The sequence below is a fragment of the Camelus dromedarius genome, chromosome 15 (assembly GCF_036321535.1).
Source record: "Camelus dromedarius isolate mCamDro1 chromosome 15, mCamDro1.pat, whole genome shotgun sequence".
In the NCBI taxonomy this organism is placed as follows: Eukaryota; Metazoa; Chordata; class Mammalia; order Artiodactyla; family Camelidae; genus Camelus; species Camelus dromedarius.
Genome location: NC_087450.1, coordinates 37,634,176 through 37,706,264, shown reverse-complemented (window position 1 = coordinate 37,706,264; position 72,089 = coordinate 37,634,176).

Sequence of the window (72,089 nt, the reverse complement as noted above, 5' to 3'; positions counted from 1 at the left end):
ATTTTATATGTAGTAGTTTGTACTTGTGAATCCCAAACTCCTAATTTATCCATTTATACCATCCCCCGCCTTCTCCCTTTGGTAATCATAAGTTAATCTTCTATGTCTGTGAATCTTAAACATTTTAGTGTTGTCAAAGATTAATGAATCATTTTTTTCCTCTTGTGGCTCGGGCTTTTTGTGTGCTAGCTGAGAAATGTTTGCCTACTCCAAGATCATAATTCTCCTAAGTTTCTTGCAGAAAATTTTAGAGTTTTATGTAACAAATTTAGGTCTGTGATCCATTTTAATTTTTATGTATGGTGTGAGGAATGAGTCAATGTTAATTTTTTTCTTTTTCTGTATAGTGTATACGCATCATTTGTTAAAAAGATTTTTCTATCTCCAAAGAATTGCCTTGATATTTCTGTAAAAAAAAAATCAGTTGACCATATGTGTATGGGTTTATTTTTGGATTCTCTATTCTCTTTCCTAGATGAGTGTGTCTATCTTTTCACCAGTACATTACTTTGATTACTATAGCTTTATAGAGATTTTTGAAATCAGGTAGGGAAAGTCTTCCAACCTTGTTTTTCTTTTTAAAAAGTTCTTTGGCTTTGGTTAGTCTATATCCTTTGATATTTCCATACACATTTTAAAATCAGTTTGTCAATTTCTACAACAGTCTGCTGGAATTTTGGTTGGTACTGAACTGAAACTACTATAGATCAATTGGGGAAAATCAAATGATACAGAGTCTTTCAATCTATGAATATGATATGTCTTCCCATTTATTTAGCTTTTCTTTACTTTCTCTCAGCAATGTGTTATACTGTTCAGTTTAGACATTTTGACTATCTTTTTCTTTTTGGTACTACTGTAAATGGAATTTTTAAAAATTTCACTTCTGAATTATTTGCTGCTCACATATGAGAATATAATGGTTTTAAAAATTAGTCATGTTTTCTTGCTAAATTTATTCATTAGTTCTAATACTTATTGTGTAGATTCTCTGAGATTTTTTTACATAAACAATTCTTTCAGCTGCAATATAGTTTTACTTCTTCCTTACTTTATTCCTTTTCTTTCTTTTTTCTTTTACTTTCTCCACCCTTTCTTTTTAAAAATTACTGCAGTGGCTTAAATCTCCAGTATAATCTTGAATAGAAGCAGTGAAAGTGGGCACTCTTGCTTTGTTTCCAATCTCAGATGATAATTCAGGCTTTCCCCATTAAGTGTGATGTTAGCTGTAGATTTTGTATAGATGCCCATTATCAGTTTGAGAAAGTTCTCTGTTATTCCTAGTTTGCTGGGAGGTTTTTTTTTTTTTAAATCATGAATGAGTGTTGAATTTTGTCAAATGCCTTTTCTCCATATAGATCATATAGATTTTCTCCTTTATTCTATTAAAATGATGAAGTTGTTTGATTGGTTTTCAAATGTTAAACCAACATCACTTTCCTGGGATATAGACCATACATGGTCATGATGTATTTTGACATTTGTTTATGTATTTCTGGACTTAATGTGCCAATATTTTGTTAAGAATTTTAAAATCTATATTCTATATTTTCAGAATCTTCTGGTAGTTATTTAAAATTTTCAAGAGTTTTTAGTTTACTCAGGGCAAGGGTGGGGATGCTCTCAAGTTGGCTTATGATGGATGCTATATAGAACATGTGGAAACAAATCAAATTCATATGACTCTGTAGGTGAATATGGGATGCCAAAATTTCCAGATAATCTCAAATACTGGTAAGGAGTAAACCCTCCTCTTTTGCTGTATTTATCTAGCAAGATGCAAGCAGGACCATCCTTATGCAATCAGACTGTAATATGCTTAGGAAGCTAGATTTTTTTTGTTAGTTCATTGTTTATGAATAATGAATGTTGAGAAACATAAACTATTCAACTTCTCAACTAACTCCGGGCTTTATTCTTATAAGATCTCCATCCCAGATTACCACAGGAACTTGATCTGGCAATGAGAACATGCTAAGCAAGTAGAAGCTTATTGAGTATTATTATGCTGGTGGAATTATGAAACACCAGATTATGCTCTCACTGGAGGTGGGAGAGGTTGTCTTCCTTGGAGATTTTACATAAGGTTGAGACTTTTTTTTTTTTTGATTCTTACACAATTATACTTATCAGAGACAAAGACAGCTAGAGAAACGTGTATGCCTACTTCTAACTGATGGAAGAGGATCTGAAGCAATGTGAGCTTTTCCACTAAGATGCCAAAGACTTGGCTGAGGAAGCCAGAAGGTGTGGGAATAAATGCACAGATTTTGAATCAGATGAATTTGGGTCTGATTATTGACTGTATAGCGTATAGGCCATCTTTTGTTCTGGACGCTTTCATTTTTTAAGCCTGAGTTTCCTCTGTATCTACTCACAAAGATCTTTGTCAAAATTAAATGGACAATATATGTAAAGTCTTTGACTTAGAGCAGCAATTAAATAAACATTAATTCCTTTATTTTTGTAAGTCAGTATTTGAACATTGAAACAATACATTCACCACTTTTTTGAGAACTATTTAAAAAACGTCCAGACTTCTTAGACAGGCAGTTTTTATTCTATTTGTGTAATCAGTTAAACTGTTTTTGGTCTCTCTCTCTTTCTTTCTCTTGCCTGTAAGCTCCAGGAAGATAGCAAACTTGTCTACCTGGCCCATGGTTGCATTGCCAGATATTAGCATAGAAATTGGTACATAGTAAGCAATAATATTTATTTCTTAAACAAGTGAATAAATACTGCTTGCAAGTTATTCCTATGCAACTGTGGGTCTCTGGAAAGCTTAATTGTTTTTTTTTCCCCAAGAGAAGCCAAGATACCACAATGCATTCCAAACAGCAAAGGCTATGAAAGTGAGAAAACATATACAGATGGCCAGAAGTGGCTCAACACATTCTTCTTCATGCCAGAAAATAACTCCCAAAATAGAATACTTTTTTGGATAGAGATATTTTGTCTTGTGGGTTGACTAACAGTTAATCCAAAAAAGTCTTGGTTGTGAATGTTGTGACTTTAAGTTTTTACAAGTTTATTCTGAATGGGAAGGGCATTCCTCTTTCTGCTGTAAATTTCTTCAAGTTTAGTGTCTGTTTAACTTTGTAAAAGTTCCTGGTGTGTAATATAATGAAAGCTAGAGCCCCACCTGCAAAGTTGAGAGCTACTGAGATTCTGGCTATTTAAAACATTCAAAAGAGGCTTTGAATGACCATAAATCAGATCTCTACAGGAGTGACACAAAATAAAGGACTGCTTACATACAGTGATTGAACCCAGAAGAGTCCTTCTGAGAGACATACAGGCATGATGATGGGAGGTGCATGTAGCTAGCTGGCTTCTTGGTTGGCAGGTTAAGCCAATTAATGACAAGGTATACCTGGCAGCTGAATTTTTTCCATCCCAATCTTTTTTTTCAAGAAAGGTATATTTAAGAAAGAAAGAAAAATGCCCCCCCCCAAAAGGAACAAGAAAGGCAGCCTGCTTTATTTATTTATTTATTTTTAAACATTTGTTCTTAAATTTTTCTTTCAGAAATAAGTGCAAGAATGTGGTTTTTGGAACCATCTGAAAAAAATGTGTGCTTCTATTTCCAATAGGACTTGAGCCAGGTTTGAGATAATATTAAGCTTAATTGACAGCTCTTCGGCAGAAAGCCTGAAAATTCAAATCCTTAGTCCTCTCTACAATGGAGTTTTTCTTTAAGATTATCAAATAAATATGTTTTGGAAAGATGGTAATTAAGTATGAACAGATGGTGATTTTTAACTGAGAAATTAAGTCTTGATATTTAAGAGAATCATTTGCCTTTTGGAGTCAGTGGGTGTGTAGTATATTGGTTGGCAAAACATCAAGTTTGTCAAAGCTAATTGGGAACTTTGATAGAGATTCAAATTCCTTACATGGTTTTTAGGACTGGAGAAGTGTTATGGTTGGGAGGAAGATTACAACACCGTACTATATTATGCCAAAACCTTACACTGGGGATCTGTAGACTCAAGAATGCCAAAACAGAAATATACTATTTCCAACAAACAACTCTGTGGCGGAGAGAAAAGGCACTGGATACTTGGTCTTATTACTACTTTGCCTTTTGCTGACTTTGTGACTTGGGGCAAGTCCTGAATCTTCCTGGACCCCAGAGTCCCCCCAACCTTTTTTTTCAAATGGAGAAGGGTTGGAATTAAAATGAAATTCAGTTATTTTCCAAAAGCATCATCCAGCTGGAAGGTCTTATTAGATCAAAGGACACTCCCATGCCTTTGTGCCTCACCTAGTGTACTGTGGATACTTTTCTATCTTCTTGTTAGTGAGAGCAAAGTGCTACTTGAAGCTTCTAAGCGTGAACACCCTTCTCTTTCATGCACTTTGTATTCAAGGATTTGAAAGTCTAGGGATGTGTAAGCTACAGACTTCAGAAAAATCTAAGCGCTGAGCTCATACCTAAGAATATGTCAGGGAAAGTTAAGCAGCTCTGAGGTTTGTAAGAAAGTCCATTAAGGCAGCAGAACATTCCCCACTCCTCCAGCCCATGTGGGTGAGGTGAAGGACAAATGGAAAATGAAGATCTGGGTAGCACTAGGGATTTTTCAGCTTTCATATGCCATCTACTCATGCTATGTTTATAATATATTTACATAAAAATTTTCTTTGAAAAAGTTGTGGTCAGGTTATAGGCTAAAAGATTTTTGGGATGGGAGATGTTGTGAGGGGAACTTGGAAGAAAAGAATATTTAATGAAATGAATTATCTGGGGAACTTCTAGAAGGAAGAGGATATGATCCAGGTGCAAGACAATAGAAAACTTTACTCTTCAGAAATAATCATTAAATATTCAGAAACAATAATAGATGTAATTTCACTAAAGGAAAAGGAAGGTCATGTCTTCATAAGCCCAGTGTTTTCCAAGGACGTAAGTCACCCAGGAAAAAGGTGTTTATAGTCATAATTATCCCCAATATCTACACTCATTACCCTGAAGTACACATTCCTGCAATCATTGTCAGGAATTAGGTCTGTTTTTTAATGAATGGATGCTAACAGACTTGGAGGCAGTTGACAGCCTCCTGGGAGAGAGCAAGAGTGGGGAGATGACAGCACAATCTGACATACAGCCTCACATTTCAGTGGAGGAAATTCAGGGCTGTTAGGGCAATGTTCCTACCTAGTTGTGGCTGAATCAGGTTGGGCACTGGAACCGCTCACCCAGAATCTTTGGCTGCTTCTGTCTGAGCCTGAACAATTGGCCAGATGGATTATAGGTCTGCCTCAGGTAGTGTTTCTTACAGTTTTAATTAGACCTGAATTTATCAAATGCATGGCAACGGTCCAGAATCAGGCAAGGACAAGATGCCTTTCCAGAAAGCATTTACCTCCCTCTTAATCAATGTCAAAACACATCTTGCTTTGTATTCAATCCATCTGACTAGTGAGTCTAAAACTTAGAAGTTCATCTTAATTTACTTTAGAACAAGATTTCTCCATTCCATAATCTCTTAGCCTCTCCAAGGAGCTGCCCAGTAGCTTAGGTTATGGAAGGGGTGGTAAAAAGTGTGAAGAAGATAGTAACTGCTGTTTGGAAAGTGGAGGTGATTGGATAAACAGATGGAAACATCAGACTTTCAGAATTTGGTTTCTACCAGGCAATCAAATTCTTATATATTCTTATATAAATTCTTCCCTGTGACTATGTGTCAGATGTATTAAAAGCAACCAGGTACGGAATGTAAACAGGATTGAGACTCTCAAAGGGGAGGGAGAAATGTGCTTTATTAGTGACCTGATCTTAAATTATCACATATTATAACAATTTAAAAAACTAAACATGAATTAAAACTTTAGTTTGAAACACGCTTAGGTCCATCATGGTTGCTGGTTTTTAATTCCCTATTTATTATGGGGCTGCCTCCTTGTTGTTGTTAGGGCTTGTGTCTTCCCTGACTACTTCATCTACTACTTTATCTCAGACATTCCCATCTGAAAAAGCCCCCACTTGTCTTGTCTAGTCCATAGTACAAAAGGACAATTATGGCAGAGACCACAACTTACACCTTTTATTCCTTTATTATTAAAATAAGAGAACTCTGCCAGTTTTAGATGGGCACCTGACTGTCCCAAAAGACACTGCATTTCCCAATTGTCCTTGTAATTAGCTGTGGCCATGTGACTAAGTTTGGGTCAATGACTCATTCCACTTGGAGCCATTTAAGAATATATATAGAATAGATAAACAAGATTATACTGTATAGCACAGGGAAATATATACAAGATCTTGTGGTAGCTCATGGTGAAAAAGTATGCAGGAATGAATATATATATGTTCATGTATAACTGAAAAATTGTGCTCTACACTGGAAATTGATACAACATTGTAAACTGACTATAACTCAATAAAATAAAATAAAATAAAATAAAAAGAATATCAAGTAAAAGTTGAGCAGTAGGCCACAATACAAAAAAAGCAATTATTGATTAAAGTTTCAAGATGAGGAAGGGCTTTAGTGCAGCAGAACTGTTGAAAAAGATTTACTTTCAGCCATAATCTAGAGGCAAAAAGAACACATATTTGAGCATCTATAAACTGAGAAGAGCAGCTGCCAGTTCTTGTGAGATAGAAACATTCTGAATGGAGGGTTCTGGAAATGAGCAAAATGTGAACACACAAGAAAGAGATGAATAGAGAGGAAGATAAGGAAATACATTGCAAAAGGAAAGATACATATCTATGAGACATTTATTAAGGCATCAAAATCATAGGGATCTGTTATGGGTTACAATAGAGCTGTGGGGTTTTTTGAGTGGATTCTCAACAGGCTTATGATATATGTGGTGAGATAACAGAGTAGCAGGATTCATTTGGTCATTCATTCCACATGTATTTATTGAGGGCCTACCAGCCAAAGTGATGAATTGGTGGTGTGAAGGGGTTATTCCTTTATCCTAGTGTCAGGATAGACATCAATACATTAAATTTACTCAAAGAGTGGTCACATAATTCCCCCAAAGAAAACATACAGATGGCCAACAGGCCCATGAAAAGATGCCTAACATCACTAATAATTAGAGAAATGCAAATCAAAATTACAATGAGGTATCACCTCCCACTGTTCAGAATGGCCAGCATCAAAAAGCCTACAAATAACAAATGCTGGAGAGGGTGTGAAGAAAAGGGAACCCTCCTACATTGTTGGTGGGAATATAAATTGGTGCAGCCACTATGGAGAACAGTACGGAGATTGCTTAAAAAGTAAAAATAGAGTTACCCTATGATACCCAGCAATCCCACCCGTGGGCATATATTTGGAAAAGACAAAAACTCTAATTCAAAAAGATACATGCACCCCAATGTTCATAGCATAGAAGGATAAATTAGGAGTTTGGGATTAACAGAGAGATACTACTATATATAAAATAAACAGCAAGGACCTACTGTATAGCACAGGGAACTATAGTCAAAATCTTACAATAACCTTTAATAGAAAAGAATCTGGAAAAGTATATGTGTGTGTGTATATATATATTTTATATATATATATTATATATATATATATGACTGAATCACTTTGCTGTACACCTGAAATTAACACAACATTGAACTATACTTCAATTTAAAAAGGGTGGTGGTGGTGACATAGATTCATACTTGGTATATTACAAAGAGTCCTACAAATGGGGAACTTAGCCAAGAATGATGTTTACAACCAAATCTGTAATGAGGGGAAGCCACAGAGGCGCACAGTGCCATGGTAACACTTATTTGCCCATCACACCTGTTCTGGGAGCTTTTTATCTTACAAGAAGAGGTGCATTCTCTCTCACAATGAAGCAGGATGAAGTCTGACTCCCACAGAACCATATTCATAAAGTGGTGAGATATTTTATATCTAGATTTTACTGACTTTGACTAGTGAAAGTAAAATCCTTTCTTTTGCATTTTACTATAATTGGTAGGGAGAACAATAAAGCAGGTGAGAGTAGACTCTACTATGAATAAAGAAGTATCGTTGGGAGAAAACTAGGAAAGGCAGATTGAGGTTTCTGGTTGAGTAAAATCCTGCTTGGTTTCAGGGAAAATGATTGATTTCTAGAGTAGGATCCAGAATACAGTAGTTCTCAAACTTAACCACACATAAGAATATACTTTAAAATGCAGATTTCTGGACCCATTCCCAGAGATTTGGATTCAGTGAGTCCAGGGTGAGATTAGGTAGAGAAAACTGCATTTTCTATAAGCTCCCCAGGTGATTTTTGAGCAAGGTGTACTTGGACCACACTGAGAACCACTGTTCTAGAAAAACACCCAATTACCTGGAAGCTTCTGACGGGATTGCAGAGACCTGAGGCAGGTTTTGGGAAGCAACCTGGCACAGGCTTCCACAGGGCAAGCTGCTGCTTTAGTTTTCCATCCCTAATTAATAGACTCTGGAGCCTACAGTAGCTGGCATGTGATTTAGAGCTATTTTAAACAAGACAAAACAAATGATGTGCAGCTGGAAACTGCTACCTTGAAGTATAAATTCAGCTGTAATTTGCATTCAATTTCTTACAGATGTGGCACCGCAACATGATAGCACATTCTAAAACCCGTAATGCCAGAGTGGTGACTGATGAGAATTTGACAAGGACAACCTGCACTGGAACACATGTGACCATTATTATTTCTTAAAGTTATGGCCATGTAAACATGCAACATGACCAAAGATGAAGTACCTCAGCTGTTTATTTAGTGAAACATGCCAGAGAAGAAATTTGCTGAGAATGACTGTGGCTGATTTGAAATTCTCTTGGGGCTCACTCCTTGTCTTTGCCTCACTTGGCGGAACTGCTGAATGTATCTGTAGGCATGTTTATGGATTTAGGTTAGACCTATTTGGGAGATTTCATGGAAGAAATAAAGCCTAAGTGGTATTTGAAGAAAATGCCATAGAGTCCAGGACAATTTAAGTGTGTGCCATGGGCTCTATCCTCCTTTGAGGAAGCTCTTCCCATGTAGTTTTGTCACCCTTTATGTCACATGATTCCTTAACTCTTGTCACAACTGCCTAGATCAGATTCTGGTGGACAATGCAAAGGCAGTTGTTTAGAAGAAGGTGACAAATAATCCATTTGTTTGGAGAATATGAGTGGAAGATGTGCCTAGGAAGCAATGGACATCTGTGTTTGAGGCGGTGATAAGATGTCAAAGGCACTGCCACTTAAAGGATGATCCATGATTCTGTGTCTGTCCATGAACTGTTACAGGTATATGAAGAGACAAGTACTGACACTGAGAGGAGGTAAAAATTTTCATAGGGATTAAACATTGCCAGAACACCCAACTACATGACTAGCCGTTGTAGTAATAATTTATTAATGCAAAACAAATCATCTCCAAACATAGTGGCTTAAAAAGCAATAAATATGTATCATTTTACACAGTTGCTGTAGTTCAGGAAATCAGGATCTGCTTAGCCGGTTGCTTCCTTAACTTTTTTGCCATTTTTTAAAAAATTGAAGTGCAGTCAATTACAATGTGTCGTTCTCCGGTGCACAGCACAACCATTTTTATTATACTGTGTTTTGGTGTGTGTCTCTCTGGTTTTATCTTATTCCGAACTCCCTAGGCTTCCTGGAACTGAATGCCTATTTCCTTCCCCAGATTAGGGAAGTTTTCAGCCACTACTTTTCAAGTAATTTTGCTGGCCCTTTCTCCCTTTCTTCTTCTGGAACACTTATAATGTGAATGTTATTCTGCTTCATGTTGTCCCAAATGCCCTTTAAATTATCTTCACTTTTTAAAATTCTTTTTTTCATTTTGCTACTCTGTCTGGGTGAGTTCCATTGCTTTCTCTTCCAGCTCATCGATTCACACTTCTACGTCATCCAACCTGCTTTTGAACCCCTCTGTATTTTTCAGTTCATTTATAAGTTCTGTTTGGAATTTTCATATATTTTCTCTTTATTGAAGTTCTCACTATGTTTGTCCACTTTCCTCCCGAGTTAAATGAGCATTTCAGTGACAATTACTTTGAACTCTATCTGGTAGATTGCTTACCACCATTTCATTTAGTTCTTTTTCAGAGGTTTTGTCTTGTTCTTTCAATTGTAACATATTCCTCTATCACCTGATTTTGCTTAATTCTCTGTGTTTGTTTCTATGTATTAGGTAATTTCAATTGGGTTCTTGTGGTCAGTCCTGGTTCTGCATTTTAAGGACAGATATTGAAAGTCAAGACCCCTCCCCACTCCCTATTCCCTTCATATTAGAAAAACAATTTGGGATTGCCAGATAAACTGATGATAAGGAGATTAGAGGCATCTTTATTGATGAGACATTCATGAGAGTACTGAATATGCTTAGCCTGGAGAAGAAAAGATTCAAGGATTGTATGAAAACTATCTTTAAATATATGATGGATTTTGAGGTAGCACAGAGATTAGGCCTTCTGCACCTGGGAAGTTACAGGGAGATTAATGTCATTCTTTGTAAGAACTTCTGAAAATCAGAGATTTCTAAAGTTGAAACTGACTGTCCCAGGAGGTAGTGAGTTCCCTATTATTGAAAATACTTAAGCATAATTTGAATACTACTTGGCAGGGATGTTGTCAGTGGGCTTCAACAACAGTTGTAAATCATGAGTTGACTTTTAATATTCCTCTTCAAACTTTTGGTTCTTTTACTCAAGAGATTGATGCCGTATAGGTAACTACTTTAGTCAGCACTTACGAGGACTCAGAATATTGGTGGGATCAACACTGATCTAGGTTCTGATTCTCACCTTCTCAGTTAAAAACACAATATTTGCAATTCTCCTTTGTTATCTTTTAAAAAGACAATATTTTGATGCTAGAATGTTTATTTATTTTAATAGGCAACGTATGTTTTTAGACGGAACACTTAAGTCTGTTTTTTAGGGCACCATTTAACCAACATCAAGGCATTTACAATACTAATGTGTCAAAAGTTTTAAACCAGCAAAGACTCAAAACCATGGTTATTTGATGGTTTCAGGAAGAGCATTGAGTATTATTGCTCTTCTTCTGAATATTAGTCCTGGAATATTGGTGTTTCAATGATGACTCTAATGAAACGGATTACAAGTAAAATTTCATGGGTATTTTTTTGAATCTGAAGAAGTTATTTCAAGGATAACTAAAAGAACAAATTGGAGGACAGACAAAATTTTTGTAAGTGGAGAGTTTATAGCTGTACTTACATTTTATTAAAATGCTATAATAATTAACACTGTAATACTGATATTAAATAGATAGATTGATCAAAAAGAGTCCTAGCCCCTAAATAGACATTGTTGTATAAAATAAGTTAATATATTTTAAAGGAAGCACCATAAATAAGAAAGGTAGTATTGCCAGAGTTGCTCCAAGTCTTTGTTCAAAAACCTCCAACCTCCACCTTTAGCAAAAGTGTCCTTGCCCAAAACCTGCCAACCCGCACCTTTAGCAGGAGTTAACGTAAATCTTTAAGTTTAAGGGTCCAGAGACAAGAAAGGAAGCTACAAACAAACAAACAAAAACCAGATGGAACCAGCTGGGGCTAAGATGCCAACAAATCTGACCTCCAACAGATCCTGAGTCTCATTATACATTGATTTTACTACAGCATATTAAATGACATCTACTGACAGCCGCCACCAGACACCAAGGAGCAAAAAGGAATAAAAAGATGGTGGTACCCCAATCTCTTGAAAAAGCACTGCCTCCTCCACAGTAGACTAAGGCATAAGCCTCCCCATCATTAGCCTCACTCCTCCTCCCTTTGTTTGTACTTTTAAAAATTAAATCCCTATTGCCATATAGATGAGACGTTGATCTATGAACAAATTCCTGCTTCTCCATTCTTTGGTCACTGAATAAAGCTTGTACCGTATCCATCTCAGCTTCGGTTTCGTTATTTGCTTGCTTAAACCCAAATGGAAAAAGTACCCTCCTTGGCCAAGGCAGAAAGAGCCTCTGCCTAGCAAGGGCCTGAGCAGGGTACATGCGACTTAATTTGGTAACAGTAAGGAAGATTTATTCAGTACATTTTAGTTGCACACACCTAATTAGCAATATAAGAAAGTGGAGCAAGATTTAGATCCCTACTTCTCTCTTTTTTAAAAAGTCTTGAAAACATACCTTCACTCTTTAGAATAAAACTGTCAATGCTACAGAAGAGAGTGAATCTCCATTTTAATTTGACTCAGCCTCAGTCTTCTCATCTGCGAATACAGGTAAGTTTTGAACTTTTTATCAGGTAAATTAAATTGCTATGTTCGTTTCATTAATGTTCCCCCACCCTCACCCCGAGGTTTTATTTTGTTCTTTCATTTGGAGCATACTCCTCTGTTTCTTCATTTTGCTTGACTCTCTGTGTTGGTTTCTATGCATTAGGTGAAACAGCCACTTCCAGTCTTAAAGGAAAAACTCGTGTGGATGAACCTTATTCAACCCTGCCCTAGCTCTTGGTGGTCTCTCAAGCCTCTGTGACTGTCCAGCAGCCTACCTCCTTTTAATGGCTCTGAGGCCTGGAAGGCTGTGGCCAGACCTGTCAGTGTCCCCAAAGGGAGGATCTGAGTCCGCACCCAGATTCGGGCAACAGCTTTTAAAGCACACACATATACACAGGGCTGTGGGACCCGTTGTGGACAAAGAATGCCGCCTGCCACGTCAGCAAACAACGGATGCTGTGGCCACCAAGCCAGCAGCCACTGCAGTCGCCCCCTTGGTGAGTCCTGAGGGGACTCAGGATGGGGAAGAACAGGATCCTGGCCCTAGATAGTTAAGATGCACATCAAAGGAATGATTTCAACGAGCCCAAACTCCTGCATCTTCCCATACAGAGAAAAGCACTAAAATCATTAACTTGAGATGTCTTTTTTTTTTTTTTAAATTAAGAGTATAATCTTTTTATGTTACGACTACTTTTTTGTTGTTGTTGCAAAAGCTCCTATATATCCTGGCTCCCCTCTTACCTCTTCTGCCTCCCGGGCTTCAGTCCTCAGCAAGTCCACAGAATAAAACGTTAATTCTCAACTTTCCGTTGTGCATTTTTTTCAGTCAACAACACGCAAAAGCCACCAGAACCTGGCCATGTGGAGGTGTCCCCTGTGTGGCAGGCTAAAACTCCCGGCTCAGACGCTCGAGTGTGGGAGACAGCAGCGCGCTGTGAGGAGGCGGAGGGGGAGCAAAGATGGCGGCGACCTAGTTCCCCAAGGGCAGGACCGTCTACAGCCTCTGTTGTGGCGCCAGCCCTGAGCCTGCCCCTCAGTGAAGCTCCAGGACAAGCAAATGGGCCTCTTTCTCAGAGAGATGGAGATGTGTTTCCATTGCTGTTCGTGCTGAGCCCTAGAGGAGGTGCGTTGGGAGCGGCGCTGCGGAGAACTGTCTCTCGGGTGGTTCCAGTCCCGTGGGAGCGAGGACTCCACGCCTTCCGGCCACGGGAAGCGGAGTTCAAGGGGCGCCTCCTGGGCGGCGGCCGCGAACACGGCGTTAGGAGGTGTAAAAACCCGGCCAGCAGACTCGTGTAAGGGCTGCGTTCTGGGAGATACCAGCACATTGTGTGCGGTAGAGGGGAGAAAAGCGCACCCTGTGAGAAAGAAAAGAAAACAGAAAAGTAAAAGAAAGAAAAAAAGAAAACAAAAACGGCGCCTGCAGGCTTGAGCACCCCAGCAGGAGAGCAGGAAGATGGCGCCCACCAGCTTCGCCCCCAGAGAGTGTGCCTGCCACTGAGGCCCTTCGCACCATCGCTTTCAAATTAGCAAGTGAGTTTCTTTCACAGAAAGTCCGGCACTTTTCAAAGGTCTGCGCCTGTGGCCATGGAGCGGGTGAGTCTGCAGGCTAGCCCTGTTCAGAGCCCTTTCTCAGTTCCTCTCAGCCTCCTGGGTCTGGGGGGTGTGAGCCCCGCTAGTCTTCAAAGCCAGGCGCTTTGGGGGCCAGTCGCTGAGTTTCAGGTCTTCAGAGTTGGGGTGCCCGGTATTGGGTGTGAACCCTTCAGTCTTCAGCAAGAAACTCCAGGTTTACAGTTCCTCCCTCAATGATCGATCCACATTTCATATCATATTTCAAATTATATCCTATGTTAATTAGTTAAGTGTTATTAATAAAACCATAATGAAACCTGGATTCAAATAGAAGAATATTTAAAATCTAAGTATGAGGAAGGTATTTAAGTTAAAAACGATAGAAGAAATAACAGGGAAAGAAAAATTTTGATTATGTAAACATGTAAAACATTGAGAAATAATGTACAATTGAAAGGAAACTGGTAAAAAATAATTGGCAATATGTATGACAAAGAAATGCTTAATTTCTTAAACAGATCTTGTTCAAATTCATAAGAAAAATTACAAAACTAATGGGACAGAAGGCATGAACACTATTCACGAAAGAGAAAAATTAAGTGGCAAACATATGAAAAAATTTTCAGCTTTATTAAGGAATGTGAATTAAAATGAGGTGTAATTTCACCTTCTAAATTACCAAAGATTTAATTGTTTTGCAGACTAATCATATTGATGAGAGAGCAGAGGAAAGCAATTTAGGAATATGTGTCAAGAGCTTTAAAATGTTAATATTCTTTGGCCCTTTCGTTCTATTTCCAGAATCTATCTTGAGAAAAGAATACAACGCAGAACAAAAATTTTTCATTTTTGCAGAATATTGAAAATCATGAAAGATTTTTTAAGAACAAGAAATAAGGCAATAGTTAATTAAATTATGGCATCTCCATATTAAGAAATACTTTGATGCCATTAAGATTGTATTTATGAGCAGTGCTTAATAATATGGGGAAATGCTTATATTATAATGCTAGGGAAAAAGATAAACGTATGTGATTCCTTACAAATATGCTTTACAAAAAAGACTAGGGGGAGGGTCACCAAAATATTAACAAAAAATGCCATTGATGCCAACTGTAATATTGCTATATTTTGGATGATGTCGGATAAACCCAGCCAAATTCTTGTTCTTTGGCTCTGTTTTCTCTTGATGCCAGGTGGCTTACCACCCTTCTATTAACTCATAATTTCCTCAGTCAGATGTTAATAAATTTAATTTGATTACAGCTTTCTTTCCATTAGTGATATCAGCAGGTAATCTTGATTATGCTTAAGACATTTTGGCCTCTTAATCAGGTTTGGGAATCTTTTTAGATTTTTGAGAAACTCAATGGCAAACAGATTCAGATGAAGCTCTTCTGTAGATGATTGCCATCACTTATTTTTAAGTTGATTCTACTAGCTTTTGTTTTAGAGACTATTACCCTATCCACAAATTCTGGGGCTGTATTTGTTTGGAGCCTATAGCCAGTTACTTGTGCTGACCACACCATCTACTATCTTTTGTCCCCCTACTCACCCACATAATCTCGATTTTTTTTTTCTTTTGTTGGCTACAATGTCACGTTGGGCTACTTGAAGGCCTGCATGTTTGGGAGGAAATTTTCAAGCAGTCTGACCCAATTTAGAAATCTTGGTCTTTTAATCAGGAATGCAGGTGGATAAATCTTGCTGTTCAGTAAGGCATACTGCTGAACTCATCACTTTTCTTTGTTGAGCCAGTCCTGTTTGTCAGAGACATAGACAGCAATCATCGATGCACAAGATTTGCTGCCCCTTTTTCCTGATCCTAACAGGAACGAGGTTAGTTTGCCATGTCTTTCCTCAGTAAACTCATGCTGACTTCTGGCAATCACTGTGTCCTTTCCAAGTGCTTATAAACTTCTGTTTACTAATCACTCCTAACATTTTGCCAGGGATACATGCAGAACTTCTTCCTCATTTTTGAAAATTAGGAAATCTGCTTCTGTCCAGTTTCATTCTTCCTGCCTTGCTTTTCATGATTTCTCAAAGTTTACCACAGTCATACATGCATGCTATTTTAATCTGCTGAAATATAGTTAATTTGGGTTAGAGACCTAAACTCATTTAGCATTAGGTGCTTTCTTTAAAACTTACTTACTTGTATGTCTTTGATTCCCTACTGATGATAGATGTTAGTTCTGTCCTTTTCAGATAGAAAAGATAAAGCCACACTGGAATGAAGTAATTATCTTTTTGTGTAATCTGTAAACCATTTTCTCCAGCAGATTCAAGACCTATTGTGTTCTTACTCCAAACATATTTAGTTGACTTAAACTTTTTTTTTATAAATCTCAGCTACTTAGTGCTTCTTGGGGATTTGTGGCGGCCTTTTACTGTGACGTTAGGCAAATTATTTAACCTTGGTTTCTTCCTTTGTAAAAAGGGAATCATAATATGATTTATATCATTGAGTTATTATGACGATTGAACGAGTATTTGTGAAGGCCCTAAAGAGTTAGCACTACCTACATATTAAATAAATTTTCTTAGAAAAAAAAATCCATGCTCTCTGGAGAACCTCTCCCTCCATTTTTTGTATGCCATCCATTTTGTTCCATCATTGGGATTATTGTAGTTGAATGATCAGAATTTATTTCTTCACCAATGAATGCCATAGAGTAGCCTCATCTGTTTATAAAGCACACAAAATGTACTTGATTATTTGGTGTATTATTCATTAGTAAGCTCCTTGAGTTGCCTAATCAATTTGATTGTAACTTATTAATCTTTTCATAGTATTTATGAATAATAACTTTTGAAAATGCTTTTATGACCTCTGTGTTCTGGGTTTTGACACATTTTCTTTTTCTTTTTTTTAAACAAAGAACTGATACCATCTCTCATTCTTACAGAGAATAGTATTAATTTAGTACAAGGCTTTTTTTTCCCCCACTGATTTATGTTTGCATGATGACAAAATGATTTAAATCTCACATACCAAGTTATTGTATATGATTTATAACCCTTATCTACAAAGTGATTAGCAGATTTATGTGCTAGAAAGTTCTGATAATTTTTATGATTATTTAACATAAATCAATTACTTCAACTTTTATGTGGAGCATATTTCTTTTTCAACTTTGACAACCTTTATATTTGGGTAAATTTCTCCATCCCAAACATCCATGGCTTCTATCTTGATTTTCCCACTCTGATTAAATAACTTATTTAATAATCAATTTTGGTCCCTTTTTTATCAGATTAGGAAAAGAAGCTAAAATGTATTATTTTTAACACATATATCTATGATGCAACCAACACATGTCTAAATGAATAAATATATATCTTGACTCTTTTTCCTTTGGAGGATATGTAAAACTCAAAGTTTGTTGAAGTTTCTAAGGTTTTTTACCCTCCACTTTTGAGCAGTAGTAGAGAAGCTCTTCAGAAATAAGAGAATGTACAGAATTTTTAGTGATTTAGAAAATGTACAGTTCCCTGAAATCTTTTGGGCAGGATTTGTCTAAGTGAAGAGCAGACTACCTCTTACATACTTAGGAAATGAATCACTCAGCTCTGTGAAAGTAGGTATTTCCAGCTCCCAGTCAGGATGACAACGTGGGGCAAAGTGTGCCTATTCTTTGCTGGTATTTCTAATCCACCCAAATGAGCAGCAAAGGGAGAGTTAGCAGCCCTTCATGCTTAATGCTTACTGCGCGCTTATTACGTCTGTGGAGAATTTGTATAAAAGTGACCCAGAGGACATTTAAAGGTCTCTTTTCTTGCTCTAACCTGGTTTGCTGGCCTTACATACTGAGACTTCCCTATAAGGGCCTGACATCCTGCCTAAATTGAAATATTTGCTACTTCCTAAGTCTCTCTCATGCCTTCCGCTATCTATAGCTTAATCATAGCTAATTAGCACACTGGATGTCAAAAAATTTTGTTTTGTTAATTGGTGAAGCTATTTACTTGTTAATTAGCACGATAAATGCTGGAAGAGGGAGCTCGTTTGTGAAATTAAAAGTATTCAATATATGTAGTTTTGCTAAATAAAGACCACCCTTACATGAATAGAGTTTCAGAATCTGGAACAGTTTGTGCCCTGTCCCCTTAGAGATGGTGCCAGAGGCTTCGTCCCTAATTGCTTCTGTGTCCAGCTTAGAACAGGGTTTCTCAGCCTCAGCACTACTGACATTTTGGGCTGGATAATTCCTTATTTCATGGGCTGTCGTGTCCATTGTGGGATATTTAACAACATCCCTGGCCTTTGCATACTAGATATCAGTAGTGCACTCCCCTCCTTGTGACAGGGAAAATTAATGTCCCCTAGGGGGCAAAATCACCCCAGTTGAAAACCACTTGGTTAGGTAGATTTCTGATCTGATGGTATGATTCTTTTTTTTTTTTTTTAATTTAAGGATAGTTGACTTACAATATTTCATTAGTTTCAGGTGTACAACATAGTAATTTGATATTTTTATAGAATACACACTGTACAGGATTATTACCATATCATTGCTGTGATTATTGATGAACTGTGCTGCATCATTCTGATTAGAAGAAATAGACCCTTGCCTAAGGTATGTGCCATGCCTGAGAGAATGTGTCACACGGAGATGGGAACCTAAAGGATGCTGTGACTTCCCTGAGTTACAGAGTAACAATGTAGGAGGGTTCCCTTTTCTCCACACCCTTTCCAGCATTTATCATTTGTGGACTTTTTAATGATGGTCATTCTGACTGGTGTGAGATGATACCTCGTTGTAATTTTGATTTGCATTTCTCTGATAATTAGTGATATTGAACAGTTTTTCATGTGCCTATTGGCCATTTGTACATCTTCATTGGAGAAATGCTTGGTTAGATTTTCTGCCTTTTTTTTTGATTGGGTTGTTTGTTTTTTGTTATTGAGTTATATGAGCTGTTTGTGTCTTCTGAAAGTTAGGCACTTGTCAGTCACATCATTTGCAAGTATATTCTCCCAGTCCATCCACCATTCCCTATTGATGGAAATTTAGGTTATTTGCAATTGTTATTTTCATAAGCAAATGTACAGCGAGCATAGTTATCTCCATCTCCTTGTGAACATGTGCAAAATTTTCTCTGGGGTGTAATAGCTTGAAGTGAAACTTTTGGATCACGTTTTCAAAGTTACTATCTCTGGCCACATTGCTTTCTAAATTTGAGTGTGCAAGTTCATCTTGAATAGGAGTTGTGTGTGTGTGTGTGTATTTCCTGTTTCCCACATCTCACCTTTCCCTGTTGGGTGATGTGATAGCCTCCATGTGACCCACCCGGGTCCGCTGTTGTAAATCAGGTCTCCCATTAGTGATTTGTGATTCTCCTGCAGCTTCTAATTATGAGCCAGTGGGCATCCTAGATCAGTGCACTGTGGTCTGACTGTCCATGCTTCCTCCTGCCACCCAGACATCAGCTGGGGGAGTTCAGAGCAAGAGTTGCAGCTCTATTTTGCTCTCTTTTCACCACCAGGAAGTCCTTCTCACCTCCCATTTCACACGGTGACCCTGGCTCCTTTCCCTTTCCACAGTCCCGTTACCCTGCCTGACTTGAATTCCTGGCAGCCTCTCCAATATCCTGTTGGGAAGCCCAGTAAGTCTGAGTCTTTTCACCTCTGTGTACCTCTGTTCCTTTTCTGGACCACAGGAATGTTTATCCTGTTTTTGAGCACAGCTATGTCTTTTTAGTGCATTAAAAATATTTATTAATACTATATGAGTTTTTTTTTTGTTGGGGAGAGATTTGGTAGCTTACAGAGTTATTTTGGCCAGAAGTTTAACATAAACATTTTTAAGATTTTGGAGTCTGTCTTTCTAGACTTTTATCCATACATTTATGCACACACATGCACATACCACACAGACACGTGAGTGTGTGCATATATATATGTATCCATGTACATATCTGTCTTAAGATAAATGGAATCATGTTATACATATTGTTATACAATTTATTGTAATAATATATCATAAAAATACATTCATTTGACACATCTTCCTTTTTTCCTTCTTTCTTTCATTTCTTACATAGTATTCCTTGATATTCGTGTAATGTAATTTATTTAGTCATTGCTCTATCAGTTGACGTTTAGGCTGTTTCTAATATTTCACAATTAATAACTATGCTATAATGAGCATACATTTTTATAAATTTTTTTCTCTGAACATGTGTAAATATTTTTGCAGTGTAGATTTTCCAAAGTGAAAGTTCTGATACAAAGGCCAGACTCTACTAAACTGTCCTTCAGGAGGGCTGCACCAAGCAGGTCTTGTTTCCCCAAACCCTAGACCAGTCCGATCTGGATTTTATCACAAGGAAACGTTCATATGATGTGATATTTGTACCACGCCCTGGTGTAAAGAGAAGATGCACCTGCATTGAGATGCAATTGGCGGGGGGGCTCTGTGGGTCTCAGGCAACTCCTTGTCACCCTAAGAGCGAAGAGAGAACTATATTAGCACCTTCAACACATTCTAGCCCAACTGTGGGTGAGAAGCTCTGGCCTAGACTACATCATGATATCAACCCTTCAACTTTTGTCCACTTGATAAGTAAAAATGTATCATTATTATTTTAATTTACATTCCCCTTCATTACTGGTGAGATTGAAATTCTTTTCATGTCTTTTCTGGCCATTTGTATTTCTCCCTTCATGAATACCTATTTGTCTATTTCTTCTTCTTACTTACTGATTTGTTAGAACTCTTTTTCATATTATGTATATAATTTTTTTATCTAAGATATAGATACAGGTAGATAGGCTGACGCCTCTTTTTTAACTTGCACATGGTATATTTTGCCATAAAGAAATTTTGAATTTTTGAATCACCAAATATTTCAATCTTTTGTCTTTTGGTTTTGTCTGGGGATTTAGATAATTTTCTTTTATCAGGAAATCACTTAAAATAATTATCATTCTATTAATACTGTAATAGTATTAGAGCTCCATATGAAATTTATTTTTGGGTCCAATTTGACAGAGAAATCTAAGTTAACTTCTTTTGAAATGGCCATCCCAAGGTCATTATCTTCTGATTTGAACTATACCTTTATTATTCTAACTCCTCATAATATAAACATTTGTTTTGGACTCCCTATTCTCTTCCACAACCCACCACCTATTCCCTTAACAAGCCACTAGTTTTATAATATATTTTGACATTTTGTGGACACTAAGGCTTGTTTTTCTTCCCTTAAAATCATACTATAGTTTCTCTTTAACATTATGGTCAAGCTTAGCTGCAGGAAATAAAGGTGGGGCACTTGTCCACTTGTTGGGATGAAATGGACACAAGAGGTTTGGCGCAGTGTGACAAAACTGAGACTGTGATTGGTGAAGACACTAGAGCACTACAATCTGGAATGAGAACTAACAATCAAGGGCCAGGATGTGTAAGCTCTTCCTGGGGTTCTTGTCCTGGAACATGTGCCCACTGATACGGTGGAACTGGGGACAAAATGTTAAAAAAAAAAAAAAAGAATTCTTTCCCAACACCAGCAGCTAGGGGCCCAAGGAGTATTTAGGTTATGATTTAGTTGACTTAGACAGTTTGAGGAAGGAATATGAGTATTGGTTTTGCTTTATAATCTTCTCCTGACACCTGGAAAAGTCAAGAATGCTTCAGCATCAAAGATTGCAGAATGATATAGATAGCAATACTATATTGTATGCTTAAAAATCTTGTAAGAAGGTAGGTCTCATGCTAAGTGTTCTTACCATAATAGCAAAAAAAAAAAAAAAAGGAAAATATCAAAATTGCAGAATGGGTGTCACTTCTTGGAGGAAAATTTCAGGAAAAGGAGTGGAATACTCAAAAGAAATGCTGCACTGCCAATGCTCTTGAAGGCATGAGGAACAAAAATGGGTGGAAAATACAAACTTTGATGACTTGCATTTGAAAAATGAATTATAAGAGTTTGACTTTGAATGTGAATGCATAGGGTTCTCTATTTAAGTATCATATTCCTTTTTATGTATGTATAAAACTGACATATGATAAAACTCTAAGTAAGTCAAGAGGAGCTTTGATATGAAAGTGTTGATACTGTCAAAAATATTATCCAGAACTTGGAAATAGACAAAAGAGATGACTAGATGTTCTTTCAGTACAGTGCTGGGTTTGATTTTCTATTTACTTGGCTATTTTACAACTATGTAGGGGCAGAGGTTAGTTTGTAGATTTGTGTCCAGTAGAAATGCAAATAACTTTTGTCCAGCAGAACAGATAAGCCTAATGATTATGGATATAATCTTGTCTAACATTAACTAGTTGTTGTTTTTTTTTAAAATCTAACCCAGCAACCTATTAAATCACCTCTGTATATCTAGCTTCTCAAATTCTCTTTGGAGTGGTTTTAACATCTTACTGGTTTTCTCAATGATTAATGAGTTAACTAAAAATTTTGACATGCTTTTTAAAAAAATTTGCATGAGAGTATAGTTCTTTAAACTTTTGAAAACTATTCTTTACCAAGTCATAGGTTACTTGGCAGAATTTCTTTAGTGGTATGTAAAATAATGGCATTCATGATTGATGACTCATGACTGATGGCATGTTTGATCTGATGAATTATGGAATTGCTACAGCATCAACTTGTGTCTCATCAGTGAGCCAGTTAAAAGAAATTAGCGAGACAAAATCACAAGTGTTGTGGGAGTGCCCATCTCAAAATATTTTGATGAAATTTTAACCTGGACACACTTTGCAGTGGGCATTTGTCCTTTTTTGCCTGCCCAGCATCTGAAACCTGAGTCCTACGTTTGGGGAATATCCTATCTCTGATATCTTATGGAACATTGAACTGCTTTCCTATTATAGCAGCTAAATATGGCACTTACTCATTCCCTTGTCTCCTTTGAAGCTGGGACTCAGATGTGTGACATACTGCTCTATACTTTAAAATGGAAACTGGTGCCTCAAGGAAGGATCTGCCTGAATCCTTTCTGGTGGTGGCCCTGGCTGTTGTATGGTGAAGTCCTCATAGTGGCCGTGGCTGAGGCAGGAGCACTGATGGGGGTCCCTGGGGCAAGCACCTAAGGTCGGACAGTGGTGGCAGCATCAGTTTTGTGGCCTGATTTGATGGCCTGGGTCCTCTGAGGTTTTGTTGCCCCTGAGTCATCCTCTCTAGCTATCTTGGAAATTCTGTGGCCCATTTAATACCCCTTTAACAACGTCTCAATCTTCTTTAGTCAGTGAGAGTCAGTTTCTGTTGCTTGGAACAGTGAACACTGAGTGGAACAGACATTGGTATAAGAACTGTCTGTAGGCAGCAGTGCTTCTGAGAATAAATTTGGTTTTCTACCTGCCCATGTGTGTTGGATGACCCAAACTAATTGTATTTGAGATGACAGAAAATGTATTACTTAATGTAAATGAAAAGAACCCAAAGACTAAGGAGATTAAAATGTTGCAGAGGATTTATTATGGAAACCTGTGCTGCCACCCCTTGCCAGCTGTGGCCCCTGAGGAAGCCTGCAAGACATCCCCTTTACCAAGATGCTGAGGGCAGTCCCAGCACCTCTAAAAAGAAGGGCCAATGAAAAACCTCTAGAACTCCTCTGTTCAAAAATTGTAAATCAAAGATAGCTGTTGTGGCCTGGCTGGGGCTAAAGGCAGTGAAAAGACACTAATGTCCTAGAATTTTCTCTTGATTTTCTGACTATTCCTTCTTAGTCCTCTTGATGATTGCTCTCTGGAGGCTGGTGATGCAGATGAAGGACTCTGCATTTGAAATGGCTCCTTGGTTTCAGTGGGGATGTCAGGTTCCCCAAGATTCTGGTCCTGAGCCAACTGATGGATCCTGGGGACCTAGAATGCCATTGTAGCCTCCTGGTTAAGGGGTAGAGGTTTATTTGGTCATGTAATAAACAGAACTTTTAGTCAGGCCCACCCCCTAGTAGGCCAGAGAGGAGGGCAGGGCAGGATCCAGTTCTTTAGGGCATAATTGGAACAGATGTAGTTAGCATCTAGCAGAATTCCCCCATCAGCTCCCTGACCTATGGTAAGAGCAGCTATGGTAGGAAGGGCCAGTGAAAAACCTAGAACTCCTCTGTGCAAAAATTGTAAATCAAAAAAGAGGGTTAATGCACCTGTGGGGAAATTCTATAAGTTTACTTGGTTTTTCAGCCTTCCTGCCAATTCTTAAGCTGCTCACTATCCTTAAAAAAATTTTTCTGCTTAAATCAGCCGGAGTGAGTTCCATTTGAAGTGCTCTGATATAACCATGATGATTATCTCCTCCAATAAATTATATAATTAAACCTAAAATAAGAAAAAATAAGCTACAGTCTTGGCAGTTGGTATATGTATCAAAGTAAGTAATTGCATTTTGAGCAGAGAAAAGTAGCTCCTATGATAAGATAGCCCTAAGCTTCTGCAGGCATTTTGCTATTTACCAGCTAGTCGGGAGGCCAGGGTTAGACACTACTAGCATGTTTTACTGATTTAAACAATGTGTGCACACCCATTTATTGGACCACAGGCAAAAGTCCTGAGGTTAGGTCAAAATCAGAACGCTGCATTATTATGGAACAGAGATCTGGAGAAACATAAATAAATTCAGAGTCTCCAGGATCACTCTACTATAAACAAATAATCAAGCTTCCTGCTGCCATTCCTGGAAAAATAATAAGTGGCGTCTAATAGGAAAATAGTTCCAGGAAGAATAAGCATTTAGAAAATACAATTTGCAGACAGAACAACAAGCATACATTTGAGGGACCATAAAACCCTCTGTATAATAAGTGCAGTTTTTAAAAAAGGCAAAATTAAATTATGCTAAAAGAATTAAGATAGTCTCTTGCTGCTGCAATGATAGAAGCCATACTTATGAAGACACTGTTTATCTTTGTATAATATTAATTTATGTATTCCTGGACAAAAGCAAAAAAAAAAAACAAAACAAAAACCTGACAGTTTTTTTTTTAAATCACAGTCACCAACAGCTATAGGTGATTTTTATATTCAAGCGTTTTTTATTCAATGCAATTTTCTCAGAACCTCTCTTTTCCAGGTGCTAGCAAAGGATGGCAAGGACTGGAACATGAAAAAAACATGGTATATATGGGCAATGGAAAGGAGTTTTTGGGTCACAAAAAGCATAAAGGGCTGCAGATAAGCAAGAACCAGATGATATTGTCCTTTTAGATTGCATTAGAGAAATCAGACATTATACAATGCACCCTGAGGAGATATTGACATGCTTTGAATGAGACATGAACACACTCAGATTTGCATTTTAGAAAGAACACAGCTGCCTTGTGGAAATGGATTGGAGGGGCCCAGACCTGGTGTGTCAATATCAAGAAGGATATGGTGCAGGAGCTCATGGGAGGGAATGGAGGCAATAGTTGGAAGGATTCAAGAGAAATTTAGGCAGTGAAATTATCAGGAGCTGATTAGGCAAATGTGTGTAGGAGAAGAAGAGAGGAGCCCAGATTCTAATTTGATCCAAGGTGGCTGGTAATACCAGTACCCATTATAAATTACACAAGAAAAACAAGATTGGGGATGGTGTAAATGATGAGGTCAGTGCTAGGTCTCAGTGATGAGTTCCAAGTGCCTGAGAGACATTCAAGGTGAGATCTCCAAAAGGCTGATGGATACATGAATCACAGAGCAGAGATGCAGGCTGAAGATACGGTTTTTGAAATCATCAACCTGACCCCACAGTGAGGCTGAAGCCAAGAGTTAATGTAGGAGAGAACTTTGAGGAACAAGCTTAAGGCTGTGGACTCCACAAAGAAGACTGATAATCAGGAGACAAGTTGGGACTAGAGATGTCATAGAAGCAGAGGAAAGAGAGATTCAGGAAGCAGGGAATCAGGTAGGCTGTTGACAAAGAAATAGCCAATGAATTGAGTAATCAGGCTCTTTTCTGTGAGCTGTTGCTCGAGAAGAGGGTCATGTTATTTCTCATGACAAGGCAATTCTTCTGCCCCTTTGCCTTTCCTTCCTTCTCTCCCACCTTGTCTTTCAGAAATCCTCCATCTTCTTTTCTTCTTCTGTTTCTCTCCTCTTCCCACCCTTCCTCTCCTCATTCTTCACAGACCTCTCATACTCTGTGACAATTGGGATGTTAAAAAAGTCAGCTATGTTCTTCACAACATATGGTTCTTTGTGTGTGTGTGTGTGTGTGTGTGTGTGTGAAAGTATTTGCTGTAATGTATCCAGGACAGACTTTCCCATCCAAGATGAACTGTCCCTACCTTCTTTAGGTGACTGTTGTCTTAGAATAGGCCTTGAAGGGGCAGAGGGAGCTCTTGAATCACAGAAGAATTGGTAGAGAAGTCGGTTGCAAAGTTCTAAACATCAGGGGTGCTGGTGGTGAGAGAGATTCAAACATCAGCTTTTTAGGGAGAAAAAAATATTTGAGTGTTGATCAGAACGAGAGGGGAAACAGTGCAGATTAAGAGCCAGGCAACTGAATATATGCAAAAGGAAGATAACTGTTTAAGAAGTCTAGATTTTGAGAGCCAGGGATGAAGTTAATTTTTAACATTGCTAAAGTAGACTGGCAGTCATTGTTGGGTAGATATCAAGGACCTATGAATTTTCCATCTCTGAAGTCTCTTCCCTAAAGCTTCCCTCTTCTCTCACCTATTTTCTCATTGATCTTTCCTATTTGGACTATGCTCTACCTCATTTTCTATTTATTTATTCACTCATTTATTCAACAAAAATTTGTTGAACATTTATTATGTATTAAGTAGTAGTTATGTATATGGAAAGATGATGTCCCTGACCTCAAGCTATTTAAAGTAGAGATTGAAAGATTCATAGAGAGGCCTTTCCACTCATTGTGATGAGTGTTGTAGGGTTGTTAGGTATAGTTCTGCTGAGGTCCTGAAGGAGAGAACACCTAAGTCACTAGGGAAGACTTCAGAGAGGAACAAAGTTCTGTGAATCTTTCACAGAAGAGAAGAAGAGATTAAGTACCTCTTATTCTGAGTAGCCTCTGAAGTGTACTTACCCAGAGGAATAATCTTTCCTCACTGCTGCACTCTTACTCTTAAGAGATAAATGTCCTTCATTTCAATGTACCTTCAAGGATAATCTCTCTTGGAATTTTCATGTTAGTTTTCTGACCTCTCATTCAGAACCTCTCAGTTCGATATTTTGTTCCAGGTCTCCATTAGCAGGTTAAGTTCTGAACTAGACACTCTCCTCTCTCTACCTGCTTCTTAGACTATTTCATCCCATGAACTCATCAAGTTACAGTCATAGAGTGAACATTTCATCCATTTTAATCTCTTATTTATAGCAAAAAAGAGAATCCTAATCTCTTTGACCCTGGCCAAACCTCATGACATTGATGATAAAGCACTTGGGAATAATAAAATAGATTGTCACTTTATGAACCAGAGTAACATCCCACTAGGAATGTCTTCCTGCAGTTACAGAAAATGAGAATCTGGCTCTTAAAACTCTAAAAGTAAACATCCAAGTCTGCTAATAATAGAGAATTTAAATTAGTGGAAATAATATTCAGGGAAACAAACAAGGGCAGTTATAAAGCCAACTGGTGTTTTTGAGGGGTGAACTACGGGCATTATTGTAGATGAGCTCAGATGAAACCCCACTGTATGGGGAGTATATGCCACTCCAAGCTATCCTTTTGTTTTTCCATAAGGATATTTTGTTATAAATTCTGTCTAATGAGGAAATCAGAAAAAAAATTAAGTACTCACCTCAGAATAAATTAAGAATTATATAAATGCACTAAACATAAAGGATATATTAGTGCATTTTTAATGGATTATTTGCAGTCAGTTTACAGCTTTGATTATATTGTGAAAACTGATTCATGGTATTAATAAAGAGGGTGCCTATGCTTTTTTTCCCCCACAATAGTAAAAACGAATGATTGTAATAGTAAGTACTATAAAATTACTGTGAGCTTTTTGGATCATCAAAGAGAGACTATAAATATGTAGAGGATGTTACAGTGGGTGTCTTCCTTCCTCAATTTCAACTGAGGCAATAATATGATAGACATTAGACACCAAAAAGACTATGAAAGAGATTGTCATATGCAATCTCTTTACAAAAGCAATGCCCAAGAAGCAGTTCCCCAATTCCTAAAACTCTTGAGCACCCTAATTCACCTTGAGAATACGAAAGGGTAGAAAGAGAGGAGATAGGGTAGGGAAGTTTTTATCAGAAGATTTTCCTGGGAAAGAGTTGTTGCTTTTTGAGAGTTCCCACCTGTCTTCTTCACAGGAAAAGGGGAGGGTGGAGGGGCTATCTTCTAATCCCAGGTCTCAGGAGAGGGGAGTTTCAAAGGATCACTTAGAAAGGTTGCTGGATGTTCCTTGAAGGGAACTGCAGTTGAAGGGGTCATGGACTAATCCCTGGCTCAGACCTAGGAAAGCTAAGGAGACCAGTGGAAGCTGGATAGAGGTGGTCACTCCATGCCAGCATTTGTCAGGGTGAGGGATGCATGAGTGTTTCCATAAGTGGGTCAGGCAGAGAGAGAGGAACTGAAACTGTCTTAGGTCTGCGATAGCTTTTAAAAAACAGCTCCTGGTGATCCCTGCCTTCTGGTATCAATGCTTTCCTGTAATCGCCTCCCTCTAAATGTAGGCTGGACTTGGTGACTTCTTTCTAATAAATAGGTCATGACAGAAGTGATGGGATGTCTCTTCCATGATTGGGTTGCAGAAGACTGTGACTTCTGTTTTGTGGGACTCTCTATTGGCTTCTCAGGCTTCAGGCTTTGATGAAGCAAACTGCCATGTTGGAGAAGCCCATGTGGCAAAGAACTGAGGGCAACCTCCAATCAAAACCAATGGGGAGCCAAGGCCCTTGTCCATCCAATACCTCATGAAGAACTGAGTCTCAGTAACAATTATGGGAAGTGAGTGAGGAAGCAGCTCCTTCCCAGCAGAGCCTTGAGATGACTGAAGCTCGAGCCTTGTGAGGGCCCCTGGGGCAGAGGACTCGGCTAGGCCAGGTCTGGATTCCTGACCTACAGACACAGTGAGATAATAAATGTGTGTTGTTTTAAGCCATTTAGTTTTAGGGTCATTGGTTACACAGCAAGAGATAACGAATACAAATTCCTGCCCAAAAAGATAGGAGGAGGCTCCAACAGCCAGCATCTGTGTAGAGACAAGTAGAAATGGAATGGAGAGCGGCGGCCAGAGGGATAGAAGCATCACTCTTGTCAAGAAAGCCCAGCAGGGGAGCCTCTAATGAGCCCTTAGAAACATCCGTGAGAGAAATGATGGATTGTGACACATTCTGGGCCCAGAGAGAGCAAAGCCATCAGCAAGGAAGGCACGTTCTTTGGACCTCTTTTCCTTCCTCCATCCCTCATACCGGCCCCAGAAGTCTGAGACCCGGTTACCAAGCAAGGAGAAGAAACACAGGAAGTGAGGGAGCGGCAACCACACCCTCAGGCCTCTGCAAGTGGTCTGCTTAAAACAGGTTCCAGATGGGCAAGGGAAGATTTTGCTCTAACTTGAGTTCAGACATTGATTAATATTTTGAGCTGGACAGTTTCAATTTGTGAATTGAGCTCGTGTTTTGTGACTTAATGTGGCCAAAAAAGTCAGGGACCAGGGAAGGTAACCCACACCTAGTACATTTTAAACATAAAGCTGTGTTTTGATACATCACTGTGTTTGTTTGACAGGCTGGTTACAAATATGTTTTAAGTCTTTGAAAATTGATAGATTAGTTATAATGTCTACAGCAATACTCCTATGTTATTTCATTTCCCAATAATTTTAGGTAATAATTTACTGTATTATTATTGTTTGTTTATGAACCGGGAACATATGAGATTTCTTGAAGTTCAGGATATAATCTCTTGATACTTTTGATCATAATGTTTAAAAATTAAAATATGAACGAATAGACAGAGCACAGAGGATTTTTAAGGCAGTGAAAGTACTCAGTATGTTGTAGTAACGATAGATACAAGTCATTATACATTTGCTGAAACCCACAGAATATTCCACACCAAGAGTGAACCCTAAACTATGGACTTTAGGTGCTAATGATATGTCAGTGTAGGTCCATCAATTATAGCAAGTATACCATTTGGGTACAAGGATTTGATGGTTGGGGAGGCTGTGGCTGTGGCTTTGGCTGAGGGCAAAACAGAGGGTATACGGGAAATCTTTGAACCTTCCTCTAAGTTTTGTTGTGAGTATAAAACTACTCTACAAAGTAAAGCCTATTTTAAAAAAGTAAATTAAAATCTCTCCCTGGCTAAATAAGTGATGAGTTACTAAACATGTCATAAACTTGTAATATCCCCAGATAACAGAGAGAAGTACTTTCTTATGTATATTTTAATTTGTAAATTGCCTTTTATTATTGAGCTCTTTGGATTCAACAATGAAAGTAAAAATTGAAGTCTCTTGAGAGAGAGAGTGTGTGCGTGCTCAGGAGAAGGTAAACAGAACATAACTAGTCTGGCCAAAAAGAGAAAAAAAAGAAAACATTTGTACACAGTTACAGACAGTATCTTTTAATTTGTTAAGGTGGTAAGCCAGCCAAATCCATTTTCTCCCTGTCTCTGCTCTATTCTCGATGGACTCTATCACCCAGGATCTCTTGCCCTCTGGTTTGCAGTTGGGTTTGTCCAGTGTGGGGAAGTGTCAGGAGATCGGAGATTGGAGGAAGAGACCAGTCCAGATATTTCTTCTTGCCACCCCCCACTTTGCTTGGCACGATTCTGACAGCGGCCATGTTCTTCCATGTTCACAGCTCCCATTGGGCTTCTTCCTCCTGTGGCTGCAGCTCTCAACAAGCTCTGGCAACGTTAGTTCCTCCCCCTGCCTCTTCCTGCTGCTGTCATCATTGGATTCCCCAACATGCATGGTGGATTCCTTAATCCTGCCTACACCACTGTGAAGAATCCCACCACTAAAAATCTCTTTCAGATTCCCAGTAGAATGTGCTGTTTGTTTCCTGCCAGGATCCTGACTGACACAGGTAGAAACCAATTACATGCCTGAAAGACACAGAAACGCCAATAAAATTGTCTAAACTTCATCTGGTTCATAGGTAGATTTTTTGCTTTTTGCATCTGTCCACATCGTAGAATTATATGACTAGTTCTGCTTAATTAATTCTAATTTAATTTTAATTAAATTTGCTTTTGGGGGAGCTTAATTTTGCTTTTTGTATCATTTAGCAACAAGTGCCTGTTGTGACCTTCTTTCAGCACATTGTAATTAGAGGAGCTTGTTTGCCAGTTTGGTCACTAGAGTGGACTCTGAGCCCTCCTCTTCTTGCTGGCCTCCTGCTGAGCTGACACTTTGCTACACACATTATACCAAGGCCTTGAATCTGGCCTCTGACCTCCCTAGAATCTTTGGCAGTGGCTCCCTTTGTTCCACATATACTGAACCCTGTCATGTCAGGGGAATTTTATGCTTTGAAGTCTGGATTCAGCAACTCTAAACTGGATACAGAAAATTAATAATAAGGAAATAAAGTTAAAACCACAAAATCACCTGTTAACTCAAATTTGCTAAAATGAAATTTCCTCAAAACACTGGTGTTAATTCAGTCCTCACATGAATGGTGGGGTGAGAAATGAATCCTCTGTTGTGGAGGTTGACAGGTTCAGACCTTATGGAAAAAAGAATTATAGCCAATCCCAAAACCTGGGAACTTTCCAAAATGAAAGCTGTGTCTTCTGGCACAAGACCAAATTACCCAACCTGGGTTTTGTGAGCAGGATTTTGTCTTATTCATTTCTATGGAATTTTGCTTAACATGAGGGGCATACAGAAAAATCTGCATTTGGTTAAAGTGTCAGATGAACTAAGGTTTACACCGATGGATCAAAATGTATACTTACTCTAACTTTGTAATGATGTCACTGGTTAATAGCAAAATCAGCATAGCTAAAATAGTAAAACATGTTTGAAAACAGGAGACCTTACTTTCCAAAACAAGCTTTGGTAGTCACTAGGCTTAGTTATCAGCATTCCCTCTTCTTCAGTATTGTGCTTCCTGCCTCCTTGAGATTAGGCCTGGCCACAAGGCCACTTCATTAAGTGAAATGTGAAGGAAAGTGGCATGTGTCACTCCTGGGTAGAAGCTTTATGTATACGTGCCACATTTTCTTTTCTTCTGCTATGGCATCTAGCAAGGTCCCTCACAGTGTCTACTCTATCACCTAAGTGAGGGCCAGAGCCAGCAGAGCCCCCACCAACCCAAGGCAATCATGCAGCATTATAATTGGGGCTGTATTTCTAATCAGGGACTAAGCAGCAAATAAATACTTAATAAAATTTCATTATAACTTAAAACAGCCAAGTCTTATGCAGTGTGCACTGATTCTGTAAGCAACTTCAACATTTCTGTCATTAATTTTACCTATCAGAAATGATTTAATGTCAAGCTTGATTTTGTTGTTGTTTTGCTTGCTTTCTTAAGCTTTGAATCGCTCTGGTGGAGATAGAGGACGGAGGTAGGGGGAAATGGAAATGATTTGGATGCTCCACATCTCTTTAAAAAGTCGATACCCTCTTTATTTAATCATAAATATTCCTGTGGGATTCTAAAGTCATTCAACCTCAGAGCTACACTCAAAATTACACTTGTTTATTAAAAAAAAGTCACAGCATCCAAATAGTTGAAGACCTTTCTAAGCTCTTTGTTTCTTTGGGCTCTAGGGCAGAGATTCTTGACTTGAATTTGTCTGGCCCACTTGCTTACCGGGTTTGCTTTTCTCTTTCTTCCTCCAGTGAAAAAACACTGGGTTATATTTAAGGTGAAGAAAGGTGAACTAAGAATGTCTGGAGGCTATGTGGAAGCAGGGAGACTGGCTGTCATCCCTCTTAGCTTTTAGGATGGTTATGTGTGCTTTTTTATTGATAAACATTTCTGGTTATTTTTTAAGACAATTTTTTTAGAGCAGTTTTAGGTTCACAGCAAAATTGAGAGGAAGAGACAGATTTCCCACATACCCACTGTTTCCCCACATGCACAGCCTCCTCCAGTATCAACACCCACCACCAGAGTGGTATAGATTGTTACAGTTGATGAACCGACATTGACACATCATTATCACCAAAAGTCCATAGTTTACATTAGATTTCACTCTTCATGTTGTACATTCTTTGGGTTTGGACAAATGTATAATGACATGTGTCCATCGTTACAATATCATATAGATAGTTTAACTGCCCTAAATATCCTCTGTGCTCTGCCTATTCATTCCCCTGCCCTTACCCCCTGGCAACCACTGATCTTTGTACTGTCTCTGTAGTTTTGTCTTTTCCTGGTTATTTTTTTAAACACTAGATAATAAAGACTTCGCTCTCATAACCTCCCTGAGTCAGTCCCTAGTTCCAGCATCAGTGACCTATCAGAAAGTGACTAGTAACCTCAGAGTAGCCCAAAGAGAATCCTGAATGTTTTTTAGCTGGATTTAACTTTCAGCTGGTTGCCTATTTAAAAATCTCTGTGAGGTTAAAAGTTAACTGGTGGATCTTTTCCAAAGGAGATCCAAAAACAATTCCTATCTAATGGAAGAGATAGCCCCAAAGTTTTATCATCCGTTAAGACATCAGCCAGTTTTTTATACATGTACCAAGCTTCTCAAATGTTTCTTGGGTCAGTTCTAATGTCTTACTCTTTACCTTATGAATTGAAGAGTTAAACAAAATATTTGGTAAGTGTTGTTTTTCCCTTTTCCTGAGAGTCTTGATTCTACCTTTTTGAAAATTATATTATAACAAGTCCTATTTCTGTTACAAATGTCAGGAAGCAAAGCATTGATGGTGCTCTGTGAACGGAAAGGTAGCATGAGCACACTCAGCTCTTGTATCTTATTCTCATGACACGACCTTGGATTGTTGGGTTATGAAAACAGACATCTCTCTTTAAAGCTGGAAACTTTAATCAAAAAAATAATGGCTTTGGAAAGACACCAACAAATAGGTACTGATTTTATAATCACAACAGCAGTTATTGTCAGCATCCTGCTCAGCCTCAGCTCCTGTGGTCATATTAGGTAATAGTAACTCTGTGAGTGACTGAGCCCAGGGACACATATGCTTGTTATATACGCTGTATATGTTCTGTATATTTATGTCTGCTATATCACCACTAGATCAGATTTCCTTGGTCTGCTCAGTAAGACGAATGACTTTATTGCCCTGAGAAGATAAGTCAAAGGGAAATCAATTTGTGGAGTAGACAGACAGTGGGAGTATCATATAAATAGTAAAGGTAGAACTAAAAGTTCTACAAAACCTGGGGCTGCTAATGACCTGCAGTCTGGAGTCAGAAGTCAGTAGAGGCTGGAAACCATGAGGCTCTGAGCCTCTTTAAGTGTGGGAGACATAAATAAATATTTTTATGTATCTGCCTAGCACAGCTTTTGGTGCTTCATAGAAGCTTAACCAATCTTGTTTAAATGAATGATGGACCAGAGGACTATGTGAAAGAGAAAGCTTGAAATGAAAAATAACAAATTTTAGATGGGAAAATGGTAGAAAAACTGGCTGAGGCAGGCTTCTGGAGGCTGAGCAGAGGAACAGAGAAGTGCTGGAAGGGAAGGCTGCTTGGGAAGACTTGTCTCCTGGCCCAGGGTGAACCCTGTGTCTCACTGTGCTCTGGACACGGGACTGAGCTGAGAATGCAGAGGTCTGTGCTTGCCACTGACAGCCCCAGTTGAGCTGAGTAAGTCTCTGCACTTCTCCCCAGCTGAAAACTAGAAATAACTCTCTGCACTGCCTGCATCACAGGGAAGGTGAGGCTAAAAGGAAATCTGTGTGAAAGGGCTCAGCAGGTTTCACGCACCACTCACATATGAGCAATTATCTGATCTGGTGGTGCAGCAGAGGCAGGGAATCCCTGCGTCACCTGTCTTATTACTGGACCATGACAGAAATTTAAAGCCCAAGTCCTGGGGTGTCTGAGGACTGGAAGCAGTTTTCAAAGGATCAAAAAACATTCTAGTAACAGGAAAACGACGTTCCTTGAGAACAATTTCAGGGTCCCAGGACGGCACCAGCACCCCAAGAAGCCTGATGATTGTTGGATTAAGAAAGGTGTTCATGAAGGAAGTATCGGCTGGACTCTCCCTTCACTTAGCACTGTATCCAACCTTGCGTCTGTTTATTTGGACTGAATTTGCTGATATTCTGTGACAACCAGTTCTGGATGTTTTATAAACAATTAGCTTGACAGTTTGATGGACGAGTGTAACATTTGGGTATCATCTGTATTACAATGAAAGACAGATGATGATTTTTGACAGACACAATCATTGGCAATGAGGAAACAGAGAAGCCAGGGCCCCGAGCCTCATACTATCTTAAGGAGTGGGGTCAGATCAAAACTCATTAGATATGAGGTCCAAAACTTGAGTGACGGTCCTGATCTGGGCTAGACATTGGATGGAGCTTCAGGGCACACAGTATGTTTCAGAAGTGCCTATGTTGGCAGTGACAAATCTCAGCAAAAGAGAAAGAAAAGAAGGCAAGTTTGGTTGTGGTGACTGTAAAATCAGCAGGCCATTCTGGGACCTGGAATTCACTTTGACTTGCACTTTTTCTTTTTTAATTTTTATGTCCTGTTTTGTTTCTTAATCAGTTTTTTATCCTTTTTCAGTTTTATTAGGTAGAATTATTACAGTTTGACTCTACATACACATTATATTGCATGTAGATACATATATACAGTATACTGCACATTTTTTTTAGTTTACGTATGTGTACTAATTATTGTTTCTAAGAACAGATTGGATCCTTAGCTTTTTAAACTTACATAGTTACCAAAGGAATAAAGCCAACTACAAAATAAGAATCAACAGAATGTGGTAATCCAATCATAAAGGACAATCAAATGTGCTTACACATATTCAAGAAATCAAAATAATAATTAGTTCATTTGTATCATTATTATTTTTATTTTTTAATTTTTAAATTGATATGTAATTCACATATCATAAACTTCACCCTTTAAAAATGTACAATTCAGTAATTTTTTAGTATATTCACCAATATCTGCAACTATCACTACTATCTAGTTCCAGAATATTTTCACAACTGAAGATAACAATCACTGCCTATTCCCTTCTCTAGCCCAGCTTCTGGCATCCACTAATCTACTCTTAGATTCTATGGCTTTGCCTATTCTAGACATTTCATATAAATGGAATCATATCATATATGTGGTCTTTTGTGTCCAAATTTCACTTAGTATAATATTTTTAAGGTTCATCCATGTTGTACCATTTATCAGTACTTCATTCTTTTTACAGTCAAATAATATTCTAAATGAATATACCACTCATTCATCAGTTGATGGAAATTTGGGTCATTTCTCCTTTTTGGCTCTTAATGGATAATCCTCTTATGGCTATCCATGTACAAGTTTTTGTGTGGACGTATGTTTTCAACTCTCTTGGGTATATACCTAGGAGAGAAGGTGCTGTGTGTATGGTAACTCTTAAGTGTAACTTTTGGAGAAACCATATCTTAGTCTTCTAAAAGAACAAGGTGAGCATCAGTGCATCTCCTCATCTTTGTAAAACTCCCTGATTTCTTTGGGAAGAGGGCAGTGCTAGTAGAGAAATGTGTGGGCCAGGTGTTTGGAGGAATGATATGAGTGGGAGCTGCCCCTTCAGATGTCCAAGTCTCTGACAGCAGCAGACGTTTTTCTTTAGGAGGGAAACAGAATGCTGTGGCTGAGAACAGGCACTGCTGTTAGCCAGGACTGCCAGTGGGGAGGGAGCTAATGATTTGACAGGTGGAGTGACTGATTTCCTTATTTTGTATCACATCAGGTCATCCAAAGAAATACATTCTTATCCACTGTGTACCCAGCCCACTGTGAGGTGGCTCTGAAGGGCACACATGGCCTTGGCTCTCCATAGGTTAACCCAACGAACAAGGCAAACACATCAAGCAAAAATTTTTGACCAGATATTAAATTTTGTGGTATACATGACAGGCTTTCCAGGAAACAGAGCATTCAGTGCGGGCTGTGAATATATATGGGGGCCTTGCATTCACAGGATCCCCAGGGAGAGTGATGTGAAGCTAAGTTGGCTCTAGTTGTACAAGCATAATTCATTTGGGATGGAAGGTGCATCCACTTTGCCTCTCTTTCCTCCTCCAAGCATTGTATGGCACAAAAGTCAAAGAGTCATGATCCCTTCTGGGGCAGTGATAGGATTTGTTTTGGTCATGTGGAAATCCTGAACAAAAGGTCCAGGAAGACATATGGACCTTGTTCCAATATTCTGTGAAGAGCAGTGAATCACCTGGACAAGTCATCCAGCCTTCTAGATTCTGGCCATAGGAAAACAGTGGGTCTTTCTGGACACCAGATGACTCTGCAATTTGATTTCTTTCTGGTGTATGACTCACATGGAATGATTTTAAAAATTGCTGTGAACTGAACAGCTTTTTCTGCAGCTGAATCTGGGTATGTGGAGATGAAGCTGAATCAGTGTGCTTTCCATACTTAATTCAATTTAGCACAGCAGGATCTAGATGAAACAAGAAATCAGAAAGCAAAGGAACCAGGGTGCAGCGTGCATGTGAGAAAGGAAAGTTCTGGTTCAGCTTAAAGTTAAACTAACGCCAAGGATAGACAAGGTATTATGTTAATCAAATTTTTGTTTCTGAATCAGAAGCATAGACATTTGGGGTAACAGAAATAAGAGGCATCTGAACTGCGTAGGGTTTTTTTTTTCCCTAAGGGTCGTGTTTGAATTTCCTAGAAATCACTGTTCCTATCATTTCCCTAAAGAACATGAGGAGTGAGGGTTTGGTCTTCTAGTCACCACTGATCAATTTAATATTCTGTTAAGAGTGGTACAGCCATTTGGTAAAAAAGGAAAAAAAAAATGAGTTCTTTGGATTTAATAACACATGGTAATCTAGAGCAGATACACTCAATACCAGTGTCAAGGTCGGATACATATGGCATAGAAAATATTTTTTTTAAGTCTGTCAAATCCAACACATTTGAAAATAAGTGAATTTGGCATAAGCCTTTGAGAAGGGCAGAGTCAAAGGGATAGACCCCCAAGCATGTTGAAGATTCCATACAGGGTAGCCACCAAATCACTAGAATATGAAATCCCCATTGAACATCTGGAAAGGTCTTTGGAAACCAAGCATAACAGCTAGTATTTTATGAACTCTTACTATGCATACCAGGCATTATTTTGAGTATTTCACATGTATTAATTCCTTTAATTCTCAGAATAATCCAATGGAAATGATGGCTGCAAGTTATTTTCAAGTACTTTAGAAAGGAAATAATAGGGAAAGAAAAAAAGAATGACAAAGCAAATGAGGAAAATACTACAAAGGGGTAGTAATCTGAATAAAGAGTGGTAGGATTTCTATGTACTATTCTAGCAACTTTTCTGTAGGTTTGAAATTATATCAAAGTAAACATTTACTAAAAACATCCTTAAGAAGAAGACTGTATTAGTCTTCTCATTTTAGAGATGAGAAAAGTGAGGTGCAGTGAGATTAAGTAGCTTGCTTTGGGTCACTTGATACTAAGTGGTGGAGCCAGGATTCCAGATTGTTATTCAGAAAGATTGCTAAGGTGAGGGAGATTTAAAGATAGAACTACTATTAGTTGTTCAATTGGCTCTTTTGGTCTTTGTTGCTTCAGAAGCACAATTTTGATCTTGTCAACAAGCTCAGCTTTTGGGTACTTGGGCAACTTGAGTGGTGGTGCAGGGCAGGAGCTGGGAGGGACCAAAGATATTGCTGAGTGAGGTTGGTGTACTGCTGCTGGTCCATACACTGTTACCCACTGACAGGGAGATAAATATAGCAAGTGAGCATAAGCATTTAGAAACTCTTATAGCAATTTGACATTGCTGTGACCTAAGTTTGTTAAAGGCAAAGTGAGAGCAGTAATTACATAATGTCCCATCTCAAATATGATAGCAACTTCAAATAAATCATATCAAGGTTTTTCTTTAAAAATTTTTCTAATGTGTATTTTTAAAATTGAGATATAATTGATATGTAACATGTTAGTTTCACGTATACAACATAAGATTCAATATATGTATATATTGTGAAATGATCACTACAATAAGTCTAGTTAACATCCATTACCACACATAGTTACAGTTCAAAAAAAGTTTTAATTGAAGTATAGTTGATTTACAATATTATATTAGTTTCAGGTTTACAACATAGTGATTCAGTATTTTTGTTGATTGTAAAATCAATAACTCCATTTAAAATGATTAAAAACACTGACTATAGTTCCCTGTGCTGTACAATATACATTTTTGCTAATTTATTTTATACATAGTAGTTTATATCTCTTAATCCCATGTCTCTTATTTTGCTCTTCCCCCTTCCCTCTTCCTTCTGGTAACCTTTAGTTTGTTCTCACAATTTTTTTGTGTGTGTGATGAAAACTTTTAAGATCTTTTCTCTTAGGAACTTCCAAATGTACAATACAGTATTATTACTCAGTATTCATTTTTGCTGTGTTTTGCAAAGGATCAGTCCCCAACAGATTACAGGACAGGGTAAAGGAAGGAAAAATCTTGCTCCTTCGTCGTAGATAGTTTGTAAAGCACTGGTCTAGCCGTGCTCTCTATCTTGACAGATGAGAAAACTAAGGCTCAGAGCTTTTAAAGTCTCATAAGTAGTCAGTGGGAGTACAGGAACTGGGACTGAGCCTTCTGATTTTAGCCCTGGTGCCTTGCATATCTCCAAGGGATGCTGTTCCCTTTGTGCCTTCACACAATCTAGGCAGCCATAAGGACAGCCCAGGACCCCTCTCTCCTCTGTTTTCAAGTTGTCCCTGGACAGCAGAATAAGAACCAGAATTCAGCTAAAGACTACTCATATCAGTCTTTGTAGAATTCAGGTTTTGGGCTGAGGGGAAGGGAAGACTCCTCTGGAACCACTGCTGCTGCAATCTGATTGTTCCCTGACTCCACTGCTGATTGGCTTGTTACTACTTAGAGAAGATTGATTGCTGGTAAGAATACATAGGAATCTAGGTTATTAGGAATATTTCCCAAGGATATAGCACCTTTTTAATCCCAAAGAAGTTAATATATTATCCAGCCATGCCAGAGGCACATGGTTGCAGTGAGTGGAAGCCAACTGGCATCTTAAGTGGAACAAATGGAAAATTTTGGCTATGGAAACCAAAGGGAATTCTCCACCTTAATTAAGAAAGAAGTCTGCAATATTGAAAGTCTAGGTAGAGGAAGCCAGACCTGGTTCCTGACTTCATTAAAATGAACCCTGCTTAATTAGAAATCAGTTAACACAAATTGGAAAAAAGAAAGGCAAATGCCCATTGAACTCGGTCCAGGTCAGGAATTATAACCCGATAGTTCAACTCCTGCCCTCGAACTGTCTTAGTCTTCCACTGTCTTAGTTTATAGGTAACAAACCTGATCTGCTTCCTAAGTTACCTGCTTCCCTAGGGGAAATGGAGTCTGGTGTTTTTGAAATATTACATTTAAAGGGAAATTTTTATTTACAGTTCTCTAATTCGATAAACAAGGAATTTCACATCAACCAAGAGCTTGTTTAGGATCATTCATGCTGTCTGGCTGCTTGCAAAAGTCAAGTCTGTAAACAATGCAGGACAAAATGTTACTCAGGTTGTTGGATAACTTCATATTAATGAAATATAAATAAAGCAAGGGAAAGGGAAATTTTAGAAATCCAAATAAACACCCTTCATGTGACTTATCTTCTCAGATTCTCTCTTCTCCATGGTCATGTCTTAAGTGCCTTTTAGTGATAACCCTGGATACTCCACATTTCGGCAAGATACAAGTATTTCTCACTTCTATTCTTGTTTATGTTGCTGTTAGAAACATGAAAGCCACATCAGCTAGATGGAGATCCTGGAGGGATTTGGGAAGAAAAGATCAATTGTTTGACAGTAAACATGGCAAATCCTATGTGATTAAATAAATGCTTATAAGTGAAAGCAAGACTATTGTACTTTGAATTATTAATGGTAAAGTTAGGACTGGAAATGTTTGAGCAGGTGACCTGTTGTTGGTGGGGGGAGTTGTATTTCAATCCAAAATCCAAAAAATCTTGGATGACAAAGCAGTGTTCAAGAGATTTGTGAGAGCTGACTTTTTTTGTAACTGAGATTGTTTTGTTCTTGGCTTAAAATAGATCTGGGATAATCTAGTTTTTATGAGCTCCTACAAATGAAGTGGCTTTGGTTATGTTGCCTTTGTTGAAAGGGAATAACCCTTCTCTGTGACCTTGATGTGCAGTGTGAATTCAGGAAATGGAACTTAAGTTTGTCTTTCAGTGCTGACCAGCTAGAGGTACCATTAGTCAGGCCTGTATGTCTGTCAGAAAAATCACTTCTCTCCTGGTAAAGCCTCCTCTGTCTCTGGATCATGTGAGACTCACCACACAATGCTTAGAAAACATGAGATCATCTTTACTTAGTGAGAGACAGAGAGCTGGGACCTGATTTCATATTTTTTCCCACAGATTTTGCTTTTTACTCTTGTCAGTCATATCTGAAAGGCTGACAGTTACCAGGGGATGTGGCTAGGCATGAGGGAGAATGTGTCATTGCTGGCTGTGTTGGCCATAGCAACATGTCTGCCTCAGAACAGATCCAGCATGGATGAACAAACAGAAAAATGTGTCAGAAGGCTTGTAACAGAAAAAGACCAAGAGTGCTGGGGCCGTCCATCAGGAACTTCCAGTGACTAATAACAGGATATTCACATTAGTCATTTTACTTTTCAATTAATTGTCAAACTGGCCAAGAAGATAATAGGTTGGCAACTTCCCCAAAAATCCGTGGTGGAGAAGAACCCTCATTTCTCATAACCGCAGTCATTACTGAATTACAGTATCAATCAACAAATGTACTGGGCACCAAGAGCAACATGTTAGTGGAAGTTGAGGCGTCAAATACAAATAAGACATATTTCTTATTCATAAGAGAAGCTCAGAGTCAGTGGGAGAGAAAGAAAGGTAAAAATGTTTTTCCAGTGCTATAAAATTAGTGCTATAATAATATATGAAGTAGATGCTACAGGAACACAGATAAAGGGTCAATTGATTCTGCTTGGGGAAGGCTGAGAAAGGATCAGAGTGGGAAAGATTTTAGCTTCTTGGAAGGAGTAATAGAATTTACTTTAAAAAATTCTTAGTGAAGAAATACATCAAATGTGAAGGCATTACGTGCTTGGCATTTTCAGTGTATAAGTGTAGGGCAATTTCATTGTCATTATCTCTGTGTGTCCAGAGGTATATTCCCTCAATAAGTCCAATTTCCAAGACTATTGTCTCACTTTGACTTGAAAATCTAATTTGAAATGCAAATCTGAACAATGACCTTTTTGTTCTGATTGTCTTAGTGAATGCACTGGTCCTATAGGAGGAATTATTGCCGGGGAGATGGCCAGCCTCACAGGGAAGCTCCCCAGAGCACTGCATCAGCCTTGAATAGGAGCAGGGAGAAGCAGCTGCTCTGGTGTGGCATCACCTACAGGGAAAGACGGAGAGCAGTGGAGTTCTAGGTCAGCGTGGGGTCGACACAAGGAGGTGGGGACTTGCAGGCTGGAGGCTGAAGCAGGATCCGTGGTCATCAGCTGCTGGGCAGGGGCCAGCACAGAAAACCAGGGCTGCGGGGGTCTGGGGACTTCATTCCAGTTTGTACCAGAAGAAGAGTCCCTTGGTGGGCCTCAGATCTCTTTTTTGTAAAATGAACTAGTTTGACTAAGTCAGTCATTGGCAAACTTTGTTACTTAGAGCCCTAGGGCTCGATAAAGGTGCCTCTGTGGCTGGAGATGAGAAAGAGTAAGGCCAAGTTGGAAAGGCTAAACCTCACTTCAACCAGAGAGTTTTGATTCCATTTGTTTTCGTATTGGCAATCCACATGAGATACAATTTGAAAAGAATATATTTTATTGTTCAAAAAAAATTCAGTATCTTGGACTAGAGAATCGCATTCTGACTCTATGATTCTAAGCCTCCCTTACTTCCTCTGCAATCTCATAATACTTGATTTATGCCTCTATATAACATTTATCCAATTTTACCTTCTATCTTATGTCTCAAAGATGTGAACTTCTTTTTCACTTACGGATTTTTTTTTTTTGCTCCATAAAGGCAAGTTCACGACTGTTAAACGTTCTGTAGTTGTACTGGCCTCATTTCTTTCCTCACGTTCACCAAGCTCATACTGTAGGGCCTTTGTACTTGCGGTTTCCTCTACCTAGAATTGTTTTTCCCAGATCGCCATAAAACTTGCTCCTTCACTGCCTTTAGTTCCCTGCTAAAATGTGACCTTATCTGATAGGCTTTCCTGAGCACTTGATATATAAAACAGAACCACCTTACCCCAACACACACACACACTCCAAAGGCCCTGCCTTCTGTTTTATTTTTCTTCATAACACTTACCATCATGTGCCTATTTTATATTTCATTATTTATTTCAATTCTGTACCATCCCACTAGAATGCAAATTTTAGGGGGCAGGACTTTCCCCATTCTGGTCACTGCTCTCTGGAATAGAGTCTGGCATAAAATAATTATCCACTCCTTGGAGGTAGTTATGATTCAGCTCCTGTCCAGCCAAGACCTCCTGTTATAAAAAGGTAAGAACCTACTTGCAGTGACTTACAGTTTAGTCAGGTTTTCTTTTTGTTTCTAACATCCAAACCAGTGACCCAACAATCTCACGTCCTCTCATTACTAAGAGTAATTGGACAGGCTGGTAAAGAACACAGCAATATCAAGTGTGGTGTGTGAAAAGCGCATTGTTTATCTGTAAAGGACAGTGTTAGATGTGACTTCTGGAGAACGAGGCAATAGAAGACCTGGACTCTAAGTTACCTTTGAGTCAATACTAAATCTGTGACTTCTGGTGCTTATCTAATTTCTCTGGAAATTTCTGTTTGAAGGCAAGAAAGTGAATCAGATTACTTAATTGAAACATCTTTCAACTTTATCATCCATTTTATGATTTTGATGAAATTAATAAAATATTCAGTAAAGAATTTTTATTGACACTACAAGGTTTTCAAATTAATCATCTCTCTAAACAGTCCCTTTCAATCGTATACCATTTGGAAAGACACCTTTATTTTGGGATATATGCTAATTTCTTTTCCCCCACATTTATACCACATGCCTCAGCCCCATAGATTCAGAAAAACAAATCCATGTATCGGAATGCACTTGACATTTAACTTGAATTGCCACTTTCAAGAAACTATTTAATTTTCATTACCATTGATACAAAAGTCTTGAACACTTAGGAGCCAGTGTGTTTGGAGGTACTAAACACTGAAGAGAGAGTTAAGACTGAGTTCTTGTCCTGGTTCTGTCACTGACTAGTTAAATGGCCTTGGGCAAGTTGTCATCTCTCGGGGCCTCAGTTTCTGTGTGTGTGTGTGTGTGTCTGTGTGTAATAGGGAGGGAAAATCACATCAAGTGCTGACTGCAGACTCTCTGGGGGAAGAGCTGCCTCTGCTTAAGAACGCACCTTATATGGGTATGTTTGCTTATGAAAATGAGACCCACTGGGCACAGCTTCACTGGTCTAGGAGTGAAACAAAAAGAATTATGTTTCTCTGCATAATAAAAGAGAACGGTATTAGTTAGGTGACCCAGGGAGAGAGAGATCCTGGAAGAGGGGCTGTGAGCAGGAGGAAGAAGGTGGGGGAAAGAAGGCCCAGCAGAATGGCCAGAGACTGGGACTCAGATGGAGAAATGGCTAAAAAACTGTGAGTGAAGGGAAAGGCCTATCAACTCTTAGAACAGAGACAGCTAATGTCCAGTGAAGAAACATTTTCTGGAAGGTCTGAGGAGCAGATCTACCAAACTTACAGACACATTTGTTCTGGAAGCTTTCCTCTTAACACATATACAGTCTCCCTTTTCTCAGCCCCAGCTCTTTGATCTAGCTCTTCTTTCCTTAGAGTTCCCATGGCTTTGTTTGGACCACCAAGTCCCTGGCACTCCAGTTACAGTTGCCTTTTTAAGAATACCTCCTTTCAAGGGGAACAGTGAACAATATTGGTGCTTCTACCCAGATCTCATAAGATCTCTCTTTTTTTCTTGACCATTTTTATGCACACTCCCTGACTCCTTTCTTGTGCATTGCTTCTAATCGACAGTATTTGAAGTTCTTTGCAAATTTGCTTTTAGTTCTACCACAGCCTATACAGAGAGCCATCAGCCTAAAGTGCCTGGAAATTTATCTGCACAGTCCTGCCCGTGGCCCTTGATTAATGGCCTACAAGTAAGGGGCTATGGAAGCCCAACACTATTGTCTCAGTTGGTGCCACTGGGAAGTGTAACTTACACATCTGAGGTTGATCTGGCTGAAGTCATCCTCTGTGAGGGCTTTGCCTAAAGACTGCAGCCTTGCTTCACTTCCTCCCCTCCCCTCTCTGCCTCCTCCACTCTCTGGCTAGTCTCCTCAAAAAGCACTTTCTTAATAAATCACTTGCTCACAAATCTCAAATCCTCATCTCGAGAAGCCCAACCTAAAAACACCCCCTATCTCCTAATGCTTAGATCCTTTTAAGAATCTGATGAAAGTTCTGGGCACTTTTCCTAAAAGAAAATGTACATATGCATGTAATTGACTTGCCTTTGCTCCATGGTCTTGGAAGTGTAAGAGATGTCTCATCCTTAATTTTCCCAAATCCTATCTGACTCAGCCTTCCGCCCACCAGGTAGTTGAGAAATACAAGTTCAATTACTTGTGGGAGGGCCTTTCTCGTTCTTTCTAGCTATTCACATGAGATTGTACGGGAAACCTGGCCTGGAAATATTGGGGAGAGACTCAGGATTTTACTTCAGTTCTCTCTACTCAGAAGTACACCTGATAACGTGTGCTTCTGCTCAGGGATCTATGCTGAGTTCCCAGACTGCAGCACTATCATTCAGACTCTTTAGGTGTCTCTCCAAGGAAATATACAGCTGGCTATTCTCATGCCTGTCCTTAATACCTCTGGGCTATTCTTTTTGAGTCCTGTTACCAGAAGAATTTGTATGGACAACACCTCTCCCCTCACTCCTTACCCCTGGTTCTAAGGAACCATCACCAACCCATCCCATCCCCACCTATCAGCCATATTCCCCTTGTCTTCCCTTTTCTAGGGCAATTCCCATCTCTGTCCTCTACCTTCAGCAAAGTAGTGGATGGAGATGATCTTCAGGGCAGAACTAGGTCCTAGAAATTTGAAAAAGGAAGCTTGTTTATCTCTCTGGGAGAGAGGAGGGAGAAATTATCCTTATACTCATTCTCTACAGACAGAAACTGATTAAGGCAGACATTAATTACTCAACAAAATATCCCTGCTCACAATATTGTATACAACTTTAGGAAGTTCATAGTTCCCTACCCTAGATCACAGCCATGATCTAGAATCTATATCTTATCCCTGTGGCTTCTTGCTCATCAAATACCAAAGCTTCTTTAGTCGAGAGATTAAAGTGAGGCAAGAATACCAGTAAGTAGAAACTTTGATTCCCCAGCATACCCAAGTTAATAAGCAAGCATAAGGACTTTGAAATCAGGGTGTAGATACTGGGTTGGAGAGGTCTGAGAGACAATGCTCTCCCTAATCCCTGGGCTGAGTGCAAAGAATATGATGTTGGTGTCATTTTTCCTTACCATTGTTGACATCATTGCTGTTATGACAATACTTATTGAATCTATCAAATCCAATGGCATTCAGAATTTTGGCTCATAAGATGATACCAGGCCTTGGGCAGAATATTTTTGCCAGGTGATGCTAATGGTAAACCTTCCCAGTGGTCAGATAGTGGTTCAGAGATCATCAGCTTTTCATGGATAGGGGCCATATGTTATTTATCTTTATATACCTAGCAAATCACATAGTACCTGGCACTTACATTACTAATAAATAAATGTTAAGTTGTTCTGATTCATCTTATGTAAACTCTGCTAGTTTGTTAGCATGAAGAATTGTACTGAAAAACTTTGTAAATATCCCCCTTTGGGTATATTTTCACATTTGCACTTGATGTGAACTTCACCATCTTGAGGGAAATACAGGAAGTCACATCTCCTCCCTATCTCATTTTGCACAAATGTCTTTCAGTACTATAGTCCCTCCTCCTGTATAAGAACTCAAAGAACTTAACCCAATCACAAGGCAGCTGCTCCCACCTTGTTCTGCTATTGGCCAGAAATGAAGCTAGAGGACTCAGTTTGGAGAACCAGATACTCCAGAAAAAGTCATTGTGTGGTTGTTGCTGCTACCAGAGTACAAGGCCCATTATTGCTGCTGAAATGGGCAGTGTGAAGGGATGCCTCTGATCCCATGCTGTAGCAGCACAGGGCTCCCATCCCTTAGGTCCAGTGGGTTACTCTGACTGTTCTTGACTCCTTCCCAGGATAAGAACTCAGATGCACTCCCTTGGGGAGGAGGACATCATAACTACTGCTTGACATTTAAAAATAAATTTCTGCCTTGGCATTAGAGGGAGGAGGAAGGAACATGTAGGTCTATTTGGGAGTATCTATTTATAACTCTTTTCATAATGTGAAATAGTCCTTACCAGGTAGATGAACCATGCTTGTACATGTTCTCTGTTGCCCTTGTTATGTTTGTGAGGCTGAGGTTTTATTGGAAGCCACTCCTCCACAAGTGGAAGCAGAACCTGCTACCAAACACCTATTATTCATTTGATCACCAGAGAAGAGGCATATACTAACATTCCAGTAGAAAGCCTACAAAATAGAAAACGATAGCAGTTATTGCTGCAAAGAGATGTCTTGTTGGTCTTGGCATCAAGTGAACAATTATGGGAGATTCTTTAGGCTTTGATAGAAAAAAAGTTATTTGAACTAAAGTCTGTTTTTTAAATCTAATTCTCATTTTTATAAAATAGAAATTTATTTGCAACTCATGCTCTTCATGCATCTGGACCAATAAGGAAGTGGTTGCAATATGGTCAAGTGGTCTTCCATTGACTGGACCAGGAAGATCTTGCCTGAGTTCCTCCACTACAGAGTAGGCACTCTGTAAACCACCATGTTGTATAAATCTCCATTTAATTGTGATGTGACACCTACTTGAACAGACACAGTGATGGGAAATTTTTAACATCACGTAAGTAAAATATTACTTTTAAAAAAATTCCTGACATTTGTTTTGTTTGGTAGTGTCATTTCTCTTGAAAGATTTACTCATTTATACCAAATCTTTCCAAAATTTATCCAGTGGTTTAAATATTAAAAAACATCAAACTGTTACGAAAAACATTGGAAGTCAAGCCCCTATAGGGGAATCAGCAACAAATACATTAAACAAGAGGGCTAAACCAATCACTGTGATTAAACATTGATTCTGATCCAAGGTTTCTGGTACCAGGGCAAAAGGATGAGTAACATAATTCTTTTTTTTTTAAGTTGAGGTATAGTCAATTTACAATATTATGTTAGTTTCAGATGTACAGCACAGTGATTCAAAATTTTTATGGATTATACTCTATAATTATTATAAAATATTGCCTATATTCCCTGTACTATACAATATAGTAGCTTATTTATCTTATACATGATAGTTTGGCCCTCTTAATCCCTTACCCCTATTGTGTCCTCCCCTCTTCCCTTTCCCCACTGGTAACCACTAGTTTGTCCTCTATACCTGTAAGTTTCTTTATTGTTATATTTATTAGTTTGTTTTATTTTTTAAATTCTACACATAAGTGATAAAATAAAATATTTGTCTCTCTCTGTCTGATGTATTTCACTAAGCATAATACCCTCCAGGCTATCCATGTTGTTGTAAAGGGCAAATTTTTATTCTTTTTTATGGTTGAGTAGTATTCCACTATGTATATATATAAATCAAATTGGTCTTTTTATATTGATTTGCATGAGCTGTTTATATAATTTGGATATTTACTCCTTATCAGTTGTGTCATTTGCAAATATTTTCTCCCATTCAGTAGGTTGTCTTTTCATTTTGTCCATGGTTTCCTTTGCTATGCAAAAGCTTTAAAGTTTAATTAGATAACCTTTGTTTATTTTTGCTTATGTTTCCTTTGCCTTAGGAGCCAGATCAAAAAAAAAATCACTGCAGTTTATGTTAAAAAGTGTTCTGCCTATGTTTTCTTGTAGGAGTTTTATGGTTTCTGGCCTTACATTTGGGTCTTTAATCCATTTTGAGCTTATTTTTGTATATGGTTTGAGAAAATGTCATAATTTCATTCTTCTACATGTAACTTTCCAGTTTCCCCAGCAACACTTATTGAAGAGACTGTCTTTTCTCCATTGTATAAGCTTACTTCTTTTGATGAATAACAATTCTTATCTGCTTGGATAATGCATGCCAATTCTTCATGAAACACCACTTTTCTAGTAATAAGTTTAAAAAGGAATCTGTGGTATTGAGAAGACTCAGGCTGAAATTAGCACTCTAAACAAAATTTTTAAATTTTTAAAAAATGAAATTAAATTTTAGTTCATGTCTTCTGTATCTCACTGTGGTAACAAGCCTTCAAATCCCAGTGGCTTAACAAAATTTTATTTCTTGTTCACATCACAGTGTGATGCTGCCAGTGTAGCTTTCCTAGGTCATTATCATTTAAACAGAAACTCAGGGATCTGGTTTCCTTCTGTCTTGTAACTCTACCAACTAGCAGTGCTTATTTTCCAGTATATAGATAAGAGATACATATCTGTATCTATATCTTTATCAATATCTATATTTATATCTATATCTATATAGAGAGAAAGAGTGCAGGAGAAATTTTAGAGACAAGGCCTGAGAGAGACACATATTTTCATTCATATTCCATTGGCCAAAATATACTCAATCACATTCTCAGAATTTATTTGCAAGGGCAGCTGGAATATGTGGTATTCCTCTGTTCCCTGGAGGAAAAAATGGGACGGGTGACCATCTGGCCAATTTCTGCCAAATCTGGTATTCATCTTAGGGCTTTGCTTCCTCTCATCTCTAAATCTGTTTTGAAACATTTTAGTCTCTGAGGTTCCCAGGGACAAGGAAGTCCACTAGTTATACAAATTTAGAGTAAAATTACTATATTAATATAATTTATAATGGAAAAATACAGTTTTCTGTATCAGTCAACTAAATATTGTGGAATTAACTAAAGAAACCTCAACTAAAATTGGAGTTGGGACAGACCTATAGGAGGAGCTCTCGCTCCCCACCGCAGTTACTTCAAACAGAAAGAGACATAACACCTGCATCTCCTATAGAAAGATGTTGCCTACTTTATTCTCCAGCAGGAAGAAGAAAACTTCTCTCCACCAACAGTCCAGTTAGTCAGAGATTGTAGCAGCCCAACCAATGAGAAGCCTCCAGTTTTTGGATTCATGGCTTCTTCCAGTGGGCACTTTGGTTTTATCGCAGCTACTTCTAACTACCACCTTTGCTCTGTAAAAGCAAATTCTCCTTTCTTGTTCTCCAGATTTGTCTATGGTCTGCCCTAGTTTGAATATCCCGAGCTGCAATTACTCTGGCTGTTCCTGAATAAACTGGTTTTTGCTGGTGAGATAAATGGCTATTATATTTTTGAAGTTGACAATACAAAATGTTGGGACAATTTTTTAACATATTCCGGTAAATGATGAAATTTTTATACACTCAAAATAAATATATCAAGTAATACAGTCACTAAAAGAGGTAGCTCTGTGTCCTCATTCAGAACAGCTCTGATTTTAGTTGATTATATATTAGGGTTTCAAATAAGATTCTTTCATATAAGAATTTACCTTTTAAAAAAAAAGGATTTGAGAAGTGCTGAGTTTGGACAGGCTGCTCCCTTGGCTCAGGCTACTTAAGTAAGAATCAGAACCTTCTTCCTTGTGATACAGGAGCCAGAAAGGATCATGTCACAAATGAAAAGAAGGGTTGACCTATTAGATAAAAGTGAGAGTTTTCATAATATCCATATTATTCTTGCTTTGAGCCCTGCGTCAGCACCAGTTTGAGCTTCAGCTGATCTGAAATACTGGGCATGACGGTGTTTTGGAAAGTTAATCAGCTTCCATTCGTGAACACTTGCATTTTATGAAGTTTCACACTCATGTGTTGGCTTTGAGGTTTGCTTCTTTCAGACCTATATTGGAAAGGCTTGAATTCCTATCACAGCCAGGATTTTCTTCAGCTCCAGAGATATGTTTGGTTTTGTGCCATTTTTTCCTGACTTTTATTTCTTCCATCTGATTCAGATGTTTCCTTACCAACCCACAGTTCTTAACAAGAAGGGGAGAAAAAGAAGAAGCAAAAATGGCACCTCTCTTACACAGGAAAACATTCTGGTTTGAATTCCCTGTCAGATTTTTGGGCAGGTTAGTTGGCAACTGGTGATTTGGACACATTTCAAATTTCAGAGTAAATTTCACAGAGCTTTTATTGCTTCCCTCTGGGCCCCTGTTAGAGAACAATAAGATGCTAGGCTTAGCTTAATAATTACACTTGCCATTAGTCAGCTGCTCTTCCAGTGTACATCGCAGGTGCTTTATCTTCATCATCTTATGGCTTTTTACTCCATCTGCATGATTGGAAGGGACTCTGAATCAGCAGCAGCATTTTACAGTGCGGGGTGTGTCAAGGGTAGGGCTTAGGAAGAAAAAGCCTGATGTCACAGCATTTCCTCCCACACTACATGTCAGCCACTGCCTTTTCTGTTGTTGATGTTTTCTTAATGAGCCTTTTATTTTAGAGTAGTGACAAAGGTAGTGCAGAAAGTGCCTGTATACCGTACACCCATTTCCCCCTATTGTGGCATCTTAGATTACTGTGGTACATTTTTCACTCTGATGAATCAATAGTGATACTCTATTACTGTTAGCTGAATTTCATATTAATGTAAATTTCCTTAGTTGGAACCTAATGTCCTTGTTCTGTTTCAGGATATATCATGATGGATCCCACATGACATTTGATTGTCTTGTCTCTTTAGGTTGCTCTTCCACTGTCATCTTGTGTGTGTGTGTGTGTGTGTGTGTACCAGGTTGTGATATAATATGTAGGTCCCCCAAATTGAAAGCCCCTGGTATAGAGCAAATTATAGTTAGTTGCCCCTTTAAGTGCCTAACAATAATTGGAAGGACAGTGTTACGGAACACATCAACTGTCAGAAGTATTTCTGATGCTAGTTTGTTCCAGTCCAAAAAAAAAAAAAAAGAGATAGTTAAATTTATAGAAACTTGAACAGCCAACAGTCAGCATCCTAGAGTTGGAGAGAATTTAGGCCTAATACTATGCAGGTCTATAGGGACCCATAGAGTTTTCAAAGTAAGCACCAATGTGTTTCCACTAGTGATGTTCATTTCTTTCAGGAATGCTGTTTGTCCTTAGTGACTCATAGCTGCCACTTCTACTGATTTTGTTTGAAGTGTCGGATGTGGTGAGTTGCCTGGGTCTAGAAAGAGTCTGGTACATAGGCTTGGGCTTCACTAGCTGCTTCTCATGGGAAGGTCCGTTGATGAGATCAAAGATGAAAGACTGTCCTGGTCAGCTATTTTAGGCCATACACAGATGGAATGAAGCAGACAAGACAGAGTGTGTGCATTTGTCATAATACTGAGTCCAGATAATTTAACAGTGATTTCTTGCCTTGTTGGTGGAGAGTAGGAAGTGGTAAGGTCTAAGGTGATGAGAAATCCTAAAGTATTTGTTAATGCTGATAGTGTAACCTTTAACCCAACACATACTGCACTTAAGAGTGTCCTATAGGCTTTGGGGAGGTGGCAGAAGAGAGGACAGGAAGAAAGAGAGACAGAGAAAGAAGTGGATTCAGTATTTCTGGCTACCTGAGAATAAAATCTCTATGGGGTAGACAAATAGGATCTGACTGGGGTAACTCATCTTTTATGTTCCAAGCCAGAGTGAACAGAATTCATACACTTAGTGGTTGTAACTAAATAGGATTTGTATGTGTTTCAATTTTTAAAAATTAATTTCCTGAACTTAGACTCCATTGTTGGAAGGAATTTCAGAGACTTTTAATCTTTCTACTTACCTCCAGCACTAGGTAGCTCAGTCACAACCAGCTGTTTACTTTTTTATTAAATAAAAAGTGATTTTTACTTTGATTTCCTAGGTCTTTTTCATTTTAGTAATTAAAGTGATGTTGAATAGATTACTTGGAAAAGTTAAAATAGGATAATGACATTCTAAATTGTAGCAATTTCTTGATTAAACACTGATTAAAGAGTTTATAGTGTATTCACCTCAGTCATATTTTTCCCCCCTGGCTTTTCCCACCTATTTTGGACTGTTTCACTGAGTTATGAAAATAAAGAGGAAAACAGACAAAAAATAGAAGTGAATGCATTCTACATTACCAAATGATCCAGTAGTTTTGAGGGTAAGCAAGGGAGTTGAAAAGGTGAAATAATGCATCTATATTAATTTGTTCTCTCTCTTTAAAACCATGAGAAGAAAGTTCTTTCTAAGTTTTAAATATTTACCACCTCTGTCTCCTCCAAGAGGGAATGAACACACACACATACACACACACTCACCCTTAAGTCTCCAGTTGGGGCAGACTTTACCCTAACATCTCGGCACCTTCTTGGCTTTTCATATTTACTTTTGATTCATTAAAGATACTTTGCTGTTTCTAGTCTGCTAAGGCTTGGTGTTTCCGTTGGGAAAGTAAATGGCAAAAGACCACATGACTGTCGAGGGCAAACACTGCTGAAGGCCACAGCTGCTGCTTAAAGGGGAAAGTGCAGGCTGGTTAGAAAGACAAGGCATTGTGTGAAGGAGCATGGAGTAAGAAGAAAAAAGTTCTGCTCCTTCCCTGTTGCCTATGTTTAGGTCCTCCAGGAAGCAGATACCAGGATGGAAATAGAAATGCAAGACGTTTGGTGGGGATAATACTTAATGAAAGAGAAAGGGAGAGGGAGCAGGAGGCAGTGGGCAGGGCCTCAGATCATGATGCAAGCCTGATGTTCTTGAAGGGAGAGTAGGAAGGAAGAAGAATTGGGTAGGAAGAGCTTCAGACCACAGGACAGCTCTGAGAAAGTCTTAGCTAGGTTGATGAGGAGCCCTAAAGCAACAGTTCTCACTAGAGAAATTCCTCCATTGGGCAGGAATGCCTGGCTTTAGTCTGCTCCCCACCCTGCCCCCATCCCATGTTCCCTAATCATTGGCTAGGAGCTGCTCTGGAAAACCACAGCCTTGGTGTGAATGCTAAAATGGATCCCAAAGCTTTGGAAGCTGCAAACTGACAGATAAATATACTTCTCACTAGAGATTCTCTATTAACGGAAGAGCTGAGCGTCACCTCTCCATGGCTGCCACACCCGTGAATCACATTAGTATCAGAGCTCAAAAAAGGTCAGGACAGGTGAATCCCATCTTGGCTGTCTGATCATTCTGCTATCATCCCACCCCGACCCTCCCAAACACAAAATTGAGTTACAGAGCTAAGAGTTTTCCTTTATTTCCTAAAATCCTAAGACACCTTGCAAAAGTTAGCTTGACCCAGTTCAGTTTCTCCTAGCTACCATTTGTGGTCCAAAACCCATCTCTCACAATCTGCCGCATACTGAGTCAACTGTCAGAGACGGAAGCCTCTTGGCAGAAATGAGAATTATCTCACCTCTCAAATCTGTACGGAAAGGGACATTGATTCACTGATGTTTTCATTCTTTTTTCTTTTTGTCATTCTCCTTCTAAGTTCTGGAAAATGTTGGCTTTTTTTATGACTCAGAAGCATAGATCTTCTTCTAAGGTGAAGGATTAATTTTCAGGATGGAAGAAAGTTAGTCCTTTCTTGTTTTACACTTTAGGTGTGAGAATTGATTACAAAGAAGCAGTTGATCCAAAATATTACAATGGGGGAGGACAAGAGCATAAGTGAACTTTAAGCTGAAAGGTAGTTTCTGAGCACCAGTCTAGGTAATTGCAGCTTTGCAAGGAGCTTTTGAAAATCATTAGGCCACTAAAGTTCAGTTGGGCTATCACACAAATCATCTGCTCTCTTATTTTTACCAACATGTTCACAGTTCCTTCTCATATTCTGTGTCTCTGGGTCTAGATTATCTTCATGTGAGAGAGAAATTGGAGGCTGACAAGTCACAGGCTCAAAGGGACATGAAATTATACCTTCAGATTAACAGTTGTCCTCTCCCAGAGTTTCAACTTTTCCAGATCAAATTCCAGAGATTTTCCACAGTCGACCTTTTTGACTGTAGCACGTGTGGGCATCCAAGGAGTGGATGTGATGCACTTAATGCAAGAAAGATGGCCAAGCTTAAGTTGAGAAGGGATGGTGGAAGTGGGTGTTGGTGAAGATTGGAAACCTTTGTAGTGAATCTATTCTATCCTGCTGCCCCTCTAAACTGAGCTTCCTGGGAAAATCATATCAATAGAAAAGAAAGGAGAGACAGGGTTTGCCTAATTTATTCAAACCCACTACTTGACTTCTCATAAGCTGTTTTCATTTCTTTAAGATCAAGGTATGTAGTCCTATCCTTTGCTTGCTACTGATTTCATTTTTAATGACACCATGGTGGAAATCAATATTCTGCAGTGGTTTTCAAAATCATTTTTAGAGTGGAGCTCTTGCTTTAAAAGAAATACCAAATGAAGTGAGAATAGGAGATCCAGAACTCTGTCCAGCTTCTCCTTTAAAGCACTTCCTCCAATCCCAAGACTCTATGGGACATAGCTTGAAAGTCACTGTAAAGTGGGAGAGGAGTTTAGGTCTGGTTCGACTCCAGTTACTATTTCGTTTTTGTAAACTTGACCAAATAACAATAATAGCATTAATGAGTGCTGTATAAATGTTTGTTATTATAACAGGTATTAATAATTAGAAAGATCATTTGTATGGCACGCTCCATGTGCCAACCACTGAGCTAAATTACTTAACATGCATTATTTCCTTTAAATACAACAAACCTAAGAGATTTAGGTGAGGTAACTAGGATAGAGAAGTTAAGTCATTTGCCCAAAACCTATAGAGCAAGTGATGAGCAGAGAGGGGACACAAATGCAGGAATATCTGCCTCCAGAGCCAGGGCTCCAAGCCCCATGTATGTGCAGCTTTACAGCCTCAGGGTCCTAATCTATAAAATACAGAGATTGGATTAAGTGATCACTAAGTGTTTCCCAAAAAACTTATTTCCATGAGAGTTGTGTGCTGAGCTCTAAAAAGAACAGAATTGCAGCTTCTACCTATTATTGTGATCATCTGCTTAGAACTCCACCCTATTTCTCATCCCGCCGCAGGAAACAATGTGCTTTATTTAACCTCTGTTCTAAAGCCCTCTGATATAAATCATTAAACCCATTACAGTTCTACTCAGTTTACAAATTTTGACTGGCATCACCAGTAACTTTACTCTCTCTCTTCGACACACCTCCTTTTTTCCTTTATCTCCTTTGGCAGAGAATTTGGCATTTTCACGAGTTAACCAAAAATCAATAGATCATTATTCATGTAATACTAGCTTGATGCAAAGGGTGGTATATGGTTATTTTTCTAGTTTTGTCAGCTGAAATTCATTAGAAGCAATGACATCCCTGTAGCAGTGAATAGAACCCATGGCTAGATCTTGGTTTCTAAATACCATTCACCACCAAAATGATCATGTGGCTATGTGTGACTTTGATATGTGCTGCCTGCCCCTGAGTGTGTGGGAAAATCACTGTGACCGAGTGGGCAGAGGGCATTGGGCATGGGATTCGCAGACTGGTTTCGTGACTCACTAGCTCAGTGAACCTGAGCAAGTCAGATTATTTATGGGGGGGGGGGGTCAGTACTTTATATTGTGAAGTAAGAGGGTTCTGATTGCTTCTTACAATCCATTCTGCATGGTGTAGCCAGATGTTCTTTCTGAAAAGTGAATTTGATCCATGTCACTTCTTTGCTCCCACCTGTTCATTGGCTCCACATTGCTCCCAAGATAAAGCCTGCCTCTGTGACATGGTACAGAATGGTCCCTGCTCACCTGTTCTGAGGAGCATTTATTCTGCTCTTGTCCCACCCCAGCGTATACTCTCTATATGCTCTGTGATGCAAACTTAGTAACTTGAAGTCCTTTATGTGCTGTGCTCTCTAACCTGCACATCTTTGCTCATGCTTCTCCTTAGAACCTATACAGTTTTCACTCTTCCTCTTCTTTTCACCTATCTTTTTCTTTCTCACCTGAGGTGGATGTTATTTCCTCCAGAATGCTTTCCTGGGACCCCAAACTGAATTAAATGCTTCCCATATGTGTCGTTTTAGCCTATACACTGTGTTGTAATTACCTATACTGTACTGGTTTGTCCTAGTAGCCTCTAAGCAATTAGAAACTGCCTTAGTCATCCCTTGGGCGTAGCACAAGCCCAGCACCTGGTTATGGACTCAGATACCTGTTAAATGCATTGGTAATTCTTTTCACCTTCTCTAACCTTCAGCTTACTCAGCCATTATGTGAAAATAATAATATGTATCTCCTGGATTGCAATGAGGATTGTCAGAGACAGGGTATGAGAAAGTGCTTTGCTAATGAGAATTGCTATCCCTGTGTAAAATAGGAGGGAAGACTTGCTTTCTTTCTGGTACAGTTTCCTCTAAATCAGGATTAGCAAACTGATTCACAGGCCAAGTCCAGATCACCTCCTGTTTTTGTATTGTCTCCAAGTTAAGAATGGTTTTTAAATTGTTAAGTGGTTAGATGAAACCAAATGAAGAAGAATATGTCATAACATGCAGAAATTGCATGAAATGAGAATTTCAGAGTCCATTTCTAGTTTTATTGAGACTCAGCCATGCTCATTTGCTATGTACTATGGCTGTGTTTGTGCTGCAATGTCAGAGTAGAGTAGCTATGACAGATACCTCCTGGCCCACAAAGCCTAAAATATTTACTCTCCAGCCTTTGATAGAAAAAGTTTGCCGACCTCTAAACCCAAAGCTTGTTCTGTCCTCACTGACCAATCCCTGCTTTGGGCTCGGGTTCTGCTTTGATGTCTTAGCCTTAGAGACATTTGATATTTCCTCATGGATCTAGAGAGTTTTTTTCTTATTTATACCCAAACAACTATATGAGTATCTATGCAGAACACAGCAGGGCATTTTCCGAAAGATATTTCATATTTGAGCGTATATAACGTGGGAGACTTAGGAATAAAATTACTGGGTTCTCCTATAAACTATCTCATTACTCAGGTTACTTGTTAAAGGAAGGGCTCTTCTGGTTTTCTCAGACTAATATCTGAGTTTGAAATTTGTTCAGATGTGTATGAATTTTTTTCCTATGTGTGGGGCTTCCTTTTTATTTCATTTTTAAAGAGAAATTAATGGAAAGGAACTAAAAGCCAAAGCAGTTCCCACTTTAAAAATGAGGGGCTTCGGGGCATTAAAATTAGATTCAGTTACATGGTTGGAAGTGAAGGGAGAGAGAAAGGAGAGAGGGAGGGAGAGAGAAATGGAGGGGGACTGGGGAGAGAAAGAGGAGAGATGGAGAAACAACTAAGAAGTATAATGGTCATCTGATGAAAAGACAAGCGAGACAGAATCCATTTTAGGAAGCTGGGAGCCCAGGGGGATGACAGAAGAATACTCCGGAGTCAGCCTGGCTCTGTGAGGACATTTTTGTGGTAGTTAAATTGCTTCCTGCAGAATCTCTGTAGCTGTTTGGCATCTGAGTCTCTCCTGTTCTGTTTCCCCTATCTGTGTGGTATAGCTGTGGCTGTACGTGAACGAGAAAACTTAAAACACTGTGTTACACAGAGGAACGTGGTGTTCCACCTTCCAGAAAAGAATCTAGGGACTGCCTGGACTCTGAGCTGCATTCCTGAGCTCCTCTGAGGATATAGTAAACAAGTTGTGAGGATCCAGAGATTCATGAGGAGAAGCTTTGACATTGTGAAATAGTTTTGACATCTTGGTTGCTCCATTTGGCACCATATCATGCTTTGTGAAAAAACAAAATTTTTGACAATGTTGTAGACTGGTCTAACCACTAAATCCACCAACTCCTCCTCTCTCTGCCTTCTAAAATTGCTCCAACAAAATAAAACTCAGTGAACACAATATTCCAGGATGATGGAAAAGCAAACACTGAGGTTTACAGGCGATAATATAAAGTATATATGTGTGCTTTAAGTTTGACCAAGTTCATAACACATGCTGTGTGTGTGAATTCACAATTTGAACCTATAAACTGGAGAGACAACACTCTGAGTCAGTTTTGGAAATTGCATAGACTTACGGAGCCAATTGCTGCTACCAAGTATTTTTTTGTTTTGTTTTGACTCTTTAAATTGAGAGTTTTTACTAGATTTTGAGGATTAGCTTCACCCGCGTTGGATAATTCTTTTATCCCCTCTCCTCCCTCCCCTTTTTTGCAATGCTTTTAAAGAGCAGTTTAAGTTATATCAACTAGAAACATGTGCTTCAACTTCATCTGTGATTGGTAGTTCTCTTTACACAGATATGGCAAATTTCTGGTGCCTATAAACATTTTCCTTTTAGGGGAAGGGACTGGATTTATGGTCCAGAATTCCATTAACCTATATTGGGTCAAAGTATCTGGGAGATGCTTATTATATAGTGTACCTGTTCACTGGGAGAATTTCTTTCTGTTTATGTGTCCAATTACATTTTAGTTTATAATAAAATGCTCTTCTTCCAGACATCAGCTTTCCAGGGCCCATTTTTTTCCCTTCCTGTTAACATAAGCAAAGCAGTATGTACTTGACTGATTATTAATCAACAATTTGTAGATGTTACTTCTTTTTCCTCCTAAGCTAGGGATAGGCAATAATCTTCCTATCAAGAACCACAAAACTGTAGGGGAAATAGCAAGTAAGACCTCAAAATAAAAAAAAAATAATAAAAAAGAAAACTAGAAGGTAGTTTATCAATGTATTTTTAAATTTGAAATATTAAAATGTACAAAAGTAACAGTCATTAATATTTGCACTTCCCAGTGTTAAATATTTATCATTTTTGTATATTTTTATGCTTTTGAAAAAATACTGTTGTTTTTAAAAAGGGAGGATCATCATAAAGAATTTAAAAATAGAGAAAAGTTTAAAAATGGAGATGAAATAATTCACCTCAAATCCTACCACGCCCCCAAAATCATTATTAACACTAAATATCATTTTAGAGTCTATCTTTTTATTTATATATATAGACAGAGCAACTAGAAATTTTTATTAAGGTGAAATCTTATGGAAGACTAATGAAAAAAGTATAATTTTACTTGAATTTAATAGGAGAAAAACTAAAGGAGTTGTTGAATTTCAAAGAAATGTCTTTTTAAACAAGATATATTATTTCCTAAAAGTTTCCTCTCAGATTAAAAAAGGAAATTAAAAAAAAATTAGAACAGTTTTTAAGCCACACATCTTTGACAGTGTTCCCGAACTTTCTCCCATTGCTTCCCAAATTTTGTTAGTATTTTTACATTGTCTAGAAATAAAACATTTACATTTTTTCTGTAACCATAATTCTCTTAGTTCAAATAGTTCATTATTTATCTCAGTATTTAAACAGATTTAATGCTTGTCAGATTCCCTAAAATCAGGGCATTTTTATTTCTGTGCTCTTTATTTTGATTCATATTTTAATATTTGCCCCCTGAGAAGTGTCTATGAGTGTAGTATTTCCTGAATTCTGTCATGTTTGAGGTACCCACCACCCTTGTAGCATCTTGGCTGGGTACCATATTCTTGGATCACACCTTTTTCACATTGTGAATATTACTCCATTGTCTGCCATTCACTGGTGTTATGAAGAAGTCTATTTTCTTCCCCCAATGTATGTGATTTACTTTTCTGACTGGTCACTTAAAGGATTATTTCTTTATGCTTTACTTTCAGTGATATAACTGGGCTATGCTTAGTATAGAGTATTCTGTATCAAACTTTTCTGGAAAATAGAGGACCCAGTCAAGCTACAGATTCAAGTTTTTTCTCCCTTTAGTTTCAGGAAAATTCTCTTCCATTTAGCCTCATTTTCTGTTTATTTGTTGGTTTGCTACTTCAAGGACACCAATTATCCCCAAGTTGGATCATATTTATGTATCTTCCATATCTTTTAAGTTCACCTCTAATATGTTCTGATCTCTCTTCTTTAATTTTATTCAGCAGGAGTAGCTCATCTTTCTTCTATGCCAGTAATTTGATATATAGCAATAACTACTATATTTCATATTTTTTCTATGTCATTTATTAATTCCTTAATGCTATTGTTGGGGCCTCTGTTTGTTTCCTCAAATCTGCAATCTCTTTTTCCATCTTGGTACATTATTATCAGGCCTTTGAATCTTTGTTTTATTGAGACCATGTACCTAAGCTATTCCATTGTGAGAAGCAGTTTTTCTTCTGATTCTTGATGTTTTCTTATTATTTAGTTCTTTGTCTTTCTTTTGCTTTCTTCTTTCCTTACCATATAATATTTAATTTCCATGCCATTTCTTTTTATCTTGTTTATGTTTGGGTGGTTTCATCCAGACATTATTTGCTCTAATGCACTGAGGTTTACTTCTTGACTTTTTTTCACATTATTTAAAATCAATTTGGTCTTCCCTGAATATCCTGTGTTCTACAGTCTTTTCTCTAATCCGAGGGAATGACAACTGAAAGAGAAAGTCCAGCTGGGATATTTTCAGCCTTTGTTAGGTAATCTAGGCCTTGCTTATTATTTGGAGATTTTGTTAATGGTTCTGAGTCAGTGTCTGCTTGATGGACATGCTTCTTTCCGATGGGAATAATATCCTTAGCCCCTGGGCTGTGTAGCTATGGAGATTTTCTTTTTGGTACACACAGTCCCTGTGTTACTCCCTTTCCCCCCAACAGCCTCCCATGCTCCCCCATTACTCAGTTGGAAAAGCGAAAAGATAATGACTGGGTTAGTGTCTTTCCAGCTTTGATTTAATCAAATCAGCAGTACAACTTCTGGGAGTCTGGGCAGGGGTGAAACAAAGCTGTATTACTTCTCATTTGATTTCACAGTCAACTGTAGCTTTCCTTTTTTGCCAGTTTTTGAAGTTTATAACATTAACCTAACCCTTTTTCTTTACTTTGTGGCTATTAAATAATTTTCCCTCTAGCTTTTAATTTTTCTTTTTTCTTTTCTCATTTTGTTAGATACTCAGAAGGGAAGTATTGTAACTCAATTGCATTCTATAATCTTAAAGCTAAGGTAGGATTTAAAAAATTATATTCAAGATACAACAGATGATTTAGATATAAGTTCATATCATAAGCAGTTAAAATGGAGGAAATTGGGAAAAGACATGATGAGAATTTGAAACTATAGCAGAGAAAACCCACGAGAATGAAAGAACATTAGAAAAGAACAGAGGAAATAAAAGAAGAGAGAAATTTAGTTGATTGTGATAACTGCAAAGTGGTGATAAACTGCTTTGTTGGGCACTCTTGTCTCTTTGGACTGAGGGCATTGGTGCTGGAAATGTATAATCACTGTCCTTTGAAATTTTGGTAGGCTTTTCAACTTTTGAAAAACAGTCCATTCTGTTCTGGGAAATAACTTAGCTGTTTTTGTTCTCAGACTGCAAAGTTTACATTTGAAATAAAGTTTTATTTTCCTATGTAACCTTGAAATCTTAACAGAATCTTGAAGTAGTGACTCGGGTTTTAAAATTTTTTTGTAATCTGAGAATTGTTGATCCACGTGCTAATTATCCTGAAAGTTCCTGTCATCCTGCATCATAGACTACAGCATTGGAGGGCACTAAGAGAGCAGAGAACATGTGAACATTGGGATGGAGAAAATGGTTAGGGTAATAGTAGAATCAGGGAGAAGAGAAGTGGGCCCAGACACTGGGTGCAGGCAAGGGATCAGGGCAGGTACCAGGGCAGGGATGCAAAGTCCTTGTAAACATCTATTAAGGGATATTGCTGAAACTGTATAAAGGAGGAAGTCAAGTGTCCCAAGTAAAATTCAGCAACCAGGAGAGCCATAGGGAACAGAGAGCAAATGGATGGAAAATCAGTGCCTACTGACAAGGAGAGGAAGCTGAGGTAGGCAGTTTTCTGGCTCCTTTATCCTATCTTGACTGTATGAAGAGGCAGTTGTGAGAAGAGAAACTGAAATGATGAGAAATGATAATTCTGGTTGAGAGGAAAGAGGGAGGGAGGGAGGGAGAGAGAGAGGTGCACATCTTATCCCTTTGACAGCACCAAACTGTCTAGTTGACATATTTCTTTTCTCTGATACTGTAGGTCTGCCTCAAGATTGCATTTGAATCAGCATTTGTGACTCTGATTTTTTAATTTTTCTTTTTCAGATTCAATTTTTGAAATTGAATTAAAAACTTGATTGGGCTAAAACTTGCATACAGTAAACTGTTTTTATTTAAAATATGCAATTTGATGAGTCTTAACAGATGTATATACTTGTGAAACCACCAACACAAACAAGATACCGTACGTTGCCATCAAAATATACAACATTCCACTCCCTTTGCAATCCCTCCCTCCCTCCCTCCACATCCTTCTTGATTTCATTTTATTCAGCTTTACTGAAGTGTAATCAACAGATAAACTTTTTAAATATTTAAAGTATATAATGCAGTGATTTGACATACATATACCTTGTGAAAGGATTCCCACCAATGAGTTAACACATCCATCACCTCATATTTTATCTTAGCAAGTTTCAAGTATACAATATGGTATTACAACTATAGTCACCATGTTATTATACATTAGATCCTCAGACCTCATCATATCGCTGAAAGTTTGTGTACCTTACCAACCTCTCTGTTTCCTCCCAGGGCCCCTGGCAACCAACCACTGCTCTCTGTTTTTGTAGGTTCAACTTTTATTTTAGATTCCACATGTAAGTCACACCACTCAGTATTTGTCTTTCTCTGTCTAGCTTATTTCACTTACCATAATGCCCTCTAGGTTCATCCATGCTGTCACAAATGGCAGGATTTCCTTCTCATTTAAGGCTGAATAATATTCCATTGTGTATTTAGATGTGTGTGTGTGTGTGTGTGTGTGTGTGTGTGTGTGTGTGTGTGTGTGTATCTCATATTTCTTCGTCTGTTTTTCTGTTAACAGACACTTTGTTTCCATACCTTAGCTATTGTGAATAATGCTGCAGAGAACATGAGAATACAGATACCTCTTTGAAGTACTGATTTTTTTCCCTTGGGATATAAATATCCAGAAATGGAATTGCTGGATAATGTGGATAATGTATAGTTGTAGTTTAAGTTTCTTGAGGAAATTCCATACTGTTTTCCATAGTAGCTGTTTAAGTTTACATTCCCACCAGCAGGGTACAAGGGTTCCCTTTTTGCCACTTTCTGGCCAGCATTTGTTATCTCTTGTCTTTTTAGTAATAGCCATCCTAACAGGTGTGAGGTGATATTTCCTTGTGGTTTTGATTTGCATTTCCCTGTTGATGAGTGATGTTGAGCACCTTTTCATGTACTTGTTGGCCATTTATATGTCTTCTTTGGAAGAATGTCCATTTAGATCCTTTGTTCATTTAAAAATTCAGGTTATTTATTGCTATTGAGTTGTATGAGTTCCTTCTATATTTTGGGTATTAGCCCCTACCATATATTGGATATATGGTTTGCAAATATTTTCTCTTATTTTATAGGTTGCTTTTCATTTTGTTGATGGTTTCCTTTGCTGTGCAGAAGCTTTTTAGTTTGATGTGGTCTCAATTTTTTATTTTTGCTTTTGTTTCTTTTGCTTTTGGTTTCAAATCCAATGTCAAGGAGCTTACCCCCTATGTTTTCTACCCCCTGAGAATTTTAGGATTTCAGGTCTTCATTCAAGTAGTGACAGATGGGATACTAGGCTTAGACAAGCTCCTTCCAGGAAGATATTGGTGACTTGGTTTAACTGTTAAAGTAAGCTGGGGGGGGGGCAGAATATGGGGGAAATGTCCAATGTGCAGTCAAACCCCTTCTGGGGAAGACTGAGAGATGGGTGTTTCTGCTTGCTCCCTCTGCACTGAGCCCTGGGGGGATAACCATGGCAAATACTCCAATGCCAGTTAAGAACTGCTTCTGTGTTTGCTATATTCCTGTGGGTCTCATGAACACAAACCTCACTGACTTTCAGACATAGGTGATTTGGAGGCCCACTCCTCAGGTGGCACCCTTAAAAGCTGAGGGGCTAGCTGTGTGGTTGAAACCCTTCCTTCTTCAGGGAGAAGCCAGGAGTTGCAAGTTCCTTCCTAGTTATATGGTGCTTTTTCATACAAAGTTTTATGGCAAAGAGTGTGTCTCAGCATTTCCTACCCATTTCGATGTGGGCATTTTCTCAGTTCCTAATGTGTAAGAGTCACTCAGTTTCTGGGTTTTTCTCAGAGGGACTTGCTCTGTGTGTAGCTGTATATTCAGTGCATTTGTGAGAGGAAGGAAATTCTGGAGCCTCCTATGTTGCGATTTTGGTCCAGAGTCTCAGTTAATTTTTTGAACTACTTCTATTCTTGTGGTGATAAGATACGGCATGGAATTTTTTTAAGTGGAAAAAAATGTTTGATAGTTTATACGTATTAATCACAGTTATTTTAAAGTGTAATAACTCTAATATCCAGAATACTTATAGATCATTTCTATTGTGTTTTTTCCTCTGTTTTTTCAGTCATTTAGTCTGATCGTATGGTTTATCTTCTAAGTTTTGATTGAATGCTAGATGTTATATATGAAAAAATTGGAATGACAATTTGAAGCTTTAGATAATGTTTTCTTCCATTAGAGAAGATTTAGAATAGAGGCGTATCACCTTAATCTAGCCTAGGACTGTTATGATTTGGAAGTTTTTGTCTTAGTAAGGGCAAGTCTATTTCCAGTACACCTTCACTCCTGTGGTACAACCTTTCAGAGATCTTATCTAAAAGCCTAGGTTTATTGGTTTATCGGTTTATCTGGAATCCTCTCTCTTGGTGAGCTCTGAGATTCATTTTTGCCTCCTCTTCCCTTGAAATACTGAACGTTCTGCTTAACTTCTCAGCTTCCCTATGGATGCCTATAAATTAACAAATGTCTTGGGAAAAGAATCACTGATTGTCTGGCTCACCTCAGTGTCCCTCTCTTCTCTCTAGAATCTTGGCTTTTCAAGTCCTTCCTGCTTTGGGAGTAGCTCTCTGATCTTTTTTGAACTGTTGCTTTCTTGAATTCTTTTAGCTTGCTTCATTATCTTATTATCAACCCAGTTATCTAAACTAAGATGTCCAAACTGGGTGTCATCTTCAGTTTCTGCAGCATTGTCTGCATACCATAGCCACTAAATTCCATTTTACCTTCTAAATATTTCTCTAATCTCTGCACTCCCTTCTAGCTCTGCTACTAGGTTATTATTTCAATTTAGAGCTCAGAATTACTTTCTTTGAGAAACAATGTCCTAAACAATGGGTAAATTCTCAGGCAAGCCCATGAGAGTCATATTCTGTTCAAAATGCCATCAAGGCCTAAGATATGCGCCCCCATTCCAGGTTATGGGGCCCTTGATCCCTGAGTTCAGTGTTCACTCTAAGTGTAGAAACCTGTGCTCCAGCCCAAACCTGAACACATAAGCCCAGTTGGGCAGATGGAGAAGGAGAAAGAGAGGGATAGGAGCTAAATGTAGGCCCCAGCAATAGGGGGGTGGTGGTGGGGAAGCTGGCTGAGGGAAGGCAGAAAAAGGATAAGTACTCCGGACTTAGTTCTTCAGAGAGGATGCTGGGCTAGGGTCTTGAGGTAAAATATATGCAATATTTGGGATATATTGATGCTAAAATTTTTTTCATTGCTTATCTGAAATTCAAATATAATTGGGTATCCTGTATTTTATTTGCTAAATCTGTCAACCCAATACTAGATCAAAAGGGTTAAGATACCAGAGTATGGGGATATGTGGAGAGTATCTCTGTAGATAGACATAGAGATAGAGATAGCTGGTAAGAGAAAAATTTGTTATTTAGGGGCTGCATTTATAGACCAGTTTGGTGTATAGATATGACCCAAACTGGGTCCTCAGTTGCTATATTGTAATTTTGAATTTATGTGGGCATCTTGCTATCCCTTCTTTATGAGGTAATTCTGTCATCTAATAAGTTTTCCCCCAAGTAATCTTTTTCAGATTTATGCTGGGCAAGAACATCAGTGTAAGTTCAAAAAGCATGCAAGTGGATTGATCTCTGCTATCATAATCTGATGAGCAGAATTCATTTAAATGGCTCAAGAACCTTTCATGAAGACTAATGAATGAATAACTTGGGCTAGATTCTTCCCTAGCAAAATAAACTATCAGCTGAGTTGCTTTTTAATTATATCCATGTATGTTTAGGAAATAGAGGGCTGGGCAAACTATTCAGTGATTTCCGAAGGTCTTATCACTCACCACAGCTTTCTGGGCAGCAGAATTAACAAAGGAAGTGTTGATCAGACCTTAGAGTGAGAACAAACTAATGTCTTGAAAGCCACTTCTGCCAATGTCAGGGACTGTATAAACTATCACCATCACAAAGGGCCAGAGCTTAATTTACAAGTTAATGCAAATCAGATTTTATTTTTAAGTGTACTTTCAGGAAAACTTGCAGGAATTCCTTTGCGAAATAGAGAATCTTTTTGTAATGCAAACCATTCCAAATTTGAAGAATGCAATGAGAGAGAATTTCAATGGTCTGCCAAAATCAAGTTAGAATCTGAATCAGGAATTGTGTAGTTGGCCCTTTAGTGAAGGGACTGACTTATTAAAAAAAAAAAATCAGTGTCATAAGTAGAAACATTTACTAGAAGGCAGCTTCTACTATCAGCAGCTAATGTCTGGCCTGGGCTAACTTTATCATTATGTTTGAGTGAGGACTCAGGCAATTAATAATTAGCAAATTAATGGCTTCTGTAAGTGAAAAGAATTTAGAGTCGTGATTTTCAAAATGTTATTGCACATTGGAATCATTTGTAGAATTTTTAAAAACCCAATGCTGAGGGACTTTTAAAAGTTATACCAATTAAATTGGAACTTTGGAGACTGGCCCTTAAGTATCAGTAGTTTTAACTATTCCCCAGATGGTTCTAATGTGCAGCCAACCTTGAGAACCAGTGGTTTCAAGCAGAGCTGAATCCCTGCTCTTTCCTGTGATTTCCTTGCTGGTACCTTGAAATCCCCTTAAGCTATTGGATCATCAGCTCACAGGCAGCAGATTCTACCAGAAAGACCAGTATCCCTGCAGGCATTTCTGGGAGAATGCTCTTTCATGGGAAAAAGTATTAAATATTAATGGGTAATTTCACATTCAGTAGGGCTTGTTTCCTATTTGTAAGTGATTTTTTTAATGAGAAATCAGGGTGGAGATGGGGAGGTGCTAATTCAGGTCACAGGGAGAAGCAGGTCAGCTTTCCCTGGCTTTCAGAGAATGTGTAGGGAACTGCTCTTTTCAGCAGCAGCCGAATCTCATGGAATGAGTAGATGGAGCCGCTTATCATGAAAGTGTATTCCCAAGGATTCCCTTGAAGAATGTAAGAGACCAGCTGGACTGAAACTGGATTTTTTAGGGTCCTGAGGGAAATGTAAAATCCAGCAGCTATTCTGAAATTGATGCTTCTGAGGAAAGATTGAATTTGGCTATGATGCTATCTTTGTACTCTTAAGAAGTACTTAAGAAGACAGAAATTGACTGTGAGTATTCAACTGTCTTCCAGAGGGCTTCTGAGAATGGAGACTCTCCCTGGAGGCACTCCATTAATCTGTTAAAAGAAGAACTCATTATGACACCCCTCCCTTTTGCAAACTGGATTTTCCCCAAAGCCTATTTATAAAATTTGTTATGTATTTTAGATGCATTTCCCTGTAAGTAATGCTGTCTTTCCTCTATCACACAGTACTGTCTCTTAGAGAACCTAACCTCCATTTATAGCAGGAATGTGGGACCCCTCACATATTCCTGCCCTTGCCTTCAGCCTCTGAATTTTTTTGATGAAAAATACTCTTTTCGCCTTAAGGGAAAAGACCATGTTTTATATATCTTCTGTATCCTTCATGGGTTTTAGAAAACAACACATAGTTCTCAATAATTTGTTGCTTTTCTTGATGTTTCTCAGTTTATATTGGCTGCCAGGATGCTTAAACTCTATGAGTTTAATACAGCTAATGATCTTTTTCTGATACAGTTTAAATTTTGATTATCTTTTAATGGTTTCAGTTTTCTTTGTTTATTATCTGTATTTCAACTTTTAAAAGATCATAGCATATCAATTTATTAAAAGCAAAAATTTTTTTCAGTTCAGTTGAAACCCCTCTTTTGTATCAAACTATGTTTAATGTCCTATTTATTTCTAAACTCTGTATAATTTAAGGCAGAGGTTCTTATTCTGGAATACATATATAGACTTGAAGGAGTCTGAACTTCATACACACGTATATAATACTTTATATATATAACATAATAAATATATAATACCTTTATAAAGTTATATATAAAATACTATATGTGTGTATATATATACTTTATAATGTATTTATATACATATATTTTGTGTGTGTGCATTTTTGGAGGGAAAATGCCTCTCTCTTTCATTATCCAAAGGACTTACGACTCCTCTCTTGCCCACTCTCCTTCCCCAAAGTTAAAAATTACTGATTTTAGAGGCACCTAGAAATAAATATCCAATAATATGAATCCACACAGCTCTGCTCGCAATTCTTCTTCCCTAGTTAGTAAACATTATCATTCCTCCCGGCCTCTCTCAGGAATTATTCTTCTGACCAAGTAAGTAGATGAACGGTTATTGTGGATCCAGTTCAAAGAAAGGCATACGTGGCTGGTTTTAAATACTGAAGGAGGCCCAAGAGGGGAAGGGCCAGCAGGCAAACCCTGCTCTGAATGAGGCTGAAGCAGAGGGAAGGGGCTACCTCACCCCTTCCCTTCCTGGTTTCCCCAGGCACAGAGATGCCTGCTGACTGTGCCAGGCTGTGTGTAGAAGTCGGTGGGCAGCAGGAATGCAGGGCCAGAGGTGGCAGAGGGCACCACAGACCTCAAGGAGCTGGGTGTCGAGCCACAGAAATCAAATCTTCCAAGAAGGCGCAGCAGCAGCCTGTTCTGTGTAAGAAAGCTGTTACCTAGAGGCCAGGTGGTGTTTTGCAAGGATGCTCAGTGGACTCTCCTCTGCTGGCTTAGGCTGCACCATCACTTCCTCTGCATCTTGCAGCAGAGAGGCCCAGCTCTGGTCTAAGGGTGAGACTTCCGTAGGGCAGCAGGTACACACTGACTTGCTGCTCCTTGTTTCCTTTGGGAGAAACCTGGCTCTTCTACCACCTCTGCCCCCTCACTCTCCTCCCCATAGGAGGAGGGGTGACTTATCTGATTGGAGAACTTGGGAGCAACCCCTGAGAATGAGGGGCTCAGCGCTCTCCAATCTCCTTTAGATTTTGGACCAGACTGCCTCAGACACCATGCTTCCCTGTCTCCTTGGCTCCTCTGTGCTGAGGTTTACCAGGGCAGATTCCCATGTGGGACACTTGGGGGCTGTTCAGTGCTGCTGTGGATCAGCTTAATTTAGGGGTACAGTGCTGGCATGTTCATTTGGTCCTTACATCTAAGCTACCATCTCCAACAGCGTTATCAGTAATGAAAGTGAGGTATCCATCTGCCTGATTCCTGAGTTTATCTCTTTCTATTGGTTCTGAATATGAGCAGGTAAGAAAGGGATCTTTGTATTAATTCTCTAAAATTCCAATAATTACTTTTGAGGGAAAGCTTTAAAAAAAACTTGACACCTTCTGATTTCTAAAGGTGGTTAGCAAAGCAGGATATCAGTTATGCTGGCAGATGGTCAGTAAGCAGGAGTTCTTGGGGAAATAAGGGAGTAGAGGTGAAGCAGGCAAAGAACTTGTCACACCATCTCAGCAAAGTCTTTCCATTCCTCTCTCCCCAGCCAGACTGATTCTGAGAGATGCTAACCCCAAATTGCCTATACCAATGAACATCTAACTAGTGTATCCAGTTAAGTGGCATTTGATCTCGTGTGATTATGAATATTTTTTTCATGACTGCTTCAGCAAACCCTGTCTCGGTTCCTTCCTCCTGACTTTTCATCCCACCTTTGGATGAAATCTCATGTAAAAGTCATTATTTGGGGGGTATTCTTAGATAGTAATTGGAAAGCCCTCCAACTACACCTAGCCACAAAAATACATCTTATTTGTAATTAAAATATCCAGACTGTATAATCGCCACAACTAGAATGGGAGCTCTGCCATCCTCTGCACAGGTTGGCTTTAGTGTGTGTGAACTGGTCTTGAGATGAGTTAAGGCCATGGGACCCAAGGCCACGATCAGAGCATTGAGATGAGTTAAGGCCGTAGGACCCAAGGCCACGATCAGAGCGTGTTTGTAGTATGCAGTAATTAATTGCTTCACGCATGTGTCAATTATACAAGATTTAGAACAAGAATATAGAAGTACGCATGTGCTAGAGATATTCCGTAAGCCTAATGAACAAAGAAACTCAGACTGTGCATGTGCTGGCAGAAAAACAGATAAAAGCGGGACATATGCATCATAGGCGCGCACCTCCCTGTGGCAATGAAGTGTTGTTAACCCCATGGTGTCTCTGGCTGAAGTCTGTCCGGCGGTATGGCAACTCCTCGTGCATTTTTTCGTTTGGGCCGCTCACCTCCTAGAACCCCACATCAGCTTCCCTTGGCTGACAGTGTGGATACATGTATGAAGTGGGGAGGGGAGAGTCCCTGCCTTCTTCTGTGTTTACTGGGCTTTCTTTGATGGCCTCAGCTGAGGCAGAGGAAGCAGAAGTGAAGAGGATGGATTGGAAAAGTTCTTGCGTGGTGGCCCTTATGTGATCTGGTGTTGTCTCCTCTAGCACTGGCTTCTTGAGAGATTCTCTTGCGGCATCCCACTAACTGTAGTTTCTAGTAGCCTTTCCAGCTGCGGTCACCATGCCCCTTCCAGAAAGCACTCCTGGGGAGATCATTTTTAAAATGATCCAAGTCGACAGTTCTACCATAAGTTCCACATCTGGGAGTCATATACCTGCAGCCTGGCTTTTAATCTAAGGAGGCTTCAGCTAACATTCTCTTACAACTGGAAGCAGAGGATTGGTGGCTAGTGTGTGAATGCTGGTAGTATAGCTGGCAGGAACTTGGTCCAGGGAGTTGTTGCCAGGGGCTTGGACAAGGAGGTGGGCAGAAAAAGGGGTGGCCTTGCTCTCTTTCAGCCTTCAGTGACGTCTATTTCCTGCTTCTGTTGCCTTGCCATTGGTTGCCAGTCTTTTCCTTTGCTTCTCTTAGGCTTTTGCCCTGTCCTTTGCATGGCCACATCATCTGGCCCTTTTCATAGAGTCTTGGCTTCTTCGTGGCACCAGCCTTTCTGTAATTTTTTTTTCTGGCCCTGTTACA